Source organism: Corylus avellana, chromosome 2 (assembly GCF_965113065.1).
Source record: "Corylus avellana chromosome 2, dhCorAvel1.hap1.2, whole genome shotgun sequence".
In the NCBI taxonomy this organism is placed as follows: Eukaryota; Viridiplantae; Streptophyta; class Magnoliopsida; order Fagales; family Betulaceae; genus Corylus; species Corylus avellana.
In genome coordinates this window covers 14204301-14276389 of record NC_142491.1, presented here as the reverse complement: position 1 = coordinate 14276389, position 72089 = coordinate 14204301, and the positions used below count along the sequence as shown (strand labels likewise).

The following is a 72089-nucleotide window of genomic DNA, read 5'->3' as shown; positions in this document are numbered from 1 at the left end:
ATTGTATGAGACAATAGCTGAATGATCCAATAAGCATGAAAACAATCTGATAAATAACGTACCCTGTAAACCTACAAACATAACAACACTCATCTTCCCTTTCTTTGGAGTGAAAGAAGGCTTCCCAGTTCCCAGGATCCAGCATTTTGCAGAGTTCGTCAAAATTTGTTTTAGAAATACATTCCTTTTAACTTTTTAGCGCGATGATGATAAAAAATAAAATAAAATAAAATAAAAATTGAGAGTACGTACTTGCTGGATGATCTTGCGCTTGTTGGGGCCGGCGGCGAGGTGGTCGAAGTTGACGATGTTCTTGATGTTGGTCTGCATGTCGCGGACGAGACTGAATTCCACATCGGGCTGAAGAAGAGCCCGCGTGATCTCGTCGAGGACCCTTTCTTCGAATACGGTCGCATTTCGCATCTGCATGAGAGCACGCGATGAGATGAGAAATTCCGGTGCGATTAAGAGATAAGACACAGGAAAATAAAGGTTGATGATGCTTAAATACGTTTGCTACAGTATGGGCTTCGATGGGCCAGAGACTAAACTAAAGCCCAGACATTAAACACATAATTAAATCACAAACACCATTGACGTTTTTCCCCCTCCTCAGTGATGTTTTTCCACCGCCTCGCCTCTGTGCGGCTCTTACTATGGGAGGAGGGAGAAACCTTGTTTTCTCCCTCCTCCCCTCCGTCGTCAGTTCTCCTTTTTTTTCTTTCCTTTTTTTTTGGTTTTTTTCCCTGAATTGGCCTTTAACCGAAACTTCAAATGGTGTGAGATAGAATTAGAGGGATAGACGTCTATCGTGGTGGTCAATAGTTTGATAGGAAATTATGTTGAACTAGTTAATTTATGGTTTTTGTTCTCTTACTTGGACACAATCTCTCTCGTATGATTAATGTTAGCTTTGAAACTTATGAAAATGTTTGTGCTTATCTTTTCATATTAGACTTTGGACATTGTGATAGGCTTTACAATTTATGTCGTTTACAAACATGGATTTTTTTTTTTTTTTTTTGGGAGGGTTTTTGTTTTCTCTATTTTTTTTCAGATTCAAAATCTTTATAAAAGAAAACTCATCCTTAATTGTCGTAATATCTTTGAAATAACATTATTATTTCAAAATGGGCTAAATTCCAACTTTCCTAAAAAACCATTTATTTTGATTTAAAAAAAAAATCTAAACTAAATTCTGTAAAAAGCCTGTTAAAGGTTTAGAGGCCCATTGGGGCCAATCTTTGAAAACTCTCATTTTGTTGGGCCAAAGCTTATTTTTAAGTCCAAATAGATTTTTCCTAAATGGTTATGAGCCCAGATCCAAAAGTTTAGGCCCAATAAGTGTATGTAACATGCTTTCGATATGACATAATAACCAAAAAAAAAAAAAAAAAAGCCCCAGCTTCATCGCTTTCTACCATTATTTTGTAGTACAAAAGCATTTAATTAATATATGAAATGAAAAAAAAAAAAAAAAAAAAAAAAAAAAAATTATGCAGCGTGCTATATATATAATATAGCAAAATATGATTCCCAACCAACCTCCCTACTTTCATTTTCTTTGTATATATAACCTCTGCAGGCATACAAAACCTATTAATCCAATTTATCTCTTTTCATTTTTTTTTCTTTTAAGAGTCTCTCCATATAAGCCATTCATCCTTAATTTTTTTGTCTTTTTATATTCGAACAAATGATTTCTTGAAGCCAGTGATTTTGTCAGGAATGTGTTTTATCTTCCAAGTCCTGCAGCCGTCTGCCCATCCTTGTTCTTTCTCCTTTTTAGTTTGGTGTGTTGAAATAATGATGATGTGAGAATAATAGCAGAAGCAAGAGAGAAAATGAACACAAAAAACTTACGAGTGGTTCGGTGTTTAGACACCTACATTCACCACTCAGAATACCCTAAGGGTTACATTGTGCTCATTAACTTGATTTGTCTACAATACAAAAGTTCCTATTTATAAGATAATGTCTAAATACAAGTTTGGTAATCAAATCTCCTTGATTTGATTACAATCTCAATATATGATTACAATCAGCCTATAAATAGAGAATATTTCAATATCAGCATAATTATGGAATATATGGAAAATATAATATATTTTTTATATATTCTAACATCCTCCCTCAAACTCAAGGTGGAATATTCTGAAACCTTGAGTTTGAAATCCGAAATAATGATGACGGCGGTGGCGGAGGCTGAGAACGAGCTGTAGATGGTGACGACTGCCGAAGGAGATAGAGGCGGGCGGGCGGCTATCGACGACGGCAGGTGGTTGGTGAATGCAAATTCTAAAGGCCCGACAACGGGTCAAACTCCAAAATGGGCCAACAACAGGGCAGGGCTAACAATAAGTCAAACTTCAAAATGGGCCGACAATGGGCCAGAGCTGACAACGAGCCAAACTTCAAAAAGGGCCAACAACGGGCCAAGGCTGATAACGAGCCAAACTTCAAAAGGAGTCGACGACAGGCCAAAATCCAAAAGGGGCTGACAACGGGCTAGGGCTGACAATGAGCCAAACTTCAAAAGGGGCAGACGACGAGCCAAAAAAAAAAAAAACATGAGCCCACTTGGGCGGTTATCAGATCGGCGCACCGAATCTGACCTGTGTGTGGCGTGCGTGGTGACGCATGGAGGAACGTGGCAGGTGGATGTAGTGGAACAACGAGATTGTTGGAGAGAACACCCGAAGAGGCTAATGACTTTGAAGGCCACAAGAAAGTAGCTCTGATACCATGTTGAAATAATGATGATGTGGGAATAATAGCGGAAGCAAGAGAGAGAATGAACACAAAAAACTTACGGGTGGTTCGGTGTTTAGACACCTACATCCACCACTTAGAATTCCCATAAGTGCTACATTATGCTCATTAACTTGATTTGTCTACAATACAAAGGTTCTTATTTATAGGGTAATGTCTAAATACAAGTTTAGTAATTAAATCTCCTTGATTTGATTACAATCTCAATATATGATTACAATCAACCCATAAATAGAGAATTTTTCAATATCAGCATAATTATGGAATATATGGAAAATATAATATATTTTCCATATATTCTAACATGGTGAAGATAATAAATTGTTTTTTCTAAGTCTGATAATAAAATTACATAAATATACAGATAAATGTGAGTGTATTTTTCAAGTAAGGTTTCTGTATGCTTTGATAGCATGTTAGAATAATGGGGAATAATGGAGAGATATATATAGAAGAGCGAAAGAATAATAGGGAGAGCAGAAACACACAATGGACTACATTGTATTGATATATTCTGTTCTAATCTTAATAATGAATACATGAGCCTCTATTTATAGAGAGGCAAGTAACCTAATAGACTAAAGAAAGGTAAACCTAGTAGACTAATAATACCTAAGGAAGTAAATAACAAGTAAATAACCCTAATATAATATTCTTAACATCCCCCCTCACACTCAATGTGTAAACTTGAGTTTGGGTAAAAGAAAAGGGAAAGAAAAATGAATTTGCTGAAAAAGTTGCTTGTGCCGAAAGAGTTGCCGGAGTAACGCCATAAAAGTTGCTAGAGACAGGTGGATTTTGCTTGAATTGAGCAATGCATTTAAGGTGGAGCTTGGTTCACTTGGTAGTAATTTGACTTAAAAACCATATACTAGTAATGAAATAACTGGCCTCGTCTGCTCGAGCGGAGAGAAAGCAGGACCGGTTAAAAGGGGCTTGTTTGGCCCTTAACCCTTGGACCGTCTCGCCTGGTCGGCTAAGCTAAAGTCTGACCCAAAAAATTCTAACTAGTAGATCGTCTCACCTGGTCAGCTGAGATAAGTAGAGCCGATTGAAGAGGCTAATCATGCCTGAAATGCTTGGACCGTTGAAAGGCCTGACCCAAAAAATTCTCACTAGTAATGGGATCAATGGCTTAGGAGAGGCTACAATGATCAGTGATGGCGGCATTTGATAAGGCATAAGTGGGCCGATTGAAAAGGGCTTCTTTGGCCCAAATGCCCATAGACCTGTGCAAAGATTAGTCTGACCCAAGAGTGCCTACCGCAAGAAGAATGAACCGGATTGAACTACGCCAAAGAAAAAGGCTATGGAGCCGAATTGAATAATGCATGAATCGACTTGAACCGCATAAAACAAATGCCTAAATTTGGAGAAGAATCTTGTTTTTTGCCATATAGAGATTCCAAAAGCAAAAATAGACCACAAATTTGAAATCAGAAAGAAAATTTGAGTGGGAAACACCTGGTCAACTTTTCGAGTAGTCAAAGTCAACGGTCAACAATGAGGAAGTCAAACTCAACACAAAAAAAGTCAAATCTGACAAGTGCTGACGTGGTAGAGGCGCTGACGTGGTAGTGAAGCTGACGTGGCACTATTGAATTACGTGGCATTAGTGCTGACGGGGAAGCCTGCTTTATATACTTGCAATGATGAAACTTGGATACTGCTTTGCTGGTTGGAAAATGACGTCGACTAACACTATTTCAATCGAGAAATGCTACAAACACATTCAAGTGCTCACTTCTTGACGCGACATTAAAAATTATTATCGGATGCTACATGTATTTTCATTTAATAATGATTTTCACTATAACATAAAAAATAAACACTTAAAAATATGTGTAACACTCATCATTTCCACCGCATCCCATTCTCTACTCTCCCACTGAGAAGGAGTAGAGAGAAAATAATACAACCAACCTATTTTGTATGATTTGTGACAACCCACCAAATCATCCCTTAAGCTTGGCAGAGTAAACGGATACGTAAATTCCCCCTCTCCCCTTAAAAATAAAATAAAAACAAAAGAATGAAACAGGGTCTAGGAGATATGTATTAAAAGTGGGGTTGAAGATTTGGACCAGAAAAAAAAAAAAGTGGGGTTGAAGAGTGAAAATAAATACTTGTTCAGACAATAAACTCATATAGCAATTAAAAAAAAAATGCTTTTAGTTAATCACATATAACTTATCTAAAAAAAAAAAAAAAACTAACAGAAGAAACTCATGATCATCTAGTGCATAAGTTAATTAGTGTGGAAGTACTACAAGCAATACTCCAAATTAAGTATTTTAATTAATTAATTAATTTTTGAGACGTTACACCCATTCATAGCTAGATATAAGTGACGAATTTTGTCATTGCTAATAAGAATTATCAGCAAAGACTACATGAGTCATACTAATGTGGATTGTCTACGAGATAGCCGCAATACTTACTAACGATGACTTAAAGACCTTTAGCGACGACTTTTAGTGGTCTAGTATACATTTAGCAGACGTATGAAAGGTCAAATTTAGAAATATGTTGTTCATTTCCTTCCTTATTTTTTTTTTGTGATAATGAATATTAATGTATGAATGCTAATAGCCTTATAGAGGAGAACACCCAACAAACTCGGAACCCAAGGTCACTTCTTTTGGTTTTAAAGGTAATCTACTAGGGTGTCATGTTATTAATGAATATTAATGTATGAATGCTAATAGCCTTATAGAGGAGAACACCCAACAAACTCGGAACCCAAGGTCACTTCTTTTGGTTTTAAAGGTAATCTACTAGGGTGTCATGTTATTAATGTAATTTATTGTATCAAAATGTATTTTATCCTTTATCAAAGTAACAAAAGAAATTATAAAATAAAAATAAATAAATAAAAAAGAGTAAAAATTTATAATGGATCAACGACTTATTTGTGGAACTAAAAATATGGATAAAACTAGAAAGATCACAAAATGATTAAGCAACATGAGGTAGCTGAAAATTTGCCAATCATCTGTCCAATAATAAATAAATAAAAATGTATGTTTTGGCTAGTATGCTAATTATTAATGGAATACAAAACAACATAGCACAATGAATTAGTTAAAACCAACGTTTCATTTTCCTATCAAAGATGTTTGATCCATAAGTTGAACTGACCATGCCTATCAGAGAGGGGAACTGCATCGATACAAACAAGGTGACTGGGACACTAGCCAAAAGAATGATCGAATTGACAAACCATGTTTGTCCATGAAACATAAGCAAAAGAGCAGCACAAAAGGCTATCATCATGAATGCAATAGAAAAGATAAGAGTAAAAAGTCCGATAATCATCTTTCTGGGCAAGGTTTTGAGGAAATCTTCTTCTGCAAAACTCGATGTTAGGATCCCTAGGAACATGAATATTGAAGTTGCCGAGGAAAAGAGCGATAAGGAATCAGATATTATGAAGAGCTTAAACAATTTTTCATTTAAGAACATTGGCAAGCCTGTGGCTTGGTCGTTGCCACTTGCAACAGTAAAGGCTGCAGCAAACATAATGGTGACAATGAGAGTACCTACCACTGTACAAGAAGTTGCTGTGTTCTTCATTTGTTGCTCTCCTGCTTTCCTCATATCCTTGTGCTCGTGGGTAAACAATTCTCGAGGAGTCAAATGTTCTTCGTTTAAAGCTTCCTTAAGCTTGGGATTAACAATAGTCTCCACCTCCTGCATTTGTTAATCAAAGTATTAGAACGAAAAGGCTACCCAAAAGATATATACATCACATATCAGTCAAAGAGTGATGTTTCCGCACTCCAAAAACAATTTTATTTGATGAAGACCTATTCAACCACTTAGATTCAGCGACTCCAATTACTGTTTACGTCCCTGGAACATCTCAGATTATGTAGTTGTCCAACTACTATTTTGAACCTAGCATTTTCATAACACCGAAATCCTAAACCCAAATATCATAATCAAAGCTTCAAAATTTTCTGCTTTCCAAACGGCCAAAGAAATAAATCTCACTTTTTTAATCCTAACTTAAACACAGATACACAATGGAACATTTTGGACTCCTAATTTAATCAAGTACATCAAAGTATCAAGCAACGTTAATAACTCAATCTGTCTTAAAAATAATTTAAGTTTTTTTTTTTTTTTTTCCGTATAATTTTTCAATCACAAACCCTAACCCTATGTTCAGGACGGTTCATTTTGTAAGGTTTTTTTATTCGTTAGGTTGTTTCTTGGAAACAAAATTTAATTACATGATGCATGTAGCTTGCTTGCTAGATGTAATTTATCTATGTATACCTACGTATACGTACCTATTTCTATATGTGTATATTGGACATTTAAATATGTGCGCTAAGGATTTTAATTTTATATAATAAGAAAAAAAGAACAAAAATTCATACAAGGATTTTATAAAAGAAATGAAACAAAATACACGTACAATTAATTATGTAAAATTAACTATTATACAAAGATTCTTACATGTTGTATAGATTTAATATCTGAAAAAATTAGTGAAAATAGAATGATTAATCATAGAAGGGACTGGATATAGCAAATAGAGTGGTTTTTAACCGCCCATTTGAAAGACCCCTACTTCTAATTGCAACGTGAGAAGATTTCAATTTCTCAACTTGTGGTTCAAAAAGTAGAACTTTTCCACCTAAGTGCACTTTAGTTTTTATTGGCAATAAATACTCACCCCGAAAAGGAGAAGAAAACTACCTCGTATCAGAAATGGGATAAATGCAACTTGCGTTAAAAATAAAAATTTTGGCTCAACTTTCCTTTCTCCTTTCTAAATCTCTAGAATTTGAAACATTATAGCTAGTAGTGCTGGTATACTGAAGAAATATAAAGCGAGAGAGATGACCTTAAACCATTGTAGTTCCAGTTGCATCTGCAATGCTGCACCCGGGATGCGATTAAAGGTGGGTAGAAGCTTCTAACAATATCCCTTCCATATGTAATATATTGTTCATGGAGTTATCTTCAGAGTATACCCTCAGGAGCTTCACATGAAGCCCGTATATAATACTAAATATTTTAGCTTGGCGATACAGGACTGGACTCGGAAATATGGTTCTGCCTTTGTCATCACTACACCACAAGAGATCTGGACTTTCTCTCACTATTTCATAAACAAACTCAAACAACCCTTCCTTGATAGCACGGAAGATGGCTGTATAAACATCCATTCTTCTTCATTTGACATTGATATATCTGTGTGCATGTACTTCATAAGTACACTGTGGTGGAGATTGGCCAACTTTGTTTCATATAAATCCTCGACTCCTTTGAAAATTAAAAATCAAAATAATTCCAACTTAACTAGATGAAAAAAAAAAAAAAAAAAAAAAGCATAATAAAGAAGCTCATAAAATTAATCGAAAAATGAGATTAATTGAGTTGATACAGTATGCCGAAGACTAGGTTAAGGGGAGATGATAGGAGATATGACACTAGTTGGTGCAATACAGCTAGCACTGCAAAGTAAAAAGCAACACTTAATTATCAGCATTAGAAAATTATTGCTAGAAACAGAGTAAACTATATGTACATAATTGTTGCGGGTGGTCCCTCTTTATGTGGGGACCAACCCACGTGGCAAGCACAAAGGGTTCTACCCTTTGTGTGCAATATAAAAGGAGTGTTCACGTGAGAAAACGCTAGTGAGAAAAAGAAAAAAGAATAAGAAGAAAAGAAAGAGTGCAGCGGCGCAGAGAGAGAAAAAAAAGAAAAAGAAAAAGAAAAAGAAGAAAAAAAGGGTTACGCATTTTTCACATCCGTCAAAGGTTAGAAGGTCATTTGTGGTTCGATCTTGATGCAATTTTAGAGTGTTGCTCCTGACGACGAGTGCTACGCATTGACTGGTGTCAATCGTTAGAATTCCTCTCCAGTCGCTTAGTTGCTAATACCTACTTTGTGAGATCTTTCTTTATTCTCGTTGGAATCCACTTTAAGGTGATGAATTTATGCTTAATCTAAGAATGCATGTATTCTTGATGTGGTGATAACCTTTAAATATCTCTCTAGGAAAGACAATTGTAAACTCAATATTGTTGATAGTGGAAGATTTAACTGGATTAGGTCACGTGGTTTTTACCTTCGCATTAGAGTGTTTTCCACGTAAAAATCTTGGTGTCTTGCTTGTGGGTTTGCTTAATTATTATTTTGTTACTGTGTGACTATTTAGTTTACACAAAGAGGGGTAGATTAATTCCCCCGAGCATCTGAAATTGGTGTTCACCCCTAACAAAGTGGTATCAAAGCCTTTAGTTCATTGTTCGTGTGGAGTTCTTGTGTACATTAAATGGAAGAGTCATCTAACAGCATGGTTAAACTCACAGCTTCCAATTATTCAATTTGGAAGACTAGGATGGAAGATATTTTGTATTGCAAGGAATTGTTTGACCTTATTGAGTTGAAATGTGTCAAACCAGTTGCTGCAACTAACGATGATTGGAAGAAATTGAATAGGAAAGTCATTGGATATATTAGGCAGTGGGTTGATCAAAGTGTCTTTCATCATGTAGCTAAAGAAGTTGATGCTTATAGTCTTTGGCAGAAGTTAGAGAGTCTTCATGAACGAAAGACTGCTCAAAACAAAGCATTTGTGATAAGAAGACTTGTGAATTTGAAGTACAAAGATGGGCATAGTGTCACAAAGCATTTGAGTAATTTTCAGGGATTGTTGAATGAGTTGTCTACCATGAAACTTGCACTAGATGATGAGGTGCAAACAATACTTGTGTTGAATTCTTTGCCAGACAGTTGGGAAACCTTGGTGGTGTCGCTCAGTAATTCGGCTCCCAGTGGTGTGATAACTACGGGTATGGTAAAAACAGCATGTTCAATGAAGAGGCAAAAAGAAAATAATAAGGTATTTCTTCTCATTCAGAGGCACTTGTTATAGAAAGGCGGGGGAGAAGTAAAAGCAGAAGACCTCACAGGTATGACAGTCGTGACAAGTCAAAAGGAAAGTCCTACTCAAAAACATACATAAAATGTTTTCATTCTGGCAAGCCTGGGCATATAAGAATAGGCGGGGGAGAGGTAAAAGCAGAAGACCTCACAGGTATGACAGTCGTGACAAGTCAAAATGAAAGTCCTACTCAAAAAACATACATAAAATGTTTTCATTCTGGCAAGCCTAGGCATATAAGAATAGATTGTAGAAAGTTTAAAAGGGAACGGTTGAAAGGAAAAGACGAAGAACGTCAAGAAGAAAAAAACACTGCAGCAGTTGCATCTGATGGTGATATGGTATTTGCTTTTGATGAAGCTTATGCTAATCTCATATGTGATGAATCTATGTGGGTAGTTGATACAGCATCATCTTTTTATATTACTCCACATAGAGATTTCTTCGCTTCCTACACCAGTGGCGATTTTGGTTGGGTTAGGATGGGAAATGAAGCGAAGTGTAAAGTTGTGGGCATGAGAGATATACAGCTAGAAACTAGCATTGGGTGCAAATTGATTCTCAAGGATGTCAGACATGTTCCTGAAATGCGCTTCAACTTGATTTTTATTGGAAAACTTGATAATGAAGGCTACCACAATTACCTTGGAGGTGGACAATGGAAACTAAGCAAGGGTTCTCTTATCGTAGCCAGGGGAAAGACGACCAACAGTCTCTACAAGACAGCTGCAAGACTAATCAAGGGAGATGCGATTGTTGTTGAGAATGAAAACTCTACTGAGCTATGGCATAAGAGGCTTGGTCACATGAGTGAGAAGGGACTCCAGATTCTCACCAAGGAACAATTCCTACCTATTAATAAATGTATGTCACTAACACCATGTACTCATTGTCTTGTTGAAAAACAAAGAAAAGTTTCATTTCAAAAATCATCTTTATCAAGAAAGTCTACTATTCTTGATTTAGTTCACACTGATGTCTGCATTATGAACACTAAAACTCTAGATGGTGCACTTTATTATGTGACTTTTATTGATGACCACTCTAGAAAGGTATGGGTGTTTCCTTTGAAAATCAAAGATCAGGTATTGGGTGTGTTCAAAGTTTTTCATATGAAGGTTAAAAGAGAAACAGATCACAGCCAAGGTACAAGGTGCGACTAGTTGTAAAGGGTTCGGTCAAAAGAAGGGCATTGATTTTGATGAAATTTTCTCACCCGTGGTAAAGATGTCTTCTATCAGAATTGTTTTGAGTTTGGCTGCCAAAATGAATTTGGAGATCGAACAGCTTGATGTGAAGATTGCTTTCCTTCATGGTGACATGGAAGAGGAAATTTATATAGAGCAACCAGAGGGGTTCACAGCTAGAGGTAAAGAACATTTAGTGTGTCGGTTGAAAAAGAGCTTGTATGGACTTAAGTAGGCATCGAGATAGTGGTATAAGAAGTTTGATTCCTTTATGGTTGATCATGGGTATGACAGAACTACATCAGATCATTGTGTGTTTGGGAAGAAATTCTCTGATGGAGAATTTATTATGCTCTTGCTATATGTGGACGACATGTTGATTGTTTGTCGTAATACTAGTAAAATTGACAGACTGAAGAAAGAATTGAGTAAGTCCTTTGCTATGAAGGACTTGGGACCCGCAAAGCAAATCCTTGGTATGAAGATCTCTCGTGATAGGAATAAAGGAAAATTGTGGCTATCACAAGAGAGTTATATCGAGAAGGTATTGGACATGTTCAACATGAACAAGGCAAAACTGGCGAGCTCTACACTTGCAGGTCATTTGAAGTTGAGTTCAAAGCAAAGTCCTACAAGTGAGAAAGAAAAAGATGAAATGAAGAAAATGCCTTACGCATCAGTCGTGGGCAGCTTAATGTACACCATGGTGTGTATGAGGCCTGATATCACTCATACTGTTGGAGTTGTCAGTCGATTCATTTCTAATCCTGGCAAAGAACATTGGGCAGCTGTGAAATAGATTCTCAAGTATCTCAGAGGTACTTCGAGAATGTTTGTGCTTCGGCAGTGGTTAACAGGTGCTTGATGGGTTTACATACATAGATATGGCTGGGGATATTGATTCCCAAAAATCTACTTCAGGGTGCCTGATTACTTATTCATGGGGAACAGTGTCATGGCAATCCAGATTGCAGAAGTGTGTTGCTTTGTCTAACACAGAGGCAGAGTATATTGCTATCACTGAAGTGGCCAAAGAATTGTTATGGATAAAAAAGTTCTTACAAGAACCGAGTCTACAGCAAGAGAGGTATGTGCTTTACTGTTACAGTTAGAGTGTTATCCATCTCAGTAAGAATTCAATTTTCCATTCAAGATCGAAACATATCGATGTTAAGTGTCATTGGATTCGTGATGCACTAGAAGATAAGTTGTTACAGATTGAGAAAATCCATATTGATGACAATGGGTCAGATATGATGACAAAGCAGCCTATACAAAAGCTTGAAATTTGCAGAAGCGCGGCGGGCTTGGTGGAGCCCCCCACATAGTCGGGAGGGGGAGATTTGTTAGGGGTAGTCCCTCTTTATATGGGGACCCACCCATGTGGCAAGCACAAAGGGTTCTACCCTTTGTGTGCAATATAAAAGGAATGTTCAAGTGAGAAAACGCAAGTGAAAAAAAATAAAAGAATAAGAAGAAAAGAAAAAGTGTGGCAGCGCAAAGAGAGAAAGAAAAAGAAAAAGAAAAAAAGGGTTACGCTTTTTCACATCTGTTAGAGATTGGAAGGTCGTTTGTAGTTCAATCTTGATGCAATTTTAGAGTGTTGCTCCTGACGACGAGTGCTGCGTATTGATTGGTGTCGATCGTTGGAATTCCTCTTCAGTCGCTTGGTTGCTAATACCTACTTGGTGAGATCTTTCTTTATTCTCGTTGGAATCCACTTTAGGGTGATGAATTTATGTTTAATCCAAGAATGCATGTATTCTTGATGTGGTGATAACCTCTAGATATCTCTCTAGAGAAGACAATTGTAAACTCATTATTGTTGATAGTGGAAGATTTAACTGGACTAGGTCCCGTGGTTTTTACCTTCGCATTGGAGAGTTTTCCACCAAAAAATCTTGGTGTCTTGCTTGTGGGTTTGCTTGATTGTTATTTTTCTACTGTGTGACTATTAATTTGCTCAAAGAGGGGTAAATTAATTCCGCTGAGCATCTGAAACTGGTGTTTACCTCTAACAACATAATTAATAATTAATAATTAATAATTAATAGGGTAAATGTATAATAAATCTCTAAGTCAATCCTCTAAAACTAAAAACTCCCTAAGTTTTTTTTTTTTTTTTTTTTTTTTTTTTTTTTTTTTTTTAACTTTCTGGGTCAATGGAAATGCTAATAAAATCTCTGCCGTCAAATTTTTTTAACTGCCATTAACTAGGGTGAAATGCACCGTTTTAAATAGTGCCACGTCAGTATAATTTTTTAATCCTACGTGTCCACTCTGGACACGTAGGATCAAAACTCACCGTTTTGGCTAAAACGGTGAGTTCTGATGTTCTCTTCCCCAAACCAAAGCCAAGATGCCGGTACCCCTCTCTCCCTTTCTCTCGCACAGATCGGCACTAAGAAAAAAATTTCTCAGTCACCGAAAAGCCAAATCAAATAATTGAAATGTAGTGTCAAAAAATGGCTGCAATCTCTGGTTGTAAAGCCCAGATCAAGTTTCAATCTCTTGGGGAACGGGTTTGTTCTGTGGAAATCTCGGTCTCGATCTTTGATTCTCTGTGTTGAATATATTCTTGATATAAGGGTTTTGCGAAATATAAGATTTTGGATTTGGGTTTTGTTGATTAGCAGGTTTTTTTTTCTAATAGTCAATTGTTTTGTTTTGTTTTGTTTTTTTTTTGTTTCAATCAGTATGTGGGGTTTTGATTTGAGGTGATATACATAAATTTGTGATTAGAGACGTGTGGTTTATTGCACCGGTATGATGAACCAGCGAACCAGAGAACAGAGGAAAAATTTTATTTCACCTCTTCGTTCTGCATCTTGGCTTGTGCGTTCAAACACTTGCTAATCTGAACCAACAAAGCCAAATATTCATATTTCTCACAGAGTTTAGGGTTTTCCGAAAAGAGAAGGGGCTTCAAGTGAATTGCATAATCTAATTTCCGGCCAGCTACAATAAATATAAACAAGAACAAACGGACACTAAAACGCACAAAGGAACAAACCGAATAGAAATTACAGATAGATTTACGAGTAAGAGAGATAAGAGGATTGAGAGAAAACTAGTGAATAGGAAGGAGCAGACAATGGTAACGACGACAAGTGAAGAGAACATCAAAACTCACCATTTTGGCTGGTGCCAAAACCGTGAGTTTTGATCCTACATATCCACAGTGGACACTTAGGATCAAAAAATTAGACTGACGTGGCACTATCCAAAATTGTGTGTTTCAGTTAACTACAATTAAAAAAATTTGGCAGCATAGATTTTATTGGCATTTCCATTGATCCAGGGAGTAAATTCTCGAAAAGAAAAAAAAAAAACTTAAGAAGTTTTTAGGTTTAGAGGATTAACTCAGAGACTTATTATACATTTACCCTAATTAATAAGCAACTCCGTAGATTCAGCTAAATCTACAATCAACATTATAATCTACAATATGATTAGGTTCCTTCTCTAGATAAGAAGAGCACCACCAGTTCCCTATCATTTATTAGTAAATTTTGTGTAGTTCTGAACAATATTGGTCGAATTTTAAGCCTCAAATTTGTTATTAGACACAAATCCAAAGACTTGTAGTTACACGGCCAGAGATGACTTTCGGGGCAGATTTGAGTTTTGAAACTAAGCCGATCTCCAAGGTTCACCCCATCTAAATTATGTTGATTAGAAGCTATCCTTGTAGTCGAGACCATTTTTGTTTTTTAATGAATATGAATAAACAAAGGAAGGAAGAAAAACACCACAGGAACAACCAACCAACTCTCAACAGAAACAAACAAAGCACAGGGCCTTAGAGCACTACAGAAAGACACTTTCTTTTCAAACAAAAACCAACAAACAAAGAACGAAAACTCCACACAGGGAGAAAAAAACAAATTAAAGTACTAACTCGCACCAAAAACACAATTAGAAATTCCCCAAAGAGCACATAACCACATATAGACAGTAGAAAATCCAAAGAAATTAGAGAATAATATCCTAACAAACACATCCAAACTCAGTATGAATAGAGTTAGAGAATAATCTCGTGTTCCTTTCTTTCCAAACAAAGTAAACAACAGCAACAACTGAGAGCTTCACCAAAACATGGAGAAGGAACTCTCGAGAGAACTTGCATGTAATCTCAGACAATAGTTCATCCCAACAAGAAAAAGGCTAAGGCAGATTATACTTAGCAAAGAGAAATCACAAAGCCCTTGCGGAGAAAGGATAGGAGAGAAGAAGATGATCAATGCTCTTATTGGCCTTAGAACATAAAGGGAAACTGAGATCCAGTGAAAGGCCAAAATAATTAATCCTGTGAAGGGTATTGAGGCTTTTTGTTACTACCAACAGCCATAGCATGCACTACAAGAAATTTACTCATCAGGGGCGACTTATTAGGGGCGACTTCGTAGTCGACGCTAATGCTCGTATATTAGTGTCGACTCTCAACAGTCGACGGTAATGGTCAACTATTAGCGTCCACATTTAAGTGGACGCTAATAATTGACCTAAAAGATAAGTATTAGCATCCGCTTTACAGTGGATGCTAATACCTCAATGCTAACATACTAGTAGGAATTACACTAGAGGCGGGAAAATTATTAGCGGCGACAATATACTATTAGCGTCCACATCATATATATAAATAAAAAAAATTAATTGCCCTCAATAGCGTCCACTTTCAAAGTGGACAATGATGATAGAGCATTAGCGTCCACAAAGTTGACGCTAAAGCTCTTATAAAAAAATAAAAAGCAAATTAAACTAAAAGGTCAACAGCGTCCACTAGGAGTGGATGCTGAAGACATATCATTAGCGTCCACTCTGAGAGTGGATGCTAATAATTGAGCATTAGCGTCTACTTTAGTGGACGCTAATGGTCTTGTAAAAAAATAAAAAAATAAAAAGCAAATTAAACTAAAAGGTCAACAGCGTCCACTAGGAGTGGACGTTGAAGACATATCATTAGCGTCCACTCTGCTAATAATTGACCATTAGCGTCCACTTTTAGTGGACGCTAATGGTCTTGTAAAAAAATAAAAAATAAGAAGCAAATTAATCTAAAAGGTTAACAGCGTCCACTAGGAGTGGACGTTGATGACATATCATTAAAAGTGGACACTAATAATTGAACATTTAGTGGACGCTAATGGTCTTGTAAAAAAATAAAAAAATAAAAAGCAAATTAAACTAAAAGGTCAACAGCATCCACTAGGAGTGGACGCTGAAGATATATCATTAGAGAGTGGACGCTAATAAGTGAGCATTAGCGTCCACTAATGGTCTTGTAAAAAAATAAAAAAATAAAAATACAAGATTAACAGCATCCACAAATAGTGGATGCTGATGATATATTAATAGCGTCTACGTTTATGGTGGACGCTGAAGATGTGGACGCTAATAGTCTTGTAGAAAAAAAATAATAATAAAAAAAAAAAAAAAAAGTTGAAGATTATAGGTTCAATTGAACATCTAAAAAAGATAAAATGTCCTTTATACCCTGAAAACTTTTAGAAAATTATAAATTTTCTCTTAATTTGAAATTAAAATTAATTTTAAAAAATTAAAAAAATAAATTAATTTCAATTTACTGTAGTCACGCAACAAACTTGACACAAATTGAAGATTCGATTTAACATCCGATCAATCTTAGTAAATTAGTTCGATTGATTGTGATAAGATCAATGATCGACCGAACTTGATACAAATTGAAGGTTCGATCGAACATCTGATCAATCCTAATGAATTAGTTTGATTGATCGCGATAGGATCAAGTGACGTTCAAATTGAAACAATTGAAATTAAAGGTTCGTTCAAACATCAGTTTGATCCTAGTGCATTTGTTCGATTGATCATGATATGATTAAATGATTGATCAAACTTGAAACAATTGAAATTGAAGGTTTGATCGAATATCCGATCAATCATAATGAATTAGTTTGATTGATCGTGATAAGATCAAATGATTGAAACAATTGAAATTGAATGTTTGATCAAACATCCAATTGGTCCTAACTAGTGCATTTGTTCGATCGATCGTGATAAGATCAAATAATCGAACAAACTTCAAACAAATTAAATGTTCGATTGAACATTGAATTGAACTATAAGCATTTTATATTATATCAGTGCATTAGTTATATTGATCGGGATACAATCAATAGAACTTAACATGATTGAAAGTTTAATCGAACATCTAATAAAATCAATTCCGATCGATACTAGTACATATTAGTCTGATCGATCCTAATGCGATCAAATGATCTATTAAACTATTTGAATTTTGTATTATCTTTATATATTAGTTATATCAATAGTGACAAGTTTAAGAATATTTCTCCCATCGAACATCGAATTTGATGCAATATCCCCCTTCATTCAGGTATGGCGTTAAACTGTTAAATTACTACATATCTTAAAAATTTAAGCTAATAATTAATTATAAGATAAATATTACCTTAATGATCTTTTATACTAAAAATGTATTAACTTTAAATTTGTAGTTAATATTTTAATAATAAAAACATATTTAACATTTCACTCATTGAACATATAATTTGACGCAATATCTCCCTCCATTGGGATTTGGCATTAAAATGTGAAATATATATTATCTTAAAATGTTCAATTATTAATTAATTATAAGATAAATATCATGTCAATTATCTTTTACCCTAAAAATGATAAAATGTTCTTTATACCCTTATACCTTTATAAAATTCTAAACTTACCCTTAATTTTAATTAACATTATTTTTAAAAAATTAAAATAACTTTTTTAATTTTTTTTTTTTGAAGAATTAAAAAAAAAAAAAAAAATCAAGGAGACCCAATACTGGGTCACCCGTGACCCACCTGGGTCACCCGTGACCCACCTGGGTCACCCATTAATTATTTTGGCGCTGGCAGCACAAAACATTTAGGCTAGGCGCTGACTGAAATTTTTTTGGCGCTGCCTTAATTTCCTTTTCCTTTTCCTTTTCCCTAATTCTACTTCGTCTCAGCAGATAGAATTTTCCCTCTTCTTCGTCTCTCACCTTTCCCTCTTCTTCATCTCTCACGTTTCCCTCTGATCTTACATCTAGCAGTTATCTTGGTTTGATTAAGAATCTGATTTTTTCTCCCTTTTCTTGGTCGGTTAAACTTTGCACCTCTTGCTTCCTCAGAATTTTGTGGGTTTATCCACTGCTGATGGTTATATAACATGTGGTTCAGAAACAAAAGAGGTATGCATTCCTTGCCAGAGTCACGCTGGTTTTTTGATTAGTAATTAAGAAGGGTTTTTTTCTTCTCTGTTCTCTTCTCATAAATTGAAGGAAGTTCAGCACCTGTTGAAAATTGAAGAAGATTCCAAAAAGCTTCCTGCATCTATTTGGTTCATTATATCTACATTTTATTTTATTTTATTTTTATTTTAACTCTTCCTTAATCTATCCTTTATTCTTAAACCAAAAAAAAAAAAAAAAAAAACTAAAAGCGCGTTCTCGTTCTTTTCAAAGGGATTGCAAGGGGTGTGGGATTCTGCAATCGGCGCTCACATTGGTCGTTGGGTCTCTTCATCTTCTTCTTCGATCTCTCACGTTCTCCCTCGGATCTCCTCTGCAATCCGTGGCCAGCACCCTAGAACCCGCAGGTTTGTTATTTTACGTTTTTTAAGATTATAGAAATTTTGTGGGTTTGGATGGTTTTTTGAGTAATCTTGTGGGTTTTTTTTTTGTTTGGTTTGATTGTGTTTGATCTAAGGGCGTGAATCTTGAAAATATTGTGGCTTTTGACAGATTAATTTGCATTGGATTTGCTGTTAATTGGAATTTTAAGCCTGATATATGATTTTGATTGTTGAATAGTGGCACTTGCGAAGTATTTTCTCTTTCTGATATTGTTTATTTTTTCTGTCAAATTACTTTCTGTGGTTGACTTATAAGAACGAAGGTTTCTTGGTTCCTCACTTCCTCACTGTGGAATCAATGGTTAGTCTTGTTAGTGGAGGACATCTGATTGGAGTCATTCGAAAAAAAAAGAAAAAAAGAATGTAATTGATTTTTGAATTTTATTGCTTTCTTGAGCTTAAGATTGTAACTTCTGTGGCTGGTACAGATTAAACGCCCTGTATGCTAGTTTTTCTTTTTCCCTTTAATAAAATTTCGGCTTTAAGATGGAGTCTTGATACCATTAGATATAGGTGGTTTCTGCAAGAAGGTAAATCTTTTAAGCAATTGACTGTTTACTTTGTAAGTCTTGTTTCTATCCGCTTGTCCTTCCCCCCTCCCTCTTTTCCTTTTCTAGTAAGTGCAAAGGATGGCTGAAAAGTGCCAAAGAGAGGCAACCCTTTGGTTAAGCTAAGGGGATTATCCCTTTTACATATTGATAACCTGGCTCTAACCAGTCATGGTTAAGCTATTTTCTGGATATCAAAGCCCACATTATCTGATTAGACCCTAAATTATGTTAATTTTGTGTCTTTTCCTTTTTGGGAAAAGGATAAATTATCTAGGTTAGCACTCATTGCCATCTTCTGAAGTTGTTTGTGTATGCATTCTGGACAATAATATTTTGATTGAGTTTGGTTTTCTTGAATTAGACATGATCGATCTCTCACCAACCAAAAAAAAGAGAGAAGAAAGAAATTAGACATGTGAACGAGAAACATGGTTAGAGGTTGGACAAAATTGGGAGTATAATATCTATTAGTAATTTATAGATCCTGTTTTGACCATGGATTTCGAGCAAAACATGTTCTTTGAACCAAATTTTTCTCAGGTACAACAGAACTAACTGGAAAGGTGGTGACTGCTCTCTCTCTCTCTCTCAATCTTTTTACAAACCTGAGACAATGCAAAGCATTTATCCGTTCAATAAAAGTAGTAGTATATTCAACCTCACCAAGGTGAGATTAATCTTAGGATTGTCCAATATGTGTATAAGTATGTCATTTTCCTCAATGAGATATCTATTTTGTTTTTCCTTGTTTAAGCTTATTTTTTGTTGATAATATAACCTGTTCTACCATCTAATTACTATAATCTTTTGTGAGTTAGCTGCACTTGATGGTGCATCTTAAATTTTGATGGTGTTCTATGTTTATTTAAATTTAATTTGTTTTGTAGTATTTCAGGTTTTTTAAGATTATGCTTGTGTTCCATCTAGGTTTTACAAATTGATGTTTTGCAGAATGTATTTTATGGTTGGTTAGTTTATGATTGCTTTCTTAAATGAAAAGCGTTTTTCATGATATTTTCGAGTTTTTATTTAAAAAATTGTTATTCATATATTCACGAAAAAAAAAAAAAAAAAATTCAAAAGTGGTTGCTGATTTTTGAATTTGCATAATACCCAGAAATGGAAGTAACTATAGTTTCGAATGCCCTTGTAAACAAGCCAAAAACCATTGGTTCCTCACGTCCCCGTTAACATGTAATTGGAGTCATGTCAACCACTAAGAAAAAATTAACATCAGCCAATCACATGTTAACACATATCAGCAAGTTGTAAAAAAAAAAATTATAGGTCTAACATTTTTCCTTTGTCTTTATGTCTGTCTCTATATCTTGTTAGCCCATGCTAATTTCCTCATGTCGTTTTGGGTATATATCTGGTTGGTTGTTGTATTATATTTTTGTGGAAGCCGTACTGCTACCAGGAGAGAAATGGGACAAAGCTTATATATCCTGCTTTTTTCTTTTCTCTTTTTTTAATATTCAAATTGGGAAAGTGAAAAAGGAAAATGCAAGGGTGGGTCCTTCAATTCTTTTTGTTTTTGTTGTTGTTACACATGTATTTCATGCTTTGGTCTAGGTAGTCCTGCCTTTCTGTCAAGTTAGGATGCACTTGCTTAATGGTTCGGTTGTATCTAACCTGGGTGGGAAGAGCAGACATGAGAGTTTTCTTTCTGTTTTCTTCACTTTGCATGTTCCTTTTCTTATTGCTTTACAACTATAGAACCATAACTTTGGTGTTGCAACCAAGCAAGTGGATAATATAGCTCTATTTATTTAGCCTTTAATGGCAGTCATGCAAGGAATTAGGGAGAACTTAGTAATTTTATTGAGTTATGAATCTTATGGTTTTCGGCTTGTGTTTGCAATGATAGGTGTCGTTTTGTAGTTTTAAGCCATTATTCATGATATGTTTGGCCTTTATATTATATCATTTTCATAATTAAAGGATAAAGAGGTATAAGATCATATAAAATTCAAAAATCACAATTTTTTCCCTTTACATTCTCAGCAAAATAATGGAGAATCTGAATATCTGGTTGAAGCATTTTAGACTGATGTTTGCTGCTTCTTTATTTATTTTTTTAAAATCTCTTTATTTGATTGAAGATGAAACTTTCGAGGGAACATGATTCTTTGGCAATGACTGCAAAGAAACTTGGCCGTGATTTGGCAAAGGTGAGGTGCTAATATTTGTGTGTGATTTAATTTTAGTCATCTTGGTGTTCATTTAATGGGGTTATTTTAATTTCTGTTCCATATATTGTGCAACTCATCTTTTTTGATTGAAAAACAAAACAATTACTCTAGAAAGAGCGGACACATGTAGTTTTTGCTGCCTTTTCTTTTTTTTCCATGATTGATTAAAAAAACTAGTAGATGGATTTTGTTGGGAAAGAAAGTCGTCAGAATAGAATGGTAACTTTGGCTCAATTGATGCAAAAGTAGCAATATTTCTAATTTGTCTGGTCATAGTCAACATAAAAAATTATACAAATGGTTAGGATCTGCTGCATGTTGTAAATCGTTTCTTTTGCAAAATTGTAAAAGTTAATAGTTCCTTGACAAAAAAAAAAAAAATGGCATTAAGTTATAAACCTTATTGAAGAAGTCTATAGCTCTAAAATATCTTTCTTTTTGTGTTGGGTAACCCAAGATGAGTTAAAATCAGTATATGTTGGCTCATCATGACTTGCTTAAACTGTATCTTCAGTGAAGAGGGTGAAGTAGCTCTTGATTGAATATCCTTTTTGTTATTAGTCATTCTGGACTTATATTGCGCAGAAAATTTGGATTGTAAGGGAGGATAATTCCATATTTTTGGGTCATGTTGTATTTGGAGTTGAATTGTAAGCCTTAAATGTATGTATGCTATTAGGAAATAAACCATGGCTGTTCATTTCCTCCCAGCCCACTATTTTTTTTGTCTGGAGGGCGGGTAGAAAGGAGAATTAAAATTTGGCTGCACCTAGTGAAGGAGAATTAAAATGTTTGATAAAAAAAAAAACCATTATCAAACATTGTATATTGTAATATATAGTCTTTGTTTTTTAAGTCAATGTTCACCTTATTTTAAAAGTAAATATCAGTTCCTCTTCATATTAAACAATAATTTAAAAGTAAACGGAATTGTTTGTAGCATTGTCTATATATATCCATTAATTATTTGTTGTATCATAAGTTCCATTATTGGCATTTAAGCTCACAACTAACTCCCAAGCTGGGCCAAGCACATATGGGCTGTCCTAGACACTGCGACACACCATATACAATTTAAAAGTGTTGACCAGAAGGTTAATTAGCAGTAGGATTTGAATGAAGTCAGTAGTTTTTGAGAGCCATTTTGCCCAAAGCCTTGGGGGTTTTTTTCATCTTGGGGAGTCAAATAATTTCTTCAATTAACTAATTAAGGTCTCATATTTCTTCTGCTTTAAACATGTGAGCTGTGCAATGGTTTTTGTTGTTATTGTTATTTGTAAGCTAGACTGGATAGCTGATAATTACCCCCATGATTCTGCTCGTAGTTTTGATGGGGGTTCATTGATCACTTCTTTATATGAAGAAGTTTTAGTACAAGTTTGAGTTGAAGTTTTCTATGAGGATTTTTGAATTGGTCTATAATATTAAACTGGGACTTGGACACTAAGTAGAATGGTCTTGAAGTTCCTTTAAAAATTCTTGGCGTATGAAACCCAGTTTATATATAGACAATGGCAATAGCAACTAATTATGCACCTGGACAGTTCCATATTGTTAGACAATTAATGAGGTAATCCGCTAATTGTCTAAATGATTTAATCAATACTTTTTAACATACCTTAACTATATGCATTCTATGAACTATTACTTTTGGTTAATTAATGAGGTAATCCGCTACTGTTACATAGATACATGTGCTGCTATAGGTTGGCTTAAGTCTTTAGGCGATTTCATCTCTATAAGCCAGTTAAAGAGTTGGCATTAATTATTAGTTTGCTGCCATGTCCTGACTTGATTATTGTAAGTAGAAGCTTAACACTTCTATTGCTTTCTTAATTAGATACATGGAGCATATTTGACACGACAAATGTTATTTATTTATTTTTTTTATTTTTTTTTATTTCCCATCCATTTTCCATTTATATATTTTTCAAATTCATCATTAGACATGTAAGATTCACATTTAATGGTAAATTTGAAAGGAGATGGAGGAATAGCATGTCTCATATGACATAAGGACGACCTAATTTTTGCTTTTTTTCAAGCTTTCTTGTCAGCAACATAACTTCCTTGTTGGCATATTTATCCTTTACAAATTAGAAAATCTTCCTTTTGGTGTTTTGAGCATGTTCTTTTGGACATTGTGAATTGTAATGTTCATATTTCTCTTATCGGCAGATTGAATTTTTGTATTTGTAATCATTTGACTTTAGATTTTTCAATTTGATAAGCAATATGCATGGTTAGAAACTTTTGGTTGCCTTTTTGGTATTCTTTTGTCATGACTTTATTATTGTTTCTTTTAATTAGGATCATTTATATATCTTTTGAATATGACCTCATCTTTTAAAATTGCCTTTTTTGTGTCTTTTTTTTTTAAAAAAAATAATAATAATAAAACATTATTAGGGTTGAATTGACCCTAATAATGTTTTATTTTTTTTAGAATGTCATACCCATTAGTGTGCACTTTAGTGGACGCTAATAGTGCAACCATCAGCGTCCACTCTAGTTTGGACGCTAAGAGTTATTTTTTTAATTTTTTTTGGATCATTAGCGTCCACATTAATGGACGTTAATAGTTCACCATCAGCCGTCCACTCCAGTTTGGATGCTGATGGTTGATTTTTTTAAATTTTTTTGGAATCATTAGCGTCCACTGACGCTAATGGTTTACCATCAGTGTCCACTCCAGTTTGGACGCTGATAGTTGATTTTTTATTTTTACTTTTTGGGAGCATTAGCGTCCACTTTAGTCGACGCTAATAGTTAACCATCAGCGTCTACTATACTTTGGACGCTGAGTGGACGCTAATAGTCCACCATTAGTGTAGCACTAGTGTCGACTCTGCCTTCCGTTGACTCCAGTTTTAGTGACAAAAATACACGACTTTTAGCGTCCACATTGCTGATGCTAGAAGTGATCATTAAGTGGACACTGATAATCACACATTTGATCATTAGGGTCAGACGATTAGCTTCCAACCCATTAGCGTCCAAAAGTCGACGCTGTTGTCAACAGCGTCCACTTTAGGACTTTTAGTGATGGTAGGAATCCTACTAGAGAACTTAATGCAATCAAATAAATCATTTCACGTCATGTTCAACGCTTAATTATCTTTTTGGTGTTTTGAAAGCGTTTCTATTCCTTTTTTGGACAATAATCAAATAAATTTGTGTCTTGCTTTCGAAAGCAAAAAGTTCAAAAAATTATTTGAGTAAATCATTATAATTTAATCTCAAGATTTAAACACATTTTTCTTTCAACCATAAATTCGTATATATACGTAAAAGAAATTACTGTTAGAGGAGAAATAAAATATAATATATGTAAATTTGAACAAAAAATTTGAAACGGAAGAACAAAATCATAAGAAATAAGGACAAACAAATAAAAAATAAAATACTCATATAATAAAAAATAACTATCTTTTTTGTATACTTTCTTTAGCTACAATGAAATTCATAAATTGTTAGTTCGCTGGATTTTATGAATTTGTAGTATTTTCAGGGTGTATAGAGAGTTTTAAAGAGAGATAATATATGATATCAAAGACAATAAAGAAGAAAATAAGAGAGATTGAGTAGAAAAATTTAAATCTAAAACTCAACCTCAAAATTAATAATATATTAGATCAAAATAGTATACTTTTCGGAGCACCAAATCGATCACTTTTGTAAGAATTGAACCACAACGATTATCACATAAACGATTTTTTCTATTTCGTTTTTTTTTTTTTTTTTTTTTTTTTTTTTTGTCTAAAAATCTATTATATGGTTTTTTCTATATACATATATAGCTCCTGAGTATATATATATATATATATATATATATATATATATATATATATATATGCTATTCACTACGAATTTTATGGTTTTTGATTTTTTTTTAAATCGCATATATTAACATGTATTAAATGATCAGTTCCATTTACCTTAAGGACCGGTTCACTAATTAATAAATATGAAAAAGTGGAGAGGAAAAAAAATGATTTGTATTATTTGTTTACTTATTGGATTTGGACATTAGTAATACTCAATTTATTGAATAATTTATATATGAAAAACTCTTGAAATATAATGAAATGCTCTTAATTACGTAAATATAATGACCAATTTTTTAAGTAAAAACTAGTTCATTCTTAAAAAACCGGTTGTCTTTTTAAAAAAATAGTTAATGTCACATGTCGTAATATTAAAGTACTTCTAAGAAGGTTTTGGTTATATATATATATATATATATATATGATAGGTTCATATTTCAATTAATAGGAATTATTTACTACAGGGATGAAAATTTGATTGGAATCATTTCATGTCATCAATCCCGTACCACTGCATCTGTTACCATATTAAGTGTATATACGTATATATTTTACTCTTGTATTGTGCTTATCACATTTTTGTAAACAGTAAAAACGTAGTATATAAAGAGAACAGAAGAAAAAAAAAATTATCTTGTTATTGCCCAAAAAAAAAAAAAAAAAAAATCCTAGCTCTACCACTAAAAGGAATCAACCTAAATTTTCATAATTTGATGTTATTTTTGCTCGACTTCCAATGGATTGATTGATAAGGTACGTACAGTGGGGGACCTGCCATGAACCGGGGGTGCCCAAATGAGGTCATATGTTGTTGTGCGTGCTTCTAAGAGATTATATTTCGAACAATATAAATAAATAAATAAATAAATAAAATAAATAAATAAAAAGATTAAATGATAATTGGTCTAAAACCAGCTGAATGAATCACAAAATATGCAAAATAAAAAACAGAAAATTTATCAGCCATTAGTCCATGAAAAAGGGGGGAAAAAAAATCACAGTTTTGGCTGGTATGCCAATTCTTAGTGGAGTACGTTTACATTATACATCAAAATGAATAAAGTTATACCCATCGCTCCATTTTCTTATCGAAGATGCCTGGTCCGTAAGTTGAAATGAACAGCTCAACGAGAAGGGGAAATTGCATCAATACGAATAAGGTGATGGGTACACTTGCCAAACAAATGATAGGAATGATTATCCATGATTGTCCCTGTAGCATAATTAAAAGAGTAGCACAAAAAACTATCATCATGGTTGCAATGGAAAGGAAAAGAGTCGAAAGGCCTATAATCATCTTTTTGGGCAAGGATTCAAGGAAATCGTCTTCTGCATAGCGTGAAGTTAGGATTCCCAAAAACATCAAGACTGAAGTTGTGGCGGAAAAAAGCGACAAGGCATCAGAGATTATAAAGAGCATGAACACTTTTTCATGTAAGAATATAGGGAAGCCAGTATCTTGTGTGTTACCACCTGGAATAGTAAAGGCTGCAGCAAACATAATAGTAACAATGAGAGCGCCTACTACTGTACAAGAAGTTGCAGTGCCCTTCATCCATTTCTCTCCTTCTTTCATCAAGCCCTTATGGTTCTTCGTAAACAATTCCCTAGGAGTAAAACCATCATAGTTCCGATATTCCTTAAACCTGGGAGGGACAATACTTTCCACCTCCTGCATTGTTTATTTAAATCTTAAAGTCCCACTTTATCCCAAAAATGTTTTAAAAATTGTACTCACTCCCTAAAACTTACACCTAAATTGCAATGTTCCTAAACTTTGAAGAGTTTCAATTGATCCCCCCCAAAACTACCTAGTTGTTGCACATAGTCGTTTCCGTTAGAATTTTTCATTAAATCTGACGAAATTGAGAAAATAACAACACCCCCACATCACATAAAAAATTAAAAAAACACTATGCTGGAAAACCATGACCAAGTCGTGGGTCTTCAAGGATAGTGAATTTTTTTAAGTCGTTTGACATAATCTTATTTTTAGAGAAATGATAGGGGTATAATGGACATTTTAATTACGTTCTGTCAGATTTAACAAAATATTCTAATGGAGGGGACTAAGTGAAAGGGATAAGTAGTGTTTTGGTCAATTGCAGCATCTTAAAATTTAAGAGAACATTGCAATTTTGGTGTACATTTTAGAGGAGCAAGTATAATTTTTCAAAGAGAGAGAAAACAAAAGCTACTAATATATAAACTACAATAGTATAAAGACAAATAATTTAACCTTATAGGTTGGAAAACTAAATGTTAACATTAAAGCTCAATGCGTAGTATGACTAACTAAAACAAGAAGTAAATTATGAAGATAGGATGAATGTTGTTGCACCTAAATCTACACTAGGGTTATTGGGCCCGTTATCGAGCAATCAAGCCCATAGTCCGTTAATCTGGGTAAAAGCCTAGCATATTCATATGGGATTACTAAGAAGAAACCTAGTTTTGGAAGCACGAATACGACGCCACTTCACCGAGCTCGCATTCTCGGGAGACCATGCTCACCCGACTCGCAACATTTATTGAATCAACGATATACACAGCACACGGATATGACAGTTATGGGTAAGATATGCCCCAATCACATTAGCAACTTGAATATGGCATGATTATAGGGTCAGTTACGACCCACACTTAAATTCCACCGATGGTTATGCACTATTCTCTGGATCACACCAGCCTCAATAACCGTTATGCGCCATTCTCGGCATGATGTCAATAGCAAGAATGGTTTCCCATCGACCATAACGGTAAGAAAATCAGAATATTAACTCCTCCGTCCGTTACGCCCAGATCCCAGATCCTCCGCCCGGTCATCATCACCATCTTAATGAGTCCCACCTATAAAAGGCTCCTAAACAACTGAAACAGGTACATGATTCATACTCTACTAAGTTCTATACTGAGCTTATACAGACCCTAACTTAAGCATCGGAGGAGGTACGCACCGGCCACCACCCGGCGCATCCTCTTAATGAGTGTTGTTATTTTGCAGGAAAGAAAGAAGGCACTAGTTCAATATTACCGATCAGCCCTTGGGTCCACCATACCGGAAACTGTACCAACAAATGTCATATTAAATATTAGTTATTCAAAGTCTTAAAACTTATAAAAGGATGGGTAGCATCGTTTAACTAGTATTCTGGATATATACTTTAACTTCGATAATCTCCCAACTTGAATGCAGCCCCAATTGAACTAGCTAGCCTGTGTCTTCAACCTTTCATTTGTTGGGAAAATAACATCTCCCAAGCCTCTCACCAAACATGTTATCTTAGCAAGCCTTCAAATGAATAGAGTTTCATTAATAAGCTTACCATCAAGGATTTTACTCCAAAACCATTCCTCTTCAACTTTACTCAAGCTAAAGTTGAGCGCATGTTAAATCAAAGCCTAAGGAATGTAAGAGGTTGCCTTCTCAACCTCAACCCTCCGGGGCTAATTCTTATTGAAATTGACAATGATAAAACATCTTCTTTGAAAGAACACTTGATCGTGTTTTACCCACAAATTAACAAACAAGCAATATAAAACTCTAATTAAAAGTATTTAATTAGAGGTTATAAGCAACAAACCAAAGGCAATAATTATCATAAGATAAGATTACTGAAATATAAAGCACATAAACATCATAATCACAATATCAATTGCACATCCACAAAACAAAGATTTTGTTGACGAAGTGGCAAACCCTTTGAACATATCAAAGGAAACAATCATTCCAGGGCAGCCAAATTGAGAAAATCACTAAGTAAGTGACCCAGAATACAGGCACAAGGAAAACTTACAATCTAGTGTAAATCTCTAGACTCTGTATGACAAGAAGTTATCCCAAAAAAAAATTAAAAATTACACTTCCTCAAATTTACACTTGAATTAATTGCAATGTCTCCCAAAATTTGAAGAGTTTCAATTGTCCCCCCAAACTACCTAGCCGTTTCACAGTCCCCTCGGTTTGCATTTACCATTAAATTTGATGAAAATTAAAAAATAATAATAATAATAATATCCCCACATCACATAAAAAAACATTGTGGGAGGAAACCCATGGTCGGGCTGTGCGTCTTCATGGCCAGTTAATTTTGAAGTCAGAGCATATAATTGTATTTTTAGAGAAATGATAGGTGTATGATGGATATTTTACTCAATTTCCGTCGGATTTAATAGAAGATTCTCATGGAGATGACTAAGTGAAATGATTAGGTAGTTTGGGGGTCAAATATCGCAACTTGTTAAAGCTTGGGAGGACTTTGCAATTTGGATGTAAGTTTAAGAATGGTAAGTATAGTTTAAGAATGAGAAAAGTCCACATACTCCCATGATCCCATCAAAATACCACCTAATTGACAATGTTTTTTTTATAAGAATTGAAAAAATTACACTTAAAAAAAAAAAATAATAATAATAATAAATAAATAAAAATTTCATTTTTAAAAATAAAACAATAAAAAATTTCGTTTCAAAAATTAAAAATTTCGTTTTTAAAAACAAAATTTAAAAAACAATCATTTTTTTTTAAAAAAATAAAAATTTTCGTTTAAAAAAATTATTAAAAAAATTGTTTTTAAAAAATGATTTCTTTTTCTTTAATAATTTTTTATTTATTTATTTATTTTTTTTTTTCGAATTTATAGAGGTATTTTTGTCTTATTGAGAAATATATATGAGCATTTTTATCCCTTTGCTTGCCTTAGGGGGGACATTGATAATATTTTGGCAGTTTGGGAGAAGAATATTGTTACAATTGAAAGTTTAAAATGTACATTATCAATTGGGTAATAGTTTGAGCGGGGATGTGGATGACTAATATATTAACTTAATACCCTATTGGTTAATGACAATAGTATAAAGACAGAATTTAACCTTATAACTAAATAAATATAAACATTAAAGCTCAATACGTCATATAACTAAATGAAAAAGAAGTGAATTACGAAGATAATGCACTTAATCAGTATGATCGTTTAGATATCATATCAAATTATCAGTTAAAACGATGAGTATTATCGTTTAATCAGTATTCTAGCTAGATAGGTATACATTTGAACTTTATTTACTTTATCCCAAAAACTTGAACTTTATATATTTATTTTCTTTTGTTTGTGTTCGAAACACTAAAGCATCTACAGTCCTATTCGCCAAATAATGAAAGAATTGTGTGCAGTTAGGGTAATTTACATATTTCCTCAAATAATGAAATCTCAAATAAGTCCCTACTCCTATAGTCCTATTAATTTATATCAAACGATAATATATTTTGTCAAGGGTTTACTATTAATATGACATTTCCAAGTAATTAAATATTTTTAGCAACAAAGAAATGTCATTGAGCATAAAAGCAACAAAGAAGGGTTTACTACTAATTTACTACTCTTATAGTACTAAATTAGTAGGCATGTAACAAAGACTGATGTTGCACCACTCCATGGCCTATTTTACATCATAAAAATTTGTTTGTCCATTTAAATGCAACAACTCCAATTAAACCTACCATTTTTCAACCACTAGAGATTTTTTTTTTTTTTTTGCCACTACACGTCTCCCAAATCCTTCGTCAAGTGACAACTATTTGTAGAACATGTTTCCTCAAAATTAAGAGTCTTTGCAATTAGTAGATCTAAGAAATGCATTCAATTAGTAGTCCAACTCATTGCATTCGAAATGCATCAACATGGTAAGTACGACTCTCCACTTCAATGATCAAGACAAATCATTATATTTGATATAGTAAATATTATCGTCATTGCAAATAAAATTCCTAATTTAGATATTTTGTGCATTAATTGGACTTAAAGCACCTAAATCGCATACAATATAGCGAGGAATTCAATTCATCCCATGAATCAAAATTATCCAAACATTATGAAAAATAAAAAATAAAACAAATTTTATTTTAAAATATGAAGTTGGATTTTGTTTGTAGGCTACTATTTCTAGTAGTTAATAGTGAAAGTATATGAGAAAAGTTTGGAATGAGAGAGATTACCTTAAACCATTGTAGTTCTCTTTGCATCTGCAAAGCTGCACCTTGGATTTGATTAAGTTGAGTTAAAGCTTCTGTCCTTCCTGTCATATGTAATATGATATTGCCTTTGTCATCAACCCCAGTTGCCATACAGCTTTTCACAGGAAGCCCATATATGAGGCTAAAGATTTTTGGTTGACGATGTAGGACAGAAAATGAAAATAAGGGCATTGAGTCTTCGCCACGGACCCACAGAAGAATTGAATTTGCTTTGACTATACGAAAAACAAATTCAAAATTCCCCCTCGCGATAGAACGGAATATGGCTTCGTGAAAGTAATCAATTTCTAGACTAATTGATACTTCTTTGCACATGCAATCTAGAAGTTCGTGGGACTGGACGTTGACTAACTTCATTTCATATAAATCCTTGATTCCTTTATCAACAATCGAAACAATACAAAATTAGCTAGATTAAACTATAATTTTTTTGAAAATAAAAAAAATTTGAGATGATTTGAATTGATGTAGGCTCGACAAAGTAAGTGAGAAATGGTATTAATTGAATTGACGTAGCATACCTAAGAAGTTAAGGAGATTTGAAACTAGGTGGCGCAATAGAGCTTGCACTGCAAAATAAAAAGCAAATTTGGTCACTCATACGCATTCAAAAATTATTACCAAAACAAAATTTTTTAGTTTATGGATCGGATGGTTGATAAAATCTATTCAACTACAAATTATTGAGTTGAGTGATATTAACAAGCAATATACTAGCTTGACCATCTGTTAATTAAATCCTATGTATAGAAAATTTATTCATGAACATATCGTCCTTTTTGAATCCCTCGAATTCCACAAAAAGGAGAGAACATTCAAAGAAAACTTTCTTTTGTTAAAAAGGCTGATTTTTTTTTTTTTTTTTTTTTTTTTTTTTTTTTTTTCACATTCTATGCTTATTTGTGAAGAAACTCATAATCAAATAGAGAAATAAAGACATTAGAGGAATAGAATCAAATAGAGACAAAGAATTTTATCCAAAAGCCTACATAGTGTGGTCCTCCATAACATTTGGTGTATGAAAATTGCTTTTTTTGGTCGGAGAAACCATGTATTGTAACATAGGCTTTGGGGGGATGGGGTGATAAATATAATTACTTTAAATACCTAAGTCCACCACTAGGATAAAAGCCTTGTAGGGATACATTGTGATCTTATTACTTGATTTGAGCCTAGAAATTATTTGAATTTATTCAAATCCAATCTAATCATAAGCAAATCCCTTCCTTTAGGGTAATTGAATCTCATCAAATTCCTAAATTTAAGGTAATCAAATCCTCATTTATGATAAGGATTTCTATTGTTATCATATACTTTAACATCCCCTAAAAATCAAGGCAGAAATGCTGGAAGCTAGAGATTGAAAATAGGGTGTTTGTTTGTTTCTTTTTCTTTTACTTTTTTTTTTTTTTTTTTTTTTGGTGCTAGAGATGGCAGTATAGTAGTCGATGATGGAGGCTGGAGATGGTGGCCAGCGGTGGGGTTTGGAGATGATGGTCAGAAATTCACTAGACTTGGTGGCGTCCGAAGACTAGAGTTGGTGGCATTTGGTGACGGTGACCAGGTCATCAAAATAAGTCGACCCTCATTTTGGCCTTTAACAATAATAGGCCAAACAATGAGACAAAATATGACTATCTATAGGCCAAAATGAGGGTCAACTTGGGCCGACAATGAGTCTGGGCCATCAAACAAGACTAATGAAGGCCAGGGCGCGCTCAGGCCTCAGTCACCAAATAAGACTATCAATTTTTTCTTGCACTATTCCACGTGAGTCATTAGCATTTTCCTATGGCATGCGATGGCCTACTCACGTTGCCCGAGTCTTGATGAAATTACTTCATGGCTATTAGGGGTGTTAAGTGAGCAAGCTGCTTGCGAGCGAGTTCGGGATCGGCTCGTATAAACTCAGCTTGTACTCGACTCAATTATTAAATGAAACGCTTCGTGAACATAAATCATGGCTTGAATATTAAACAAAGCAAGCTTGGCTCGAATCGGTTAAGCTCGTGAGCAAGCTCGTATAAGCTCGTGTGTGTATATATATTAGTAAAATCTTAAAATTACATTTATATTTAAGCATTAGAAAATAAAAAATTTTAGGCCCTTCGTGATCAAAGAGAGAGAACAATCATTAAAAAGATCATGATTCAACTATAGCAAATCCAAACGAAAGGAAGAAGAATCAAGCAGAAATTATTGAGGGAGATTGCGAAAGGCAGAAACTATTAAAGAATCAAGCAGACCCAAACACTTTGGATCATTGCTTGTCTGGTGAGCGAGAGTGAGAGAGTGGGAAATGAGAGTTCAGGTGGAAGATGTGCTATGACTGATGAGGGAGATCGAGAGAGAGATGTTGAAAAAATATTTTTTTGTAGGGGGCGTTGTTCCAATGCAGTCTGAATACAACATGTTAACTTGTCCCACTTTCTTTTGCACAAGCCTAGAGACATTAGAGGAATAAAATAAAATACAGACTAACAATTTTACGAGCGGTTTGGCGTTAGATGCCTAATTAATGCTATGCATTACCCTCCAAAAGCCTACGTGGTGCGGTCCCCTATAAGATTTGGTGCATGAAATTTTTTTTTTCTTTTGTTGGAGAGACCATGTCACATAAGCTTTGGGGGGGATGGCGGTGAATCCAGTGAGGAATATAATTACTAGGGCCACATTGTGATTTTATTACTTGATATGAGTGTAGAAATTATTCAAATCCAATCTAATCATAAGCAAATCCCTTCCATTAGTGTAATTTAATCTCATCAAATCCCTAAATTTGGGGTAATCCAATCCTCATTTATGATAAGGATTTCTATCCTTATCCTTATCCTTATCATATACTTTAACATCCCCTAAAAATTATGGTGGAAAATGCTGGAAGCTTGAGATTGAAAATAAGGATGTTTGTTTGTTTCTTTTTATTTTACTTTTTATTTTATTTTTTGTCAGAGATGGCAGCAGCTAGCGATGGAGGCTGAGATGGTGGCCGGCGTTGGGGTAAGGAGATGATGGCCAAAAACTCACTGGACTTGGTGGCATCCGAAGACTAGACTTGGTTGTGTTCGGCAACGGTGACCAAAGATGGACCTTTAACAACAATAGAGCAAACAATGAGCCAAAATTTGACCAACTATAGGCCAAAATACCGGTCAACTTAGGCCGAAAATGATCTGAATCATCAAATAAAACTATCGATTTTTTCTTGCACTATTCCACATAATTCATTACCATTTTTTGCCTCGCAGCGATAGATCACACTACAAGAGTGATAACCTCAAAATTCAGTCTAAAAGAATTGAAAAAGAAGCATATTAACAAAGAGGCTATAGCCAGATCTAGACGTCATGCATGGCCTACTCTAAAGGCTAGGTGTTACAAATTGCTTATCATTCAAGAAAGCCAGGCATTTGCCTTGGCTTTACAACAAGTGCAAAATGAGAGAGGGGGTGGGGGGCACCGTGGGCGCCCCTCCAACCAATAGCTCGTGTATTTCCTAAGGCATGCACTTTCCTACTCACATTGCCCGAGTCTTGATAAAAATTACTTCATGGCTATGAAGACGAAGATTAATGTGCATGTTCTTCTTGGTTCATCGTATAAAATGGTGAATCAAGGGGAATTCTAGACATTTGATCCCTCGTTCTATCAATTGTGACTCACTCCTGGTGGTTAAATTAATAGCCTCAATCAACATGTAAACAGTTTGCATGCAATTTTTTTTTTTACTGAGATTATGTCATAAATCCCAATGTTTTTATTTGTATGACAATCTAGTTTATAATGAATAAAGTAATTATTTACTAATTTATTTAATTGAACAAAATTGAGCATTTGGGATATAACCTTTTACATGCTTATTTTATTATTTATATTGTGCAAGCAAATGGTCCTTAGATTACATTAAATATTGTCTATGGTGTGAGTAATGATATTATCATGCAAGATCTTAGTGTAAGCAATTTCATTTAAGGAATGTCTCTTATGTCACATATATTATTGTGATTATAAAATATGTATAATTACGTTCAGTGATTTATTCCAATTAAAGCTTATTCTATGAAATCAAATATTCTGAATTAAATTGTCGATTTAATTCTTGTGGAAACAAATATTTGAATTCATTACTGATTTTATTTTGAAAAATCAAATAAGCTGTATTGATTATTTATTTTTATTTTTATTCCTTGATGGGAGGAATAATTAAGGTAACAACTCTAATTGAGGGTCTTTGACTTACCTATAAATAAGGCCTGTGTATTCCATCAATTGACACTTACTGGTAGGCATAGGTCAAAAGAACCTCTAAATATTTTTAGTTTTTCATATTTTGTTTCTGTGAAGCTATTCCTCAATTAGCTTGAGCAAAGCATGGCTAGAAGTATTTATATAATTATTCATTTCACTGTTAATTTTATTTTCAATTAGCATTTAATTATATATTGAATTCTTACACTTAGATCAACCACTTTCGTTTGTGTATAGTGTTTTGGGATCATCTCTCTCTCTTATGGCCAGTTTCTCCTTACAATTTTTTTTAAAAAAACTCAAATAAAAAATTTAAACAATACAACTCGAGCCAAACTCGAGCCAGTACTACTCGCTTAAGCTCAGCTCGTTTATAGCCCTAATTATCAATTTTCTTAATTACATGATTATGTATTTTAATGTTGCAAAACATTTTTATAAAACTTTGAGTTCACAAAATGGAAAATTGCCTTACATGTGATTTTATCTCACTAAGTTGTTGACTTATACTTGATTTTCCTTTCCACCTATGAAACATAATTTTTTTTTTTTGCAATTACTCAGTCGTTAATTGGTGAGCCCTATGAGACAATATGTACTTATGAAGGATATAATCAGGCTCATCTTTGAGAAACTAGACTTAAAGTAGCTCCAAACCATGTGGGATAGAAATGATGGCAAGCGAAGCGAGATGATCGAGATTTTTTATCTAATTTATCTTCTTAGGACTCGACCTTGATATTTGATGTTTATTTGAGATTTTTAACATGTTTGAAGTTTCCTTTACTTATTGATGGTTTGAGGTTATTTTGGGAATTGTAACACTTTGGATTTTAAGTTATTTCTCTGAAAAGATCTATTATTTTCTCTGGATATTTAATGATTAATGAAATTACTTGGATATGCCATCTTGTATTAAGTTACAATTACTTTTCGCTGTTTATTTTATACAAAGTAAACTAGTTAGATACATTCCTCGAAACTTATTTACATTGTGAATAGGTCTTGGAAAGCGCGACGAGTTAACCACAGGTTAGTTAATTCAAGGGTGTTACAAGTTGAGGTCGAGCATGACAAACACCACAAAGCACATAGATTCTTCCATTTTTCCTAGTTCTGCATAGCCGAAGGTATGAATTGTTTAAGGCAGGGAAGCGTTCAGCAGAGGAATGTGGTGGTTGCGGAGAAGAGGAGGTGAGGTTGTGGGTTCTATTCTAGGAAGGAGAAATTTTTTTCGATGGAAAATATGGTGAAATCCCTTTTAGTACTCTACTTTTTTGTGTTTGTCTTTTGTTGGAGGGCAAAAAGAATCTCATTTGTGTCAAAATTGGAATATCACACAAATTGTAAACAACATATTTGTAACTATTGTACATTAGTAGGAACATTTAACATATTTTGTACAAGGATGCGACAGTGTGATTTTTTCATATATTAACTTAATTTTTTTTTTTTCTCTTGAGATATGTCATATTTGACGTTTCATTTAAGGACAAAGTAAATTTTTTCATTGATTGTTCAAGGCAAGACATGATTTTATCATTAAAGTAATTATCACAAGAGAAAATTATGAAGTTGTCCAAAATATTATTCTTACTCATACAAGCGAAATCTTAGGGGAAAAAAAAAAAAATTAGGCAACATACTTGATCCGATGATTTTTACTTCATTGCTTTGACGTTTTTGTAGGTTTCGAATGTCCAAACGAGTTTCCTTGATGGCACCAGTAGGCTCAATGTGTATACCTTTCATCAAAAAAGGCCAATGAATCTCAAGTAAGAATTTGGTAATAGTTTTAATACATATAATTTTTCTTTTTAGCAACACAAGAGATTAAGGGGAAATTTCACTTACACTCTCCCGAAATATAAGAGATTTTCATATCTTTACCTCGAAGTTAAAAAATTTACAATATTAGTATCCCGTATTTCAACCTCTTTTAATTTTACTATTTTTTGCTAAATTACCCAAATGCCAAAGTTTTTTTGTTTTCTGAAAAAAAAAAAAAAAAAAAAGCAAAGTGGAATTTTAAAAAATAAAATAAAAAATGCTTTGGACTCATCAACGGCTTGGCCAACATAAAAAATTTTAAACTTCGAGGTTATGATTGCAAAACCTCTTATATTTTGGGGAGTATAAGTGAAGTTTCCACAAAGATTAAATAAATAACTCATAAATTTGGCTTTATCATATAGTGTGTTACAACATTTGAAAAGTAATACAAATAGCACTGGATATAAGGCTATAAATGCGACCAAGACCATTTTCAGAAATAAATGCTCGTTATAGTTTCCTATGGCATGCATGATAAACTAAGGCCTCGTTTGGTTCGCGGATTGTCTAGTCCATTGGAAAAGGATTAGCTACCACTGGGATTAGCTACCACTGGGAATAAATTAGCTAGTCCTATTCCTTTGTTTGGTTGTAACGCTGGAATAGACTACCTAATCATATTCCTTCGTTTGGTACAATGCAATATGTTGGTGAATGGAATCGTATTGTGATCTTATTTCCTAAAATACCCTTATAATATAAATACAATTTATATTATTAAGGACTTAGAGAAACGATACAGAGAATCAAAAGAAAAAAAAAAAACTGAGAAACATTTGGGTATATATACATATACATATATATATATATATATACACGCTTGAACAGGTATGAATAACCTATGTTCAGCGTGTGTGTATATATATACATGCTTGAACACAGGTTATATATATATATATATATATATATATATATATATATATATATAACTGAATTAAAAATCAAATTGAGAAAGTATAGAGAAAGAGAGATGGAGAAACAGAATAAAAAAAAAAAAAAAAAACACTGAGAAACGTTATGGAGAAAAAAAAAAATCCAAGAAATAGAGAGATAATGAAATAACCAAGAAACAAAGAAGAGAAATCGAAGAGAAGAGAGGGGGGGGAGAGATACCTTGCGCAGAGAAGATAGATCGTTGCTCTTTGAGAGATGGAGATCGTTTTGTGGTCTCCTTGAGAGACGTGAGTGCTAGAAGGGTGGGATTTTTGTGGGCAATTTACAAGATAATTTTAATCCCGCAGGAAAGGATTAGCTAAGCCACTCGTTTTTTAGTGGCTTAGCTAATCCTGTGTGTATAGGATTAGTAATCCCAAGGGAATAGACTATTCCCAGGAATAGAGTGTTACCAAACAAAGGACTAGCTATAGCTAGTGTTAGCTAGTCCAATCCAAGCGTCTAATTCGCGAACCAAACGGGGCCTAAGTATTTCATTTCGGTGTCTTGGAGGCTACCTTTTCCTACTTTTTTTTTTTTTATATCCTTTTTCTTTTTTGCATCCTTTTTCTTTTTTGCATTCATGACACATAGACACACACACACACATATATATATATATATATATATATATATATATATATATATATATATATATATATATATAGCCCTCTACTAGGGGACCTTTCGGTTTTTGTCTTGGTGGCAATTATCAGGTAGACAATCTGGTTAGGCTAGTTTTCATTTAAGAGAAAGAGTCAAGCCCAAAACTCACACTAATTAGTAGTGGTGTCAAAAAATACCGGGAAATCGGGGATCCGGTTCTGGTTCCAGTTGGAAAAAACTGGTAACCGGGTACCCCGGTTCCGGTTTTTGGCACCCGGTTATAACCGGGTAACTGTGTGCATATATATATATATACAAATTTTGTTTTAGACCCAATATCTAAAATAAGCCCAAATACAAATTTTTCTAACAACTGGTTATCCGGTCCGGATAAACGGTTACAAATCGGAATCGGCTGGTTAACCGGAAACCGGTTACCTGGTTTTGGTTTCCCAAAATCAATAACCAGGTACTGTAGTTCCGGTTCTCGATTTTGGCCAATAACCGAAAATCGGGACCAGGTTAACACCCCTACTAATTAGGTTAGCTGGTGGCTACCAAAGTATTTTAGGGCTGCAAAAGGACTTAAGCTCAAACTCCCACAAGACAATAAAACCCACATAAATACAATTAACAATTGTAATATTTCGCCCGTTCACTAATATCAATTACATCTCTAGCAGTAACGATACTTGCAATATAACAATAATGAGTAGCAATGAAAATTCAATATTAACAACGAAGGAACAATAATGCCAGGTATACATATGAAATTAGGAAATGACGGGGTGAGTAATAGAGTGAGGATGTGACCAAATAGTTTTGTGACAATAATCAGTGTCACTTTGAGCTAACTTCTGGCAATAATTCGATTAAGCTAGCTACTTGCTTCCCGCGAGTTGTCTCTCATAGTTATGTAGTATTGTATGCATGTGGGGCGTTGTTCATGTGTGTTGTGTGTTATATTGCATATATGCTTGTTTTTATACATAAGGGTTTCTAGTTTGAGTGCTTGTTAGGTTTTTCGGGTTTTTTGGGTTTTGTGGGTTCTTCTTGTTGTTTTGTTTGGGTTTTTATTAGGTACTTTTTGTGTATACTGCATGTATACTTAGAGGCACCTTACGCCTTTTAATCATATTTTCTTACTTATATATGAAAAAAAAAAAGAAGAGATTATTTTCTTAAAACATTGTTTGATAAGCTGTTTATATAATGTTTGTTTATGTGGGAAACCGCATCAGGGTTTACCCCCAATAGGGGCGAACTTTTTATAGTCACTCACACGCAAAATTATGGCAGCCCCCTCAATGATAAGGCAACCGTAAAAATTGTAAGTGCATGTGGGTTAGCTATGGAAGGAATAGTCGGGTTTTTTTTTTTAATTGATTATTTTCTACTTTTATTAATTTACAGGCCGAGATGGCCGAGGAACCCCCATTGCGGATGAGGATGATGCGCAAGTGGGAGATGTATGCAGGGAGAGGCCACCAGGTGTCTTTTCTACCACTATAGAGTTGCATTTATTTTGGGATTTTATTTCGCAATCTGATTGCTTAGTTTTGTAACACACTTGAAGACGTAGAAGTTTTTAACCTTTCGTTTAAGTTATGAGTTGTGTTTAAGATTAAGGTTGAGTTTTAAGCTACAAGAGAATGATTCGGGGGTTGGGCTTGGTTTAGATTAGAAAATACTTGACATGGATATTTTGAATGCTGCAATTTGGTCGTGAAGGGATTTTGTAGCACACCCGTATTTTGAATGCTACAGGTTTTGTTTGGCCAATTGTTTGGTTTGGTTTGGTTTGGTTTGGTTTGGTATCCTGCAAATATGTGTGTGAAAATGTTTTCATGCTAATAGCCGAGTATCCTTAACACATTAACTTTTCTAAGTTGTTCGCGAAGGGATCGCCTTTTGAATACATACTGTGTTTTCACTTTTATATGAAAACATGATTGTATTTTGTTGCCTTACTTTCCATGCGTCTTTTCATATGGGTAGATTACAAGCTAAATGAGGATCGGGGATGCTTTATTGATAACAATGAGTGATATCAATCCCTTCAACGATGGCTATTGAAGGGTTACTTGGACATATTTATGCTGCTTTATTGAATGATCTTCTTGATATTTAGAATGATATGCATGTATTGATTAAAGGGAAAAATTCACTTTATCCCCCTAAGCTTCAGGAGTTTTTCAATTTGAATCCCAAAGTTTAAAAATTGGCAATGTACCCCCCTAATATTTAAAAAATTTTCAATTTAAACCATCCGTTACTAATTTCCGTCAAATGAGACGAAAATCTATGAAATTACGTAATTAGCCTCAGGTTTTTTTTTAAAAAAAATTCTGTCCAATTTAAAGAAAATTAGTAATGGAAGGTTTAAATTGAAAATTTTTGAAACATTAAGGGGGTACATTGCCAATTTTTAAACTTTAGGGTTCAAATTGAAAAATCCCTAAAACTTCAGGGGTAAAGTAAATTTTCCTCTTAATTAAATGTTTGGGCATGCTTTATGTTATATTTTATTTTGTCAGTGTATTCGTGTATTTTAGACAATGATTATGTTTTTATATTGCATTGATCGAGTACATTTATTGAAACTAGTTTATATGAAAGTAGTTGGAGTTTTATTAGACTTGTGTGATGTTATATTTGCTTTGATTACTTATTCCATTTTTTTATTAATAAAATAAGTTAAAATCGTTTTTTATAAATGACGTTAATTTATAGGTCAAAATTCTCGTCGTTTTCCTCATAAAAATTACGGTATACATTTGTACATCGTTTTAGTACAAAACAATGAGAATTTGTTATATTTTTCATTGCTTTCCTTCACAACGAGAATTTTTGGTTCTCGACATTGGGTTTCACAGTAGATGAAAAATGACAAGAAAAGAACCATTGGTTGTTGTTAGGGGTCTAATAATAGAGGTATTTTATGATTAAAATACCTTAGGATAATATGTTATCTTTATAGATAACATTAGAAGTAGGGATTAGAATTTAAATATTAGTGATAAGTATTATCATTAGAGTAGTTTATTCTATTTAGTCTTTTTATTTTCACTATGCATTGTAATTGTCTATTTAAAAACATCAAGCTCATTATTAAATGAATAAGAAAATTAATCTCAAACCTGGTTTTTAGGTTTTCTCAAAATTTAAAAGGTCTAGGTTCCCTTAGAATTTAATGTCTAGGTTCTCTTATAACCTAAAATCTATTTCATTACGTATTCATGTAACATTTTGGTATTAGAGCAATCAGGTTGGTTGTTTTCTACAACAATCAATGGTCCATGGAGGATTCACGTCTTGATCGACTTAAGCAAAAAGTTTCTAGTCTCAAGACTATGTTCGAAGGCTTTCTCAAGAAATCAATTGAACAAATGAATGAGTAGATGGGAGTGATGGAAAGGATGGAGAAAAATATCGACAACCTTCTCTCAATCAAGGGGTTTGATGGACAAAAAAATGAAGTCGTCGTTCAACCATTCCGCCACCATCCAATCGCACCAACGGTTATCATATTGTCTAGCACCGTTCAACCACCCCCAGCCTTTGCCTCCAAAGGGTGCCATCACTTAGACCCAGAAACCATAGCGGTGGCGATCCATCAACCACTACGCCTTACACCAATGAGTCATCGCTCATATGAGTTGAAGCAAAATATAGAAGATCTGAGATTTTTGCCAAAGATTGGAGATGTCGTGCGTGTAGATGTGGAAACAATTGGTGCTATTGTGGCTAATAGTACGACCATTGGTATAAATCCACACTCGGAACGACTGCCTAGGAAGCGTATGAAAAGTCCGGAAACTATGGATATGTCCAAATTTGTAGGACCTTGAGGACAAGGTCCATTTTAAGGGGAATGGAATGTTATGGGTCTAATAATAGAAGTATTTTATGATTAAAATACCTTAGGATAATATGTTATCTTTATAGATAACATTTGAAGTAGGGATTAAAATTTAAATATTAGTGATAAGTATTATCATTAGAGTGGTTTATTCTATTTAGTCTTTTTATTTTCACTATGTATTGTAATTGTCTATTTAACGACATCAAGCTCATTATTAAATGAATCAGAAAATTAATCTCAAACCTTGAGTTTGAAAAGGGTTTTTAGGTTTCCTCAAAATCTAAAAGGTCTAAATTTCCTTAGAATCTAAGGTCTAAGTTTCCTCGGAACTTAAAATCTATCCCATTACATATTCACGTAAATTATTAATGTTGTTTAGAGAATGATGCAAAACATGGATTTTGTTTAGTGTTGGTGTTGTACCAAAGGTTCAACAGCCTATAGGGACGCACAAATCTCACATTAAGAGGTGTAAAGGTACAAATAGGCAATACAAAGGACAATTATGACCGCTAATATTTATTAATATTATATATTGAATTTCTCATCAGCATGGTTTCTATTCTATTCTAAACTGAATTCAGTGCTTAGTTCGAGTGTAGCCTTTGTCAGTACGAACGGAGATCAAATAGAAGAATTGGAGGTCAAATAGAAGCCTATTGGCATTCCCGTAAAGGAGGTTAAAGTAGAAGAATTGTCCAAATGTTCTACAAAAGTTTTATAAATGTGAATAACTTATAATTTTTAATTTTTCTATAGCGGATTGATTTCCTCGTTTTGGCTACCTCATAGTGGTTTTACTTTTGAAGAACTCTTCAAAAAGTTTCAACTTCGTCACCAAAATCCTTGTGGTGATTATGTGGTGATTGATATTTTTTTATTTTTCTTTATTTCGCTGTTGAAGAATTTTTATTCTCTATTGTGATGCATAATTGAGTGTTGGTTATGATTGATAATTTTTAAATTATGTATTATATTGTCAACACCTATTCAACCACCTTCTAGGTGTTGTTTGGAGGCTTGTTTTATATTTTTACTTAGGTTATATTTTGAGTAAGACATACCATTGCGATTAGGCGTTGACAGATTAACCGTTTACACCTACCGATTGCAACTAAACTGACATTAACCGCTTACCGCCAGAAGTTTGTCGGTAATCGGTTAAAGATTTTTGTACCAACATCGGTTCGGTTCGGTTAATCGGTATAAATATTTTTTTGTTAGTTAACCGAATTAACCGATAATAAGTACTCTTTTAGTAGAATGAAGATTACGAGGGCATTAGCTAGGTTTTTTTAGTGGAACATATTAGTTGGTGGATTCTATGACCAATTTATTAGTAGAATATATGGATGATAGAATCTTATTAAGTTAATTAATGAGCCCATTTAAAATTTGTTTGGTTCAATAAGCCATTTTAGCCCAAAAAACAATTTGGGCCTCCAAAACAATCAATTTTTGACCCAATAAAAAAGCCCACGGTTAACCAATTAACCGAACAATTTTAACTGAAATATCTGTTTAACCGAAACTTTTGAAATAAATCATTACCGAGATGTAATCGATGAATTAACTAATTTAACTGACAATTTCGGTTAACCGAAACAAAAATGGCTCTACTTAACCGAACCTGACCGATACCCTCCCCTAATTGCGATATTACAATTCATATCAATATTTTCTTTCTGTATTCCACTATATTTTTACTCCGATTATTATTGCTAAATGTACTACTTCGAGTTAATTACAAGTTAATTAAATTTTGAACACTACAAGTAACACTTTAAGTTACTTTCCATAGTCAATTAATTTTTGAGGCATTATAGGGTGACCGACCCTCCATAATAGAAGGATAGTCGGGTGATCAACCCTCCATATTCGATTGTTGGCTAGGTTATCGGTTCTCTATATAGGTTGGGTGACCGACCTCCATGATAGAATAACAATTCGGTCTTGGGCCCTCATGATAATATACCGGCTGGGTTGTGGGCCTTCTATGACAAAATATGATAGGGCCATTGGTGGAGATCTTGTGGCCCTCTTTTGTTGACATTTCCTACCAAAATTGTGGTCCAACCTTAGTTGGCCTCCTCCAAAAAAAAAATGAGCACGCCCCATGGGCTATAAGAAGCAAAATGTCCCTCAACACCCTCATGGGGCATTGAAAGCATAAGTGATCAAACTTACTTTTTGGGAAATTACACTTAACCCCCTCCCCAATAGAGATTACCAAATAATTTGCTAGGTTTTTTCAAAACTTAAAAAGTTGCGATGTGGGGTAGTTTTAATCTATTAGCTGGCTTTTAGTTACCTCTACCATTAAATTTTTTAAGTTAACTTACACATTTAACATGTGTAATGTCTATTATACCCCATAAAATCTATAAAACTACAACTATGCCCTTAAATTTTTGTTTTAAAAAAACTAAAATAAAAAATTCAGGAAAGGAGTAATTTTTCACTCTTTTTTTTCCTTAATATTTTATTTCATGACAGGCAGTTTTGTCAATTTTCCTCTCATTTAGGATTTAACAAAATTATCTAATGCGGGTAACTAAAAGGGGTGATAAATTGAAACTCCACGTTACAATTTTTTAATACCAATTGCTTGTTAGTTCAGGTGGCTTAAGTATAGTTTTCCCCTTAGTTTTTAGGTTACTCTATTACTCGATCGATTTTATAATTTTATTTGCATTTAATGTTGTTCAAATATCAAATATGTACCGAAAATAGTAGGGAGTTCATTAAAAAAAAAAAGAAAAAAAAAGGAGGAAATAGTTGCGAGTGGGCATCGCACCATATTTTTTGGCTCAACATATTTCCATACAATACGCCAAGATTTCATCATTTAAAACATGGGTTTGGTTACGCTATTAAGTGTAGCTAAAAAAAATTGAAAATTACTTGGCCACATTTATATTACTTATGCGAAACACACAATTTTTTCATTTGTTTATTCTTACAAGATTATGTTAAAATAATTAGATAATGTCTATTTTTTAAAAAATAATTAAATAATCTGTTTGTATAGTACAAAATTCACTCATTTGAAATCAGTTATTAAAAAATCACAATTTTTTTTATTTTATTTTATTTTATTTTTTAATCTTTACTTGAAAGGTTAAGAGTAATAATAACAAATAATTATATTGTTATGTGTGTTGTGTTACATTTGGTATCACTTTCTTTTGTATGTATAAAAATATGAAATTATTATTAGAATGTATGAATTTATAGTTCCGAGTTAAATTTATTTATGTAGATATTTATTTATTTTTAGGAATGTATGTTCATATTTCAATTGATAGGAATCACTTGCTAAAGTATTAGGTAGCTTACTCCTTCACTTGGAAAGAAAAAGAATTGAAGAAGATCTGATTTGGGAATCCATTATTGGATGATGTTATATATAATCTTTATAGAAATTATATCCAACCTAGCTAGCCGTGTGCATAAAACCAGAAAGAATTTTAATGAGAAGCAATACGAGAAAAAGAGATTGGCACTAACAGTAGTTGTAGATCCATCGTTTCCAAAACACGAGCCCATCTCCACTCCGGAAAGCATTTGGCATATCAGCCAGAGCATACAAAGGGGACGAACCTACTCTGTCAAGAGCAAGTACCAAACGTGGATACTTTCGAATTAAATCCAAAGCAATATCTGTTGTGCGGTGCCAGCGGCGTAGAGAAAACATTGAACAAAATGGGAATTAATTATATATATTAATTGCGAATATTTCAAATCATCAGAAACTTCGGTTCTTACCTAAACTTCGGTTATATATAGCCCAGGTACAAACTGTAGCACCATCGACTCCTCTTTCTGGCATTAGAACCTCCAATGGGGTGAGAGAATAGAGATATCGAGCCAATTCTATATGCCCTTTGAAAAGAGCCTGACAAACTGGAATATCTTGATTCGAATCTTTATAGCGGAGCAAGTTGTTGTTCTTTCTAAGCATGCATGCAGCCATCCTGTAGTTTTCAGCATTAATTATACGAACCAGAGCTGTGCTACCAAAGATATTTAGTATTGCCAAGTCTTCCTCGGACATTAAATCCACTAACTTCTCCACTATATCTTCATGCCCAGCCTTAACAGCTAAGTAAAGAGCTGTCTCGCCCAAATTTGTGATTTTTGCAGCCGCTGCATCCGGTTGGCGCTTAAGGAACTCCTCTGCAGTGTTCCAATCACCACTTTCCATAGCCTTCTTTAAGGCCTCATACTGAACATAGTCGATGCCTGCAAAGTTTTTTTTTTTTTTTTTTTTTTTTCTTTCGTTTTCAAGGAATGATAGTGAAATGAAGGCATTCTGACATCAATATGACAACTATGACTATCGGATGTTCTTTTCTTTCCATTTTAAATTTCAATATTAACTTAACATGTAAAGGCCATTAGAATTAGCACCAATAAGAAGCATGCCAAGTCAAGACAAGTGAGATACCTGCCTAAAATTTCTTTACATATAACATCAGAAACTTGGAAGGAAAAAATCTTCCTCTTTGTGTGTGTTTGTGTATACATATATATTGTGCACCATCAACAAACTATTGGATTTTTTACGTAGTTATCATATCAAACTAAATTGATGGTTGAATTGAAAAAAATCATGTAAGCTGACTAATTTTTGGTTAGATAGTTTACTGGGGAAAATGCAGTTTACCCCCCTGAAGTTTCAGGAGTTTTTCAATTTTAACCCAAAAGTTCAAAAATTGGCAATCTACCACCCTGAAGTTTCAAAAATTGACAATTTAAACCTTCCGTTTAATTTTTCCGTTAAATTGGACGGAAATTTTTTTTAAAAAGACTGAGGGTAGTGATGTAATTTCACAGATTTCCGTCCATTTAGACGGAAAAATTAAACGGATGGTTTAAATTGCCAATTTTTGAAACTTCAGGGGGGTAGATTGCCAATTTTTGAACTTTGGGGTTAAAATTGAAAAACCCCTGAAACTTCAGGGGGTAAACTGCATTTTCCCCTAGTTTACTATACCCTGCAATAAAACCAATTAGAATCCATTGAACTACTGATTTCCCAAAAATAAAAAATATTTTTGATTTTTCTCTTAATCTTATTATACATTAAGAATGTTTTAGCATATATATGCACCGATGAGAGAGAGAGAGAGAGAGAGAGAGACCTGAGTTGAACTTTTTTCCCAACGTATCCCAAGCGACTTTTGCTGAACTAATCCCAATAATCTCAGACAATGAGTCTGGTCCACATGAAATTTGGATTACATGCAAGGCCATGGAATTCTTCTTACTCCAAGTCTTAAAAACAGCTTCATCATCTTCTTGCTTTGGAGGTTGGGTGGTTGCTTCAATTATTTCCCAAAGATGATGGGCCATCAAATAGGTTCTTACCCGAACACTCCAATCTACATAATTATGTTTCTCAAGAACATGAAGAAACCATTTTGCCAACCTATCCCAAGCGACTTTTGCGGAACCAATCCCAATAATCTCAGAAAATGAGTCCGGTCCACATGAAATTTGGATTATATGTAAGGCCATGGAATTCTTCTTACTCCAAGCCTTAAAAGCAGCATCATCATCTTGCTTTGGAGGTTGGGTAGTTGCTTCAATTATTTCCCACAGGTGATGGGCCATCAAATAGGTTTTTACCCGAACACTCCAATTCACATAATTATGTTTCTCAAGAACATGAAGAAACCTTTTTGCCAACCTATCCCAAGCAACTTTTGCTGAACCAATCCCAATAATGTTAGAAAATGAGCCCGGTCCACATGAAATTTGGATTATATGTAAGGCCATGGAATTCTTCTTACTCCAATCCTTAAAAGCAGCTTCATTATCTTCTTGCCTTGGAGGTTGGGTTGTTGCTTCAATTATTTCCCAAAGATGATGGGCCATCAAATGGTTTTTTATCCGAACACTCCAATCCACATAATTATCTTTCTTAAGAACTTGAAGAATAACTGCACTCAAAAGCAAGCTTTGTTTGAGCATGGATGTGCATTTTTGAGAGAGGGAGAGAGAGAGAGAGAGAAACCTTCCAAAGTTTTCCATGCAATTTTAGCGGAACTAATCGTCCTAATCATAGACAATACGTCCGGCCCGCATGAAACTTGGAGCACATGTAAAGCCGTGGAATTCTTCTTACTCCAAGCCTTGAAAGCAGCTTCATCATCTGCTTGCTTAGGAGGTTCAGTAGTTTCTTCAATTATTTCCCAAAGATCTTGAGCCATTAAATAGGTTTTTACCCGAGCACTCCAAACCACGTAATTATGTTTGTTAAGAACGTCAAGAACAGCTGCACTCAAGCCATCCTTTATTTCCATGTTAAATCTGTCTTTATATATCAGAATAAATGGTGTTAGAAGCACCTTAATGAAAGACAATAAAAGGAGGATGGGCTACCTACAGTAATAATATGAATTTCTTATTCATAACAAAAAAAAGAATTCCTTGATCGATGGACGTCCCTAATCCCCTTGAAGACTATTAACTGATGTTTAAGCATTTGGTACTTCTTTCTAATAAATATTGAGTAATGTTGTGTGCAAGACTCTTATCCCCCAAATTAGTTTGTCTTTTTAAATTATTATTTGATCAAAATTCAATATATTACTCATAATTATTTATTGGAAAAACCCAACAAAATACCGGTTACTTACTATATGCCTGTTTGGGTATGAGAGAAAAACGAAAATTCAGCATTTACTTTGAAATAAATTCAAATTCTAAGAATTATGAAAACCAAAATTGCTTAAAAATACAAAGGAATCAATAAAGATTTTTTTTTAATGGGTAAGTGAATCAAATGAAGAGCACAAGAACACAGGCTGCACTTTTGGAATTAGAAGTTCTGCTTGTCAAATGTGGCATTGAATATTTCATCTGCTTTTATGGTTATGGTTGGTGGTACAATTAATCAGCATAAGGCTGAAGCTAGCTTAAAACCTATTTAATATAAAAGGCTCAATCAAGCAGCCCAATATGTGGTGATAACCATGTAGCTCTAAGTATGCCAAATGACAATCTTTCAGGAAGCATATTCAGCAAGCCCCTCACTTTAAAAATGGAGACCCTCTCCCACAAAAAAAAAACAAAGCTTAGGTATCACGCTGTGATCTGCCTACCAAAAAATATTTCTCTATTCATTTTGTTCTCTTAAATACAGTATTAACTTAAGCATTGGAGTAAGTAATTATTTTTTTTTATTTTACAGAAGTTCCGTTGCCGGCCCGGCAGTCTAAAAAATTGCTCTAACAATATTCAACGATGGAGCTAGGGTGTCTAGAAGGGGCAAATGACCTCTATAGCCCGCCTAACAATTTCGCCTCTCCCCTCACTTAATTGCCTTAGAATGGCTACTGAAAATTGTAGACTTTGTTGGATCATGTTGAGGACGTTGAGGCTTCTTCTATATGTATGTATTTATAAGATAATTATTTCAAAAACTCCACAAAACTTTGTACGTAGAATTTCCGACATCCAAATTTAAGTTCAAATTACATGAAAAAAGTATATCATTGTAAAATTGTATCAACATTTTCAATCTCATATCACCTACCATGACTCTTCACAGTTCACACTAAAAGTATATCACAGTAGCATGCATGGTGAAATAGTATATCACAGTTTTGGTAATAGATAGTAGGAATTCCTTCATGGACTTCTCTAAACTACTTTTAGACTATTAATTTAGAGGTTAGGGAAAACAAATACCAAAAAAGTCAACGCCTATATTAGAAAACCAAAGAAACGAGGAAAAATAAATCACATTTGGCTAGATGTAATATGGGTTTGCAGCCTTAATCCTAACAAGTTGTCATGAGGATTAATTTAATTCACCTATCTATAAGGTTGAGTGATAGTGAAATTAGTTTCCAAAATATAAATTTCAATATAAGTGATTTCCAGAATTCCACGATTAATAAATTAAGGATTTAAGTTTTCTACTTTTTGGTTGAGTCAAGGAAATTACTTCTATTCTCGAGGAGGGTGGGCCATTATGGATTTTATTAAAAAAATTTACATCTTTCATGTAATTTATTTTATAAATGTAACACCCCAATTTAATACTTGACAATTATGTTAAACTAGCTTAGAGCCCGCGCTACGCGCCGGGTTTTTTTTATTTTTTATTTTGTAATTTACTCAAAAAGTCTTTAAAAGATTATCAACAACAATTTTTATTTTCTTCTATTAATTAGGTAATTAGCTACCAAAAATGACAAATGTTCATAAGATCCTTTTAAACCATAGTTTTACTCAATACATATATAATAAATTTAAAAATTCATAAATTTTAGTTCTTATAAACTGAAACATACTAAATATTTGTTCCCATATTTGTAGTTTAAAACGAAATATAAAGGAAAAAAATTCAAAATAAAAACATAGATTAATCAATTATACAAAATGATTGATTAATCATTATATTCCAACAATGACACCACTTCTCCTCCACTACACAATTCATTATAGAAAACTTTTGTCTTTCAGGAGTTGAACTTTCTCCTCATAAACAATTTTTTTGATAAATTTTTCTATTACACTGACAAAAATAAAAAAGTGTTCTAAAATATATGAGCATATTGATATTTGATTACAGTAATGTTTACTAATTTTGTAAACAAAAGAATGTTGGTAGTTTAATTTTTCTTTTTAAAAATGAAAGAGATAAAAAAACATTGGCAGGAATATTGACATAATCTAATTATACATCATACCAAAAATAATGATAGGAAACTTTTTCACTATCATTTCCCTTAATTCAACGTGAAATTTACAAAAGAAAACTAATCAATTTGAATAAATAATATATAAATTAGTATAAAATTTAAGGGAAAAAAATGGAAGAACATAACCACTTTTTTTTTTTTTTTTTTACAACCATCCTTCACATATATAAAGTAAATGAAACTAATTTTAAGACATACAGGAAAACAAAGGCGAAAAAATCTACACAATGAACATTGACATAATCTAAAAAAGCATCATACATCGTACCAAAAATAATGATAGGAAACTCTTTCACTATCATTTCCTAATTCAATGTGAAATTTACAAAAGAAAAATATTCAATTTGAATAAATAATATATAAATTAGTAGAAAATTTAAGGGATAACAATGGAAGAACATAAATACATTAAATAAAGATAAAGTAAAACTCTAAAAATAAAATTTTAATATAATTGAAAGAATTGTCTTCTTCTACCGTATACGTTTCTTGATTCTAATGAAACCTTAAAAACCAATGTCATCCATTAATTAAGCATGTAAACAGATAAAAAAAATTAAATCACTCAATGAATAACAACATGTACAAACTAAAAAATTATCAACCAAAAATAATGATAAGAAACTCTCTCTCATTATTATTTATTGAGTTCAATGTAAAATTTACCAAAGAAAAGTAATCATTTGAATAAAAAATAATATATAAATTAGAAAAAAGAAAAAGGGACAAAAAAAAAAGGAAGAACATAAGCACCGGAAATATAGATAAAAAAAAGGAAAAAAAAAATGAAAATACTAATTGAAAATAACTATTCTAGATAAAAAAAAAAAAAAAAAAAAACGATTGAAACACAAATTATGGGAGAGTGAGAGTTAGCACAATTCATTGTCTTAAACCATAGAATTTGTTTAAGACACTTAAGTGGAGATAAAGGGAGAGAGAGAGAGAGAGAGAGAGAGAGAGAAAACGGTTGAAACACAAATTATGGGAGAGTGAGAGTTAGCACAATTAATTAAATGTCTTAAACCATAGAATTAGTTTAAGACATTTAAGTTGAGATAGAGGGAGAGAGAGAGAGAAAGAGACGTGGGAGATGGAGTTAGGAGGACACGTGTCGCAATTCTAAGCATTCCCTACGTCAAAACTCGGCTTTTATATATATATATGATAATCATTGGTTTAAAACCAAGAGAATTTTTAATTGATCTTAAATTTTATATATAAAAATTTCCCTAATACGCATATATAAATAAAAGTGTTTTTTAACATGTGTTTGGAATGTGTTTTATAATTATTATCCTTAGGATTTTTTCAACCAACAATCGACCGGTCCTAGAATGATTGATTGATACATGTGTGTTGAAGTTAATATTCAGTCACACTCAAACTCAGCTACTAAGGATAATGTTCAATTAATTTCAATTATTAGATAAAGCATTTCAATTATTTTCTTCATGCTCAGCTAATTAAAGATCATGACAACCTCGTAAAGAAAAAACCACATGTGCAAAATATGATGCATGCAAAAGATGATGAGGTAATTACATACAGTGCCTGCTATAGCTAGATAGACGGGCTGTCTTCCAAAACCGCGGCTCCTAAGTCTCACTAATTGTGCAGTAGACGAGCTTGAAGAAACGACTGAATATAAAAGATGAAACGACTGCATATAAATGAAGAAACGAGTGGATAAGACTAAGACTTAGACAAAGTCATTTGTTTTTGTTTTAAAAAAACAAGTTAAGAATTTAGTGTCCATACAAAATATTACAGTTGGCGAGATTGGAGTTGTGAACCATCATGAAACAAATGAGTGAACTGTAGCAACTGTTTCATTATCAATTAGCCTATATGTTTGTATTATTGTAAATTAAGTTTTTGTAGTATCAATTAAATTTTAGACTTTCAGAGTTATTTCTCTGTTTGCTTATTTGGAGCAATTAGAGTCTTGCTCTTCCTTATTTATTATTTTTTCTCTTCCTGAATTCATTTTTCAATCTTCAATTATTAATTTGTGCTACTATTTCACATTGTCAGAACAATTATAAAAAATGAGATAAATGTATAATTTGCGATATGAGATATGAGATAAATCACAAAGTTTGAATTATGAATAAAAATGTATAATTCTTTGAGATATGAGATATGAGCTAAATCACAAATAACTGATGGCCTTAATAGTCTAACAAATAAATGAGATATGAACATTGTTTCTCATTGAATTAACAAATTTGAAGTTTTATATTAAAGAAAAAAAAAAGTTGAAATTATAAATCAATTGCTATTACGAAGAAATAACCGCTACCACAACTGGTTGTATACCCCAAACTACTGACATGTCTCAATTGATTATTAATTCTTATTCAGATATGGTAGTGTTTTAATATGTTGATATTGTTTTGCGACTGGGAGTTTTAGGTTCCGATGGGCACATTTTAGTTGTTTCACAAACCAAACTACTCATACGTACGTTCCTATGGGATTTCCTTATCAAGCATTTTCATTTTGAACAAGGCAAGCAAAATTTTGATGAAGGAATAGGCTGTTGGGGAACGCACTAAAGGGAAATGCTGGGACATCTGCTATCAATCAGGCATGCACACTTGGGATGCTATTGGGCAACAACTTGAAGAGGTTCTTCAAAGGTATAATAAGAAAGCATGTGCTTGAGTAAAAGTTGTATCAATCTGAAACTTACTCCATAGGTTGAATTATGTTTTTACAACTTTCATGTAATTATATTTTGGTTGAATTTTTGGAAAGTATTTTATTTAGTTGTAATGTAATGATGATTAAATGTTTTAATATGAAATGCTAATATTTTATTTTGTTGGAACATGTGCCTGGTAATAGTTATGAATCATGTCTTGTTGATGTGCTACATGTGTTTCGCCAGGACTAATTAATCTGGAGTATGCACATGTCCACCATCTCCGACCAGCTGCTGCCACAAGTGCTTGGATGCCGCATAGCCCAAGAGCTTTGGAGTGCTGTTGAACAGACTTTTACCTCCACCTCACGAGCCATCACCATGAATCTTCACTATCAGCTAGCAACTGCCAAAAAGGGCAACTCTACCATCTCCGATTACTTCCACCGTCTCAAGCATACCGCCACCACACTTGTTACCATCGGCCAGCCCCTCAATGACTATGAATTCACCATATATCTTCTCGCAGGTCTAGGTCTGAAATGGACAATCTGCTTGGCCATTAGCTTGCCCATGAGATGCGGCTTGGATGATAGGGATAAGATGAGTTTGAGTTGGAATATAAATGCTAGGGATAAGATAAGGTTGAGTTGGAATTATATTCCAACTCATTAGGATTAGAATGTTAGGATTAGATTTGAAATAGGATTTGAAATCTTTAGGATTAGGTTTATTTGAATATTTGATATGTTATCATGTTATCAATTGTACGTGGTTTATTTATAGACCATTTTATTAATGAACAAGGTAGAGAATGAATTATTCGTATGTCTTTGTGGTTTGTCCCTAATTTGATTCACTTGTGGCCTTAATTTGAGTTCATTCATTATCAATATCCCATCTCATGTTACTACTCAACCTCGGGTACCTATCATTGAACATCACCATTGTTGGATCGGGCCTTTACCATCTCAACTAAAAATCAATTAGTGTTCAGTGAGGAAAGTCAATTCCTTTTATGGCATTCGAAATCGCATCCCAAAGCATGTTCTAAGAGTCATCTAAATGAACTGAGTGGCCTTGTTGCACCTCAACAACCATGAAGCTGACTCTTTATTTCTTGCCGCCAATGTTGCTGCCTGTAGCACCCATCACCATTAGAGCTGGCAATTTTGACACGACCCGTGAACCCGACACGAAAAAATAGGTATTGGGTTTGGCCTTATCGGGTTCGGGTCTACCCATTTAAGACCTAGTTAATTCGTGTCTAACGGGTCGACCAGCCAGACACGGTTACTGTTCGAGTCTGGCAGGTACCCGTTAGACCCGGTTAATGTTTGGGTCTGGCAGGTACCTTCCAGACCCGGTTAAAAAAATAAAATAAAATAAAATAAACAAATGAGCATATTTGTAGTGTTTCATAATTCATATCTTTGATTACATGGGATGGATCATGGATCCTTCAAGACTTCAAGTGGACAAGTATTTTGTAATAAATTATGAATTTAATGTTGATGTAGTTTTGAGTTTTGTTTCTTTTTTTCTTTTTTCTTTCTTATTATTTTGTTTTTGTTAGCTATTTTTTATTATCTTTTTCTTTATTGCTATGATGGAAATGTTGACACATTTTACCCTTCAATCTCATTCATATTTTGATCATATTAAAATAGAAATTTTAGTTTTGCTCATACTTAGACTTTATGCTTTATGAGGTATCGATGAGGGCCAAGTGACTTACTAGTAACCAAGCGTCCAAGCCAACCCCTCGAGTAGGTCCGACTTAATAGATTTTGAGGCCTAAGACAACAAATTTAGGTAAGGCCTTTTTTATATTTAAATATTTAATTAAATGATTTTAATTTAAAAACATTCTTCTTGATTTTTGCCCTTAATTTGTTTTTTTTTTTTTTTCAAATGATTTCCAAAATTCTTCTCTGTTATGAGATATTTAATTTCAACAGATTACAAATATCATATTTTGTGTTGAAATATACATAATTCTTTTTTAGTGGAATGTAATTTGAGCAAAATTAAATTTCTTTATACTAAAAATTATTTTAATAAATGAACTTAGTCAATATGCTTGCTTGTTTTAAGTTTAGGTGAAATCATGAGTTTAGTAATTTCTTTTGGAGTACAATTACAGTCACTTTCCATTTTTTTTTCTTATCCTTTATTAAAGCTTTTAATATCTTAGAATTCAATTTTTTGCATTGACAGTGTATTGATGTATTATTATTACAATTTTGAATTTTTTTTCTTTTTTCTTTTTAATTTTATAGTTTAGGGTTTTAACGGGTCGGGTCGGGTCTACCCGATTAGACCCGGTTATTTTAAACGGGTAAACGGGTCGTGTCAGGTTACCCGACTATTTTCGTGTCATAATCGTGTCAGACCCGATTACCCGTTTAGCTAAACGGGTCGTGTCTATGTATAAGCTAATCGTGTAACGGGTACCCACGGGTTGTAATCGGATCGTGTTAGATACCCATTTTGCCACCCCATTCACCATCGTGGCTGTGGTGGCCATCGTGGCTCCAATCACTCCAATAGCAGCTATGGATTACAAGACACAAGGGCACACTAGACCTTTGGGTCACACCTATATTTTTCAGGTTCCTCAAGTGGGCCTCAAAGCTCAGCCGAATCAAACCAAACATGGGTTCACAGCCCACGTGTGTTAGGTTTATGGCAAAATTGGCCATATCGCCCTAGCATGCTATCATTGGTTTGACCAGGCTTATCAATCTGCTGGTGGGTCTTAAAGCTTACCATCGCATCCAACTCACAAGATCTCAATAACTATGTCGACACCGGTGTCACTCACCACATCACCTTCGATCTCAACAATTTGAATCTCCAATCAGATGAATATGAGGCCTCTAATCAAACCCAAGTAGGCAATGTACCCACCTCGCTATAAAAAATACTAGCCCTCCAAACTTTTTCTCACTGAAATATATATTTAAAAAAATGGTGAGATATCCATGGCGCCAATATTGCCTCAGAATTGCGTTGTCGTTATTAAGCGCAACTTGCTCATAATTATTCAATACATTAAGAGCACTTAGAAAAATAAAATAAAAAATAAAAAATCATCCCTCCGAGTCTCCGACGCCCGGCCTTCGTGGATGCACACATGCCGCCGACAACAGCAACGACTAAAGATTTTAGTTTATGAAGACTTGGTCGGAACCAAGTCTCATTAAGAGCAGATTTCAGTGAACCAAGCAAATTTTTAATTTGTCATTACTAAGGCGAAATTAGAAACAACTTCCTAAATGTTACCCTTAGTTTTTCTTTCTTAAAAAACTAATAAAAAGGTTCACATTTATGCAAACATAAAATTTGATTAAAAAAATTATACAAATAACACATAATTGTTCGTCGTTAAAAACGAAGAGTCGTCATGTTGATAATATAATTAGGACTCATAAACTCATTAAATAGGAAGCACAAAAATAGTGGATTTTAATTATTTTCTTCTTACTCCAATGATGAACTAACAAGCAGCCATATATAATGAGACAATCACATGCATGCATCACATCTTTCTTGGGCCGGGAAACCTCACTACAAGTGTTATTTGATCAAATTAAAAGTTAAAACTTCATCGCATATTATATATTGATGCAAAGGGAAACATTAATGGATGCATAAATGAAGCAGTAATTACTTACAGGTTTAGAGACCGACACTTGTTAGTCCCACTCTGCAACTGGTTGCCAGTGGAAAAATTGATCAGTATTTAAAGAAAGTGAACAGCAAGGGAGCTAAAGAATTGGCTCCCAAATCTTGCCAAACTGAGGTGGCAAAAGTTTTTTATTGAAAAAAAATTTGCTCTCTCTCTCGTCTGTCTGCTACCTTTCTCCCATCTTTGATCTGGAGTGTCCATTTTAATCCACGGTCCAGAACATTGCACTAATAACAAAGGTGGTCGCCAACCACTCCATTTCTTTTTAATTTTTTTATTAATATTTTATTATTTTGATTTTGATTTTGATTTATTTTTTAAATGTAAATAATAGTTTATTATTTTGTTATTATTGGAATGATCTGGACTGTTAAATTAAAATGGACAGTTCAGATCCAAGATGGGAGAAAGGTAGCATACAGGGGAGAGAGAAAGCAAATTTTTTCAATAAAAAAATCTTGTCACCTCTGTTTGGCAAGATTTCGGTCGCACTTCTCATTATTGTAAGAGCAAGTTGCGTACAATAACCACAAAATAACAGTACATGTTTTCTTAAGAGGTAGTTCAATCGAATGGAATGACACTTAATGAAGTGGAGGTTACTAGTTCGAATCTCTCTCTTCCCTTTTGTGCGAACATGTCAAAAAAAAAAACAGTATATGCATGCACGACTACCTACCAATGACATTAATAGGTGTGTTTGGCAAAGGATGGGGCGGACAGGCTCAAAGAATAAACAAAATTCTTCTTAAAATTAACACTCAATATTTTTACTTTTTACATCATATTAATCACATTTTATTATTATTTAAATAAAAAAAATATTACCGAACAATTTTTTTTTTTTTATACAAAATATTCTTACTTTTTTTTGTCACATAAATAAAATCTGACACAATTTGGATCTATTTGTTTTTTTAAAGCCCTCACCAAACACACCCTTTGAATCAACTGAATTTTGGTCACTCACAATGTCGTTTTCCCTTATTGAATCTTAACGGTTCATTTCTTTGCCATCGTTTTTCTTTATTCAATTTTGACCGTCCATCTCGAAATAAAAAAAGTTGATGAGATACAGATACTGTTTATAGGGAAGTACTCCCTCTTTATCAAAAGCAACTTGCTTATTACTTTTCAATAAAATAAGAGCAACTCGCGCGTTAAAAAATGTTACACTTAGCGTGGTAGAAGACATCCATTGAGCCACGTGCTACAATTTATTTATTTATTTTATTTATCTATTTAATTATGTGTTGATTTGCTGAAGGTGGCCTTTGTTGACTACTTTCCAAGCGAGACAGCATGCACGTGATCTTCCCCATCTTCTCCGCAAAAGAAATCAGGTAAATAAAAGTTGGTTTTGCGTTTGGACGCATGCATCCAAAAATGTTCAACTCGATCGGATAATACTTTGCTTTAAAAAATTCTTAGTGAATAGCCTCCAACGTTATTGTTTTGTAAGCAAAGCCTTGTTAAATCTCCCTAAGGTTCTGTTTGTTTCTACTTCAAACCTCTTTTCTCTCTATTAAGTCTTTGATTCTTCTTAAAGCTATTTTATGTTTTTCATTGAGTTAGATCCTTCATCTACTTGTAAGGCCTTTAATTTGTATGGCCTTGTTAAATCTCCCTAAGGTGGCCTTTGTTGACTATAAATAATAGTTTATTATTTTGTTATTAGTGGAATGATCTGGACTATTAGATTAAAATGGACGTTCCAAATTCAAGATGGGAGAAAGGTAGCAAACAGGGGAGAGAGAAAGCAAAATTTTTAAATAAAAAAATCTTGCCACATCAGTTTGGCAAGATTTCGGACGCACTTCTCATTATTGTAAGAGTGACTTGCGTACAATAACAACAAAATAACAGTACATGCATGCACACCTACCTACCAATGACGCTAATGGGTTTGTTTGGCAAAGAAAGGATCCCATCGAACTCAAAGATTAAAAAAATTTCTCTTAAAATTAACACTTAATATTTTTATTTTTTACATCACATTAATTACTTTTTATTATTATTTCAATAAAAAAATTATTACAAAACAATTTTTTTTCCTTCTTTATACAAATTTTTTTTTTTTTTTCTCACATTTTTTATCCTTTTCCTGTTGCACCATGTGCACCATGTCTCGATCCTTTCCCCGTTGATCCAACAAAATGATGTCTTGATCGGTTGATCCTTTCCCCGTTGCACCATGTGCTACATTTTTTTTATTTATTTTTTTATAAATCAATATGTTTTTATTGATTTGCGCAAAAGGTAGCCTTTGTTGACTACTTTCCAAGCGAGACAGCATGCACGTGATCTTCCCCATCTTCTCCGCAAAAGAAATCATGTAAATAAAAGTTGGTTTTGAGTTTGCACGCATGCATTCTTTTTAGAATCAATCAGAAAACTTTCATTCAAAATAATTAATAAGGAGACGTACAGATTGTTTTAATAGGCCTTAAACGTTCTTGGGCGTATAAGGCCTGAACTATCCGTATAGCATCTCCGTCTAAAATGACTTCTTATCTTTTCATATTGTATTACAATCAACATCTCCTATCCCCCATTGAAGCCTTGCTCTGAGGAGATATTAAGTTGACCATATGTTTTGCCAAGCAAATGAGGGTCTATTACTCATAAATAAATATAACATCCTTTGAGTTCGGACGCTCTCCCTTCGTAGAAGCAACACTATATGCTACCTATAACAGCTAATTTTAACTTTTACTTCAAACAAGACTTTGAGCGGAACAAAGCTCTGTTGTACCAAATTTAATATATATATATATACCCCCAAGGAAGAAAGCCTAGGGGGCACATAAATTAAAAGGATACATAGAACATATGGCTGAGCTATACATGCCCCAAGGGAGGGAGCAAGAATATTCGAGCTACACTCAATTTTCCCACACACACCATAGGGATTAACACAATAAGAACTCCAATAAGAACTCCAGCTACTGTGAGAGCATCAAACGAATGGCACGCGTGTATAAACTTATATTCTTACTAGTGTTCCACCCCTTAAGATAAATCATGGAATGTGCATGGACTTGTGAGGTTTGAAATTTATAATATCTTGCTGCAAAAATTCCATAATATGCGAGAATGAAGGGCATTTCCAGGGCTCGCTGCAGCATAATCCAGCAGATCATTAGAGAGAGAGCTGCCTCAATCAAGGCAGCCACTTCACAATTTACAGTATGTGGAATCTGAAGCCTTTCACCCTTAAAACCAACAGCTCCTACAACCTGCAACAATGATCTATCATATTTGACAAGCTCTATCTACATATACTGAAAATGTAGCTATGGCCACCTATGAAATCAATGAATTCTGAGGATGAGTTAAAAATTTAGTGCTCAAAACTTACCGTACACTATGATAAGAAATACAAGTAACTGAATTTTTTTTTCTTGCTGGTAATTGAAAAGGAAAGTGTGACTAAGAGTTAATCCACGAAGGCTTGCAGTGAAGTACGAATTAATACCACGCATGAATAAAGCCATCTAACCTGAAGACAATTGATGCCATACCAAATATCTGTATTTTTTCAAAATGTAAAGGTTAATCCGCATGTGTCCCAAAGCGACGGCCATTTTTTATTTGGAAAAAATATATATATATATATATATATATATATATATATATATATATATATATATATATAGGTGACTTGGACAAGCAGATCATCAATTTAGCCCATCATAAATGATCAATGTGGCTTACCATGTATTTGAATCCAAGGCCGTTGCAGGGTCACAAGTTCCCATAAAACTACCACCAAAGCTGTAAACATCAGGCTTCTAATCAGATGGCTCGTTACGGAGAATTTTGGTGCTATCCACCCAAGCTAATGAAAAGAAATAAAAAGGGTCAGTTTTATATCTGGAATATCCAACGCTTTCTCTAAAGAGAAACAATTACAGGAAAATGATAGGAACAATTTCTAAGTTTGAAGAGAACTTCCAATCCAGACGTTTTAGATGAAAGAAACGAGTTTGCCTTCGAGCGGGGAAGGCCAAAGTCACAAACCTGGATAATCAAATATGTCAAATTTCAATAAAGAAAGCAAATACAAATTATTCCACCCCCAGATCTGCAATGTAATAATAATAAATAAACAATCAAGTTATGTATTTATGAAAGAAGATGATCACTAGAGGAAGGGTTCACCCATCCAGCACAACAGAGAATCTAGGATGCAAAAGTGGATAGAAAGTTTATACAATATGAAAATATTGAAAAGATACTCAACAGATAAAATAAAAAAGAAAGGAGAAAATAGCAATATTCCTGCCTATTAGCAGTCAGTTTACAACCATAAATGATGTAAGTGGTTCATCGAATAAAACCCTGTCAGATAAGTTCAAAGTACAAGTAATATAAACCACCAAAGATAACAAGAACCTTACTACCATGTTACTAATCCAAAGTAATCTGCAAGCCTTCTGATTACTTTCACTATTTTAACATACGATGTTTCTTTCCAATTAAATTACGCTCATGGAGCCATTTGAAGCTGATTGAAAATTAGCCCAAAGAAACAAGCAACTAAGAAAGCACATTTATTTGGAAAAATGAATTTGTCATATGTCTGACACAATGAGTATGAAGAGTTACCTTTATTGTATATGTAGCATCTACCAAAAGACTTGGAGAATTCAGGTCTTGAAGAACAATAGGAGGTCTAAGTTGATGAAGATAAGTCATGGCTGATGTGATGATGATGATGATGGCACCTACTTTTTGCCAACAATTAATCCAAAGATGACCCTTTAAAGAGCTTAAATAGAATATTAACTGCAAAGACATACTGCATCATAAGCCATATTTAAGCAACACGTCTCATCCAAAGTCACTCTAGCATTAGGCATACATTCAAAGCAACAATTAAGTTCAGTGGCACATAAAACTGATTTTCCAGATTGAACTACCAGTTAACACGGAAAAGAATTAGGATATTCCAAATAATTTTTTGCATGGAATCTTGATACGTTGATAAATATTCTGTAACTATAGACAAATTTGGGAGCTGAGTACCACCCCTAAAGAGAACAATATTGGGATCTTGCAAATGTTTCATGATTACAACCTAACAAGCAAAATTGATGCAGTGACAACATTTTTCGATGAACAATATGAGAATTTTGACAACATCTTGAGATATCACAACCTTAGTAGTAATAAAATGGATTTGATGCAGGCACTTAAATCATGACGAAAAGTTAACATGTTTTAGCATGGCGACACCAGTCAAAGAGATGACAAAAAAAATTTGAAACTGTAAATGAACATTTATCACAATCATTGATCTTTGAAATAAAAGGAAAAAAAAATAAAGATGAACCACAAAAATACAACTGACAGAACCACAGATATTGGACCAAAAAAACACAATACCAAAATATAAATGAATACTTATGTAATAAAGGAAAAGAAAATGCTTATTGAACTGCGCCACTTAGCATGATAAAAAAGTTCCAAAAGAACCTAAAAAGCAGTGGTAATCCTTCTTGCATAGTCTCTCAAAATATTTTACATTGATATACGTGAAATATCAATGCATAAATTTAACCAATATTGAAAAACAATCAAATAAACTAACCTGATTTCTTGAGATAATATAACTCAGGTGCAAATCTCTGAATTTTAATAAAATGCACAAATTTATGTGATTAAATATAAAAGGAATATGCTAATGCATCACAACTAAAAACCAAAAGAAAGAGTCAAGGTCCAAAGTTGACTATATATACATTATGAGCACTTGCAAATCCAGGATTTAGTGGCTAATAACTAAGATACAAAACCTTCCTTCCTTAGACAAGGACAGGATATATTAATGTGATTAGCTATGTCAACAGATAGAGCCAAAAAAATCACCAAAACATTTTTACCTGTTCCATGTTTGTCTTACATAAGGGTTTCAGCAAAACCTCATCCAATAATCCCTCATGACAATATCATACAAGTACAGAGCTTGTTGCACACATATGAGAAGATGACCAAAAATCCTTCAAGTACAGTACCATTTTGTAAATATGTTTTACTTCCATTCTACATTAGCAAACAACTGGAAAATTAACTCATTGATTTCTTCTTTTTCATAATACACATCCTGTAGCCATAAATACTTCTCCATCTTTCCCACTTTCTTCAGCAAGTACAATACGCAATAGTTCAACTACTATTTGATACAAACATAATAACCATTTTCAAATCAATATGTTTAAGCGAGCCATGTGTGAGTTTCCGAGACATGGAATGAATCAAATTACTCGTTGAGAACCAACTTGTACTACAGAGATGAATTGCTAAACAGTGTAGGAAAATACTGGGTATAGAACTATATATGAAAGAAGAAAGCATTGAGAACAACAATGCATTAAAGAAAGTCATTTAAAATAAAAACAAGTTGAGTAAACAAATGCAACACCATAGATTATCTGATAATTAAACTAGTGGCATGCATACTGAACAGGGAAACAAAAATGTCTAATGTCTCTGTATATACAAAGGAAAAGAAACTGTTGCATATTTAATAAAACTTGATGTTTAAGACATTGATATAAATAGTTGGCACCACACCAAAATACCAGCCAACAAAACCATCAACAAAAAATACCCAAAATCTGAGTCCAATCAAACCCAAGCATCAATTTATCATGCTTCAAAAACCTATACATTGGAAGTGGGTTTTGCAATTGGGGCCTCCCAACCTCTGTCATGCCCAAGAAGCTTTCCCTTGACCTCGCTCAATCCACCTCACCGCCAATCTTAGGGACACCATCTGCACAGTTGTCCATACCGACCTGAACTTCCCCAACCCAAAAATGCCACCGTCCATCGTCTCCATCTTTGCCACCCTTCCCTCCCACCACCTCAGCAAGCTCATTGGTGACTTCAATTGGTGGACATATATTGGGTGAGGGGTTTGACTTTTGAGGGCTGGCAGGGGCAAAGAGTGTCTTTGGATTATAGTTTATGTTTCTTAGACATGTAAGCCATCATACACCGTTTTGAAATGATTTATGTTGACTCATAAAACCATCTTAAATATTAAAATTTTCCTATTTCAACTAATCAAATTTTCCTATCTCAACCAACCACTTGAAAATGAAAAAAACATTTTAGGTAGAAACATACGGAGCCTAAATTAAATGAAGCTGGCTTATGGCTTGCCTACATTAGATATCTCATGTTCAAGATAACTGCTATTTGTCTTTCTCATGTTCTCCCAAACAACTTTCTTTTTTTTTTTTTTTTGTTTTTTTAAATCAGTGATTGGACCAGCATCTGGCCACCTAATCCCACTCTCGCCCCCACCCCTCCCAGAGAGATAGAGAGAGAGAGAGAGTAGTTGCAATTGTTTGTGCCATCATCTTCTTTTTTCTTTTTTCCTCTCTTGTTTTGTTTTCTTTTCCTTATCTTTTAGTCACTAGATGGGGGGAGGGGGGGAGAAAGAGACAAGTGAAAAGATAAAAACAGAATAAATAAACAACACAAGAAGAAAAAAGTTAGGATAAAGGGAAAAAAGAAATAAGGGATAAAATTAATTTAGGACCAGGATGGTGCAATGAGAACATCAAGATGTCCAAAGGATCAAATACCCACAATTATGAGGCCCAAGCTTGACCACCTTTATTGGTGGCTGTCCTTCATTCCTCTCACCCTCTCCAATCTTCACTTCACGATGTTTAATGGGTTTAAATATCAACTGAATAATTAAAATGAGATTAAAAAAAAATTCATAACCTGGGGCAGAACTATCCCACAGAGAGAGAGAGGTACTTTTTTTCTCAAAGGGGCAGAGCTATCACTAAGTTCTGAGACAGCTAATTGCTATTGTTATATCCTTTATAACAGCAAATCCCTCTTAAACAACTACATATATATTGTTTTAGCCAAAGCAAATCTTTCTAATAACATTTTCAAAGTAATATCTTTATCTCAAGGATGGAAATATATGTCAAAGCTCGTTATTCTTATCTATGCATATCCATTTATCAGTTTACAAGACTGCTGTAGAAGCATTATTATTGTTTTCTTATGTCCCCCCATTATTGTTGTCTTTACAATATTTCCTTTCATTTGCTTCCCCTTTTCCTTCCTCTTACCCTTGTAATGCTATTCTTCGTACACTTGAATGACAACAGTAATATGTGAAAGAAGTACCTTCCATAAAATGGAATGTTAGCCTTAGTTGGTTTCTGATGATAATATGCATACTTTGTACATGTAGTGGTTTTGTTTTCCCCGACCCTGAATTTGTTTTACAAATAAACAGAGGTGCAAATAAGAAAAATGATTATATGTGAGAGATTGTATGAGACAATTGCTGAATGATCCAATAAGCATGAAAACAATCTGATAAATAACGTACCCTGTAAACCTACAACCTACAAACATAACAACACTCGTCTTCCCTTTCTTTGGAGAGAAAGAAGGCTTCCCAGTTCCCAGGATCCAGCATTTTGCAGAGTTCGTCAAAATTTATTTCACAAACACATTCCTTTTTTACCTTTTAGCGCGATGATGATAGCAAAAAAAAAAAAAAAATTGAGAGTACGTACTTGCTGGATGATCTTGCGCTTGTTGGGGCTGGCGGCGAGGTGGTCGAAGTTGACGATGTTTAACCGAAACTTCAAATGGTGTGAGATAGAATTAGAGGGATAGACGGATTTGGCTTCTATGCGGTAGTGAAAACTACCGCATAGATGCTGTAGTTCAAAACGGTACAGTTTTGAACTACAACAGTTTTGGGTAGTGCGCCTGCAATAAAAACGGCACTACAGCATTAATAACTCTTTTGCACGCCTGGAGCTCTTCTGCACGCTTGGAATCACGCCGTTACAAACGGAAAACCATGTTTAAGCTTACCAGTAGTCCTCACAAGAGGCAAACCATGTTTTAGAATCCTCCTTCTTTTTTCATTTTTCATTTTTTTATTTTTCTATTTTTTTTATTTTTTTTAAGAACTTTTAGAATCCTCTTATGTGTGCAAAAAGTTTGATGCTTTCACTGGAACTTTGCCACTTTGGTCTCTGTTAGTTTTTTTTAGGATTTTTCAGAGTCGTCCTATTTTTTATTTTATTTTTTTTATTTTTATTTTTTTTGCAGGTTTCTTCCTCTGGAACTTTGCTCTGTTATTTTCACTCGATCTCTAAGAGGCAACTACTACCTGCATCCATAAAACTTTGGTCTCTGTTTTTGACTATAACAGAAAAAAATGCAATTGCATTTTATCAATGTTTTTTATGGCACAAACTATACACACATAACTCTAAACATAAAATCATCATAATTTTTGTTGTAGAGAAACAGTTGTAATGACATCAAACGTAAAATCATCATAATTTTGCTGGGTAGCTGAAAATAGAGAGTCTAAGCAATGTAAACTCGATGCCATTCTTTTGCTTGTATTCACCTTGAATATGCATATTAAGAAAACAAAAAACACAAGGCCTGGGAGCAGTTTTAGAGCCTTTGGACGAAAAAAAATAACACAAGACATTACCGTTTGCACTGTAACGGCGTGATTCCCGGCTTGGAAAAGAGCTCAGTTTTTTATTAATGCTGTAGTACTGTTTTTATTGCAGGCGCACTACCCAAAAATGTTGTAGTTCAAAACTGTACCATTTTGAACAACAGCATCTATGCGGTAGTTTTCACTACCGCATAGAAGCCAAATCCGGGATAGACGTCCATCGTGGTGGTCAATAATTTGGTGGTCAATATGTTGAACTAGTCAATTTATAGTTTTTGTTCTCTTACTTGGACATAATCTCTCTCGTATGATTAATGTTAGCTTTGAAACTTATGAAAATGTTTGTGCTTATCTTTTCTTATTAGACTTTGGACATTGTGATAGGCTTTACAATTTATGTCGTTTACAAACATGGATTTTTTTTTGGGGGGGGGGGGGGGGGGGGTGAAGGTTCTTGTTTTCTCTATTGTTTTTTTCGGATTCAAAATCTTTATAAAAGAAAACTCATCCTTAATTGTCGTAATATCTTTGAAATAACATTATTTCAAAATGGGCTAAATTCCAACTTTCCTAAATAACCATTTATTTTGATTTTTTTAAAAATATATATATAAACTTAATTCTGTAAAAAACCCGTTAAAGTTTTAGAGACCCATTGGGGCCAATCTTTGAAAACTCTCATTTTGTTGGGCCAAATCTTATTTCTAAGTCTAAAAGGATTTTTCCTAAATGGTTATGAGCCCAGATCCAAACGTTTAGGCCCAATAAGTGTATGTAACATGCTTTCTATATGACATAATAAGCAAAGAAAAAAAAAAAAAAAGAAGCCCCAGCTTCATCGCTTTCTCCTCAATCCAATTCCTAACTAAAGATATAAACATATTCTATTTATATAATTTAAGCAAAACATAGAAGCAAAGTACAAAGTTGCATGTTGATGAGTTACTATGCATTATTATGTGAATACAGTGAATTAAAGGGTACATTACACCTTTTAAACCATATTCATTCAAAGGATTGTAGAAAGTTTTTTCTGGTAAATTTCTACCATTATTTTGTAGCACAAAAGCATTTAATTAATATATGAAATGAAAAAAATAAAAAATAAATTATGCAGCATGCTATATATATAATATTTAAAATTAAAAAAGAATGATATATATGGTCCTACCAAGCAAAATATGATCTCCCAACCAACCCCCCTACTTTCATTTTCTTTGTATATATAATTTCTGCAGGCATACAAAACCTATTAATCTCATTTATCTCTTTTCATTTTCTTTTCTTTTAAGAGTCTCCCCTTAGGCATGGGCATGGATGATCTTCAAACCCATTAGGAAGATCACCCTAAAACGCTTGCTCTATTAGATCTCAGACAGCCTAGATGCACTTGTTCAAATGCTCCAAGCCAACATTGTGGTCTGAAGGGACTAAATAAAAAACCATGCATCCTACAGGAATGGATGAGCGGTTTTAGGAAAATAAGTAATATATTTTGATTTTTTTTTTCCTTTTGATTACTCATTAATTTTTTTGTCTTTTTATATTCGAACAAATGATTTCTTGAAGCCAATGATTTTGTCAGGAATGTGTTTTATCTTCCAAGTCTCTGCACATCCTTAATTATTCTTCCTCCTTTTCAGTTTGGTGAAGATAAATAATTGTTTTTTCTAAGTCTGATAATAAAATTACATAAATATACAGATAAATGTGAGTGTATTTTTCAAGTAAGGTTTCAAAAAAAAAGAAAAAAAGAAAAAAAAAGCTTGTCTTTCATATTATTCATATTTTATTTTCTAGCATGTTTAGCAATATATAGTGAAGGCCGATAGCTTGACGAATTAGTAACATGGGCGTGTGTAACATAGACGGGCTAACATTCGGAACTGTATGAAACTACAAACGCTAAGTTACAACTTATAAACACACATTTTATCCCACAATTAAGCAAGGAAATCACATTCTTGTGAAATTAAGTGGGGTGAAATGTATTGTCTTTTTCAATTGGGCTTTGTTGTTGGATGCCCACCCCCTTATAGTTGTTCGATCTTATGTAACTTTTCCTGTTATTGAAAATAAATAAATAAAAAAATTTGGGGCGAAAGAGCATACCATGCCTTTATGAAATTCTTCCACAACACAATTTCATTATGTTTTTTCCTTCTCTTGGATTGCAAACAAGAGTTATTGTCAGCAGTGTATTTAGAATTCCGGCTGTAGTATTTATTTATTTTTTTTTGACATGTTCGTACAAGAGGAGGAAGGAGGAAGATTCGATCTAGTGACCTTCACTTCATAAGGCATGGTCTCTAATCAATTGAGATTCCAACTATTGTATTAGGAGGAAGATCTATTGAATCAATGAATAAGGTCAGTTAGGAATTGGATTGAAGAGAAAGCGATGAAGCTTGGCTTTTTTTTTTTTTTTTTTTTTTTCTTTTGTTCATTATGTCCAATAGAAAGCATGTTACATATACTTATTGGGCCTAAACTTTTGGATCTGGGCTCATAACCATTTAGGAAAAAAAATCCTTTTGGACTTAGAAATAAGCTTTGTGCTCAACAAAGTGAGGGTTTTCAAAGATTGGCCTTAAAAACTTCAACAGGCTTTTTAGAGAATTAAGTTTGAATATTTTTTAAAATTCAAAATAAAATGGTTATTTAAAAAAATTGGACTTGAAATAATAATATTTCAAAGATATTACGACTATTTTGCACAATAATCTCATTCTGGCCATGGAAAACCAAAATCACAAAAAAAGAAGAAGAAGAAAATTGATCTGAATAATTTGAGCTAATACTTAATGCCAAAAAGAAGAAAAAAAAAAAAACGCTGTTATTGAATTTCAATAATTTTTAAATTTGATAGAAACAAATTTACGTTTAGTATTATTTGCAATTCTAACCTTAATTAGAGCACATATGAGGCCAGCTTAGTACTTCACTTCTCTCTTTGCGCATGATTTATATAGTGAAATCTTGACCACATGGATATATTAAATATTAAGTAATTTATTTCAAGCACTTTTTTGTTTTTTTAATCATTGCTGCTTGAAAAGCCTGTGTGTCAAAGAAAGTAAATAACAGTAGCACCATGTAACTTAAGGAATTAATATTTGTGTCAGGGTCACAACAAAAACATGCATGTTTTAGAGATTATAATCCTTAATCAACCAAAATGTTTGTGCAATTTCAGTGCATGAGATATTTTCTCATGCAAATTAGTTATGTAAATAAGCAAGGTTTTTTATCTTAGGGTTAGGGGGATTCGGTGTCGCTGTAGCATGGCTAGTCCTATAACGAGGTTAGGAAGGTGGTATAGTTTGGTAATTTGCAGCGAATGTTAATTACATAGCAGATGTGATTCTTGAGTTTGTGGCAGAGCATGGCCTTGCAATGGAAAGCACACAATGTCAATTGATTACTTAATAAAAGTGTACTGAAATTTGATACAGACAGTGAAGATTGTGAAATGAGCTTAATTTACACATGCGAAAGACGAGAAGCTGAATAGAGAGTGATGTTGTCCTCTGGTGGAAGTTGACAAAAGACACAAGGGATTTTGTTACCTGAAGGGCAATATCATGCCAGGTATGAGGTGAACAGCTGGAGTAGCAATCAAATTAAACATTCAGTTTTAGGTAAAAGTTGAAGCACTTGAGAAATGATGTAGTTCCTAGAACTATCAAAAGGTGAAGTATGAACTGTAATCGTTATAATTAAAACTACAACAATTTTAATAACATGCTTGCAGAAGACTTAACAACACAAGCAAATTTGGAAGGTATATGATGCTGGGGTAAGAAAGAGGTGAGTGTTGTCGATCTCGTAACCAAAAATGTCTTGCAAAGTTGCTGGAAGTTTTGAGCAAGAAAAATGAATTTAGATGATTGAGGAAGAGAGATGCCTAATATCTTTGCAAGGGGAGGTGTGACTTAAAAGGTTGGGGTCCAATTTATTATATTGTTAAATGGAAATCATCCAAGTGGGTGGACTTTAATTAGCTGCAGATGATAACTATGAGTGGATATATAGTGGATAAAAGATTCAAATGCCACGGTAAATTAGGGGGAAAGTAAATCACTTGGTCTATTTTCCTCGAGTTTTAGTAGTGAAAGTTAAGGGGAAAGAAATTATATTCCATAGACCTTGAAAAGTGATTTCATAGTGGATATTTAACACTGTAATGCCATATATGGTAGAGCATTTCACTATTCTGTTTCGGGGAAGACTTGAAGTACTTCTGCAATGACTGGTTTATGTAAGAAAATGGCCTCAGGCTTGTTTCTTTTTCTATTAATTAAGGCTCTGTTGTGATGTTACAAACATACTTTTATTTTTTAACTAATGGTCATACTATTTTTTTATGGTTTCTAATCTTCAAACCTTTATTACTATTTATTAAAGACATTCATGAGCTTTATATTTTTTACCGTTATATTTTATTACTTGAAATTCAAGCATCTTCATGAGTTTTAATGGAAAAGAAATATCATCTTTAACATTCCTTTACCGTTTGTATCCGTTGGTCATTAAGAATTTCATGGGTTTTAATTCTTTAATTGCTTTGACCGTTAGTCTTTAAATATGATTTATGGCTTTTGCTCATTAAGAAATGTTTTACAGTTATCAACTCTTTGGTCATGGAATATTTTTAATGCTTCTAAGTTCTAACCGTTGGTGACCTTTTATATATATATATATATATACTAATACATTGAATGTAAGTAATGTATATGAGATATAGAAGAAAAAATCACTTATTTTTTATCTAAGGCTAAGGCCGTATAGTGTGTTGCAAAACACTTGTTTCATGGCATATGCTATATTATTGGTTTTTCTACAAATAATATTCTGAAGTCCCTCATCAACTTTGACAATTGGGTTGTTCTATTACTCTTAGTTATTTGGAAGTGCATCC

The 72089-nt window shown here is 33.6% G+C and overlaps 1 protein-coding gene, 2 long non-coding RNA genes and 1 pseudogene across 6 annotated transcripts; 1 reads left to right on the top strand and 3 right to left on the bottom strand.

Moving 5' to 3' along the window:
- Positions 1–5745: 5745 nt before the first annotated feature.
- LOC148587384 (uncharacterized) lies at positions 5746–7955 on the bottom strand (annotated as a pseudogene).
- Positions 7956–17844: 9889 nt separating this feature from the next.
- On the top strand, positions 17845–23507 carry LOC148587383 (uncharacterized). 2 transcript variants are annotated; one of them, XR_015911495.1, is made up of 5 exons: positions 17845–18091; positions 18182–18240; positions 18365–18498; positions 19626–19752; positions 21191–23507. It is a non-coding gene; the product is annotated as an uncharacterized LOC148587383 (long non-coding RNA). The 2 variants fall into 2 exon arrangements; XR_015911496.1 differs by lacking the exon at positions 18182–18240.
- A 2518-nt stretch (positions 23508–26025) lies between these two features.
- LOC132171417 (uncharacterized) lies at positions 26026–48937 on the bottom strand. 3 transcript variants are annotated; one of them, XM_088513253.1, is made up of 9 exons: positions 48649–48937; positions 48322–48574; positions 47774–48060; positions 46395–46871; positions 46137–46289; positions 37036–37134; positions 31663–31710; positions 31103–31518; positions 26026–26779 (listed from the first exon to the last, which is right to left on the bottom strand). In XM_088513253.1, the coding sequence occupies exons 1-9, from the start codon at positions 48935–48937 to the stop codon at positions 26171–26173; spliced, it is 2631 nt and encodes an 876-aa protein (XP_088369379.1). In that variant the 3' UTR covers positions 26026–26170. The 3 variants fall into 3 exon arrangements, with proteins under 3 accessions (XP_088369379.1, XP_088369380.1, XP_088369381.1); XM_088513254.1 differs by lacking the exon at positions 47774–48060 and having other exon boundaries at positions 37036–37135; positions 46141–46289; positions 46395–46854; positions 48261–48574; XM_088513255.1 differs by lacking the exon at positions 48322–48574 and having other exon boundaries at positions 47774–48190; positions 48793–48937.
- Positions 48938–60691: 11754 nt separating this feature from the next.
- Positions 60692–61545, bottom strand: LOC132167969 (uncharacterized). Its single transcript, XR_009438735.2, has 3 exons — positions 61408–61545; positions 61193–61221; positions 60692–60929 (listed from the first exon to the last, which is right to left on the bottom strand). It is a non-coding gene; the product is annotated as an uncharacterized LOC132167969 (long non-coding RNA).
- Positions 61546–72089: the final 10544 nt, after the last annotated feature.

Excerpts from the sequence above, each read along its gene's own strand:
- LOC132171417 (XM_088513253.1), bottom strand. The coding sequence starts at position 48,937 with ATGGAAATAAAGGATGGCTTGAGTGCAGCTGTTCTTGACGTTCTTAAC. Across the intron at positions 48,575-48,648 it reads TGCATGGAAAACTTTGGAAG|TTATTCTTCAAGTTCTTAAG; the intron begins GTTTCTCTCTCT and ends TTTTGAGTGCAG. Across the intron at positions 31,711-37,035 it reads AGTAAAAATCATCGGATCAA|TGCAAGCTCTATTGCGCCAC; the intron begins GTATGTTGCCTA and ends TTTATTTTGCAG.